The 72,089-nt window shown below is 37.5% G+C and overlaps 1 long non-coding RNA gene across 1 annotated transcript; it reads left to right on the plus strand.

The window, feature by feature from the left end:
• Positions 1-32,231: 32,231 nt before the first annotated feature.
• LOC115900023 lies at positions 32,232-49,031 on the plus strand. The gene is made up of 3 exons (XR_004059708.1): positions 32,232-32,333; positions 38,618-38,719; positions 48,599-49,031. It is a non-coding gene; the product is annotated as an uncharacterized LOC115900023 (long non-coding RNA).
• Positions 49,032-72,089: the final 23,058 nt, after the last annotated feature.

A 72,089-nucleotide genomic window follows, 5' to 3' on the forward strand; every position in this document is an offset into this window, starting at 1 on the left:
CCCTAGGTCACTAAAATGGCCAATCCCCCTAATCTTGTCTTCTGCTGGTCAAGTGTATATGTTAAAATCAAGCAAACCTTTCTAAATGTAGTTTTCATTGCAATGCTCTTATGCCTGTTACTCTATAGTGGCTTCCAATAGCCTATAAGAGTAAATCTCAAACTTTCTCCAAATACATGAATTAAATAGTAAATCTCAAACTTTCCTCAAACACTTGAATCTAAATTACATGGCACCCCAGGAACACATGTCATATTCACATATCTTCTAGCATAATGCCAACGTTTTTGGTGGTTTGCATACTGTGGTATGAGTCACAAACTTAGAATATCAAGTGCTTATTCCTCAATCAATCTGGCAGTGCACCTCACACTCAGACCAATTTTCTGTTCTACCTATGTCCTTCTCTCCTTGAAGGCTGTCTATAGAACATGTAGCAGTCTACAGAAAACATGATTAGATTCTTCAAACCTAGGCTGATCGGAGATCTCAATTTCAATTCACAGAAGAGCTATTTTAGAGAACTGGAGAATGATATTCTCCTGTCAGAGCTCTCCAGAGATAATAAGAGAACCTAACAAACAAACCCACCTCAAATCTGTTTGCATGTAAAAGATAATGTCTAGCTTTGCTTATTAGCTCTGTTTATCAACCAGTGCCATGCTCACTGGCCCCATTAACCTACTGAATCAAGGTTATGATTTGAAAAGAAATGCCTACGACATGGACCACAGGAGCAGCAGCACTCAGGAGTGATAACACAGTAGCACTGTTGATATATAACATCAGAGATAGATTTGGACTCACTGGGAGTTGGACTGTGCAAACTAAAAGGTTTTATGTTTTGTTTTGGTTTGCTTAGCTTTGCTTTACTTTTATCTAATAACAGAAAAACTCAGTGGAAATCAAACACTAGTTAATCTATGTAAGAAAAATAGAATAACAGACGAACGTCAGAGCCATAAACATGGACAAATATGCCAGATGCTGCTCCCTGAAGTGCCACGTGACAATAAATTTTCATCACATCCATTTACCCCAAGGAGCACATCTTGAGTGATCTTTCTCTCCAGTGTTAGCCTAATAACAACTTGGAAGGTGGGCTGAAGGAATTCACTCCTGTGACTTTCTTTGGTTTTATGTTCATCAGGAAGAGAAAATCTTCCCATAAAACAAACAAACACATCTTAAAGTGTTAGCACACATATATGATTTATAGGCCTCTCATCCTTAACCACGGTTTTCAGAATTTCACTAAAAATCAAAACATTTAAAAAAATACAGAAGATTGAAATCTCAGATTCAAGTGTATTTAAATACTTCAGTGGAAAGGATCCAATTCTACCATACATGTATTTCCCATGCATTTAATAACAGTTTCCTGTGTTTCAAAATCCTTAATTATTGAACTATCAAGCCTGAAGTTTTACTAGAAAGACATACTTGACTTTGCCTCTCCAGATATGACCTTATCCGGGTCCCCCCAGCTTATTCAGAGGATGATCTACTTTACTGAGATTAAAGTTTTCAGACATGATCTATTTCTACTCCATCCCAACACAAAATTTATCTTTGTTCTTATCACTGTCTCTTTCTTCCTCTCTTAAAGAAAGAAGTGATTATGGATTAGGTTTTCTAAGGACAATTGCTCCACCTGTGCCCTTGATCTGTTCAATATCTGCCCCCTCGACCCAGGATTTACCTTTAATGGCACCTTTTTACCGACGTTCTCACATCTCCTATTCTTCACTGCCACCTCCTCCTTCGACTCAGATCACAAATATGCTCAAGCCTCCCTATTTCACAAACACGTTCCCTTAATTATGCTATCCCACATCAGTATCTGCCCCTTTCTTTTCTAATTTTAAATCTCAAACTTTTTTAAAAAAAGTAGGCTATACTAATGCCTCTAGTTCTCACTTCTAAGTTTTCACCCCCGTTTCACCTGACCTCCAGCTGAAACTATTTTCCCGAAGATCAACAATGACCTAAAATTATTAAATGCAATGCATTTTTTTCCTCAGTCTTCAGATACCTTAAACTCTTTCCAATATATGAAATCACTAACAACTCCTTTTGGCATGACATTTCATATTCCCTTTGCTATAATAATGCTCATTTCTGTTTCTTCCATCTCTCTGACAAATTCTCACCATCACCACCCCCACCGCATATTCCCTAGGATTCTATCTTTCAATTCTTTTATTTCTGTAATATCGCTTTTTTTTTTTTTTTTTTTTTTTTTTTTTGAGGCGGAGTCTTGCTCTGTTGCCCGGACTGGAGTGCAGTGGCCAGATCTCGGCTCACTGCGAGCTCCGCCTCCCGGGTTTATGCCATTCTCCTGCCTCAGCCTCCCCAGTAGCTGGGACTACAGGCGCCCGCCACCTCGCCCGGCTAGTTTTTGTATGTTTAGTAGAGACGGGGTTTCACCGTGTTAGCCAGGATGGTCTCGATCTCCTGACCTCGTGATCCACCCGTCTCGGCCTCCCAAAGTGCTGGGATTACAGGCTTGAGCCACAGCGCCCGGCCTGTAATATCGCTCTTAATCTTGTTTGTGCTATGATGATCACTGCCAAATATCAGCAAAATGACAAAATAAATCATAGTACCCATCTTATAAGTTATTGTAAGAATTTAACGAGTCAGTACATTATGATACAAACACCCCCAAAGGGTTTCTTGTTGCTGTTATTGTTTTCTCAATATTATTAAATCTAAATATTTATTTTAAACTTCAAGATAAATTTCTAGCAGACTTCTAGGCAGCTACAGATGGCTGACAGACTAACACACACTTCCAAATTCACGTGCGCAAAACTTAACTCTCTGTCATGTCTCCAAAAACCTGTTCTTTCTCCTATACATCCTCTTTTCTCAGGTGGAAATACCCCATTTTCAGTGTCATTCCAGCAGGAAGTGTTTGGACTCACTTTTGAAAGCTCTTTATAACTTCACACCCATGAATCAAAGTACTGCCCACCCTCTGCCAGTGTGGCCTCCACAGTTCCTTTTCACTTTCAACAGAACTGTCCTGAGCCAGATATTAATGTTCTGCTACCTGTGTTATTTCTATAAATTTAATCCTGACTTGTCTCCAAGTTCTCTCCTTAGCTCTCCTATCCTAACCAATACTAGGGTAACAGTTTGAAAGCATTGTTAGATAATATCACCTGCACTGGAAAAAATAAAGGATTAGAGTTCATCATCTTCCAGATAAAACATATCAGCATTCTTACCATGGCATTCAAGTTCTTCTAAACTTCCAAGATCAAGCTTGCTTTTTTGTTTGTTTGTTTTGTTTTGTTTTGTTTGTTTTTTTGACTGAATTGTCTTTCCTAGTTGTATTTTCCTGTTTTCTGACACTATGCTATATTTCTTTCAGGAACATACATTTCCAACTCCAGACCTTTGGCCATACCATTCCTTGAGACATTTACATGTAATTCTATAAATTCTTTAAAATTCATATCAAATGGCACGTCCTCCATGAAATTTTCACCAATATTTCAGACTGACAAAATCTCTAGATTTTTTTAGCCCTGGCAGGTTCCTATATCAACTCTAACACTAACCATATTCTACACCACATAGTGAGCATTTATGTTCTGGTCTTAACACCATGTAGTGATTTAGCTCCCTTATGCATTCATTGTTGACTAAGTGCTTTCTATGTACCAAACACTGTGATATACTCTGGAAATGTAATGTAAAAATAACTCTGTCTTCTCCATTGAGCCAACACTTTCAGCCTAGCAGAGCGCTTGATATATGGCAGGTGCTGAATAAATGTATATACAATGGAATTGTCCCCAACCATACAGGTGAATGAAGTAAAGCCACCATGAATTCAAACAATTCCCAAAATCTCTATGACAAGTTTGTAACTCTATGAGAAGTTAAACTCAACATTTATTTGTCTAAGTATTTATTCCAATTGCCAGAACGTACTGCTGACAAGTAGTTAAAAATAACAGAAATTTATACTACTTAATGGGCTTACAAAATGCTAGTTAAAACAAAAAATAACTTGGGTTTCCAATATATAGAAAATTTTAATGGTGAGGAATCTAGTGCATTTTTAGTAAATTTAACTCAAAAGAAAAGTGTGAGGGGTAATTTTCTTGATTTATGTAATTTACCTATTTATGCATTTACCATTCATTCACACATTAATTTTTATATAACAAAATGAATTTAATATATACTATTAAATATCTTACATGAATAACAAATTATTTATAAATCAAGTTGATTTATGCTCAACACACTTGCTCTGTGCTCTCTCATATCATAGACAGCAATTAATTTACAAAGGCTTTTATTTTCCACACTGTCAGAATAAAACTACTTTTGGACTATTGTAATATTATTCTAACCCATAAATAATGTTTTTCTTTTATTTTTTTCTTGAAATCCTACCATCAAAGGCAGTCACTTACTACATGTCTGTCACTCTAAATAGTGTCTCTCATCTGTTCTTCTCAGGCTTTAGCCTTGCACTGAACATCATGGTCCCAAGGAAACACCAATAACACACTGTGGTGAATCACTTATATTTTCCTGGGTTTCCCTGCTCTCTAGCCACATAATCCTGACCTCTAGAAAACCCCTCTCTCAATATAGACCACTATGTATAGTTGGCCTATCATGGTGAGAGATTAGGGGGCTACTTTATAAATAGAGAACCACATGCTTACTCATTGCTCAGTACCAGCTGTAAGTGAGCTACTTAAAATAGGACTAACATGCAAATGTAATTGCTGATATGCAATGCAGAAATATTTACATTGGAGAAAGTTGGATCTTCCTCCAACTCTCAACTTATAGTTTCTGTAAAGTACAATGCATTGATGAGCTCTATGACCAGCTGTGGAAAGAACATCAATGCAGGTGGAAACATTTGGTCAGTGGAGGGAAGTAATGATTGAGAGGACAGATTTAAAGCTACCTGAGTTTGAAGAATGAAACGAAAATAGTGGGCATAGAACTGGCAGCAATTTTAAACAAGGTCAATAAATTAAGCAGTGAATACATTTTTAAAAAGTGAGTTTTCTTGTAATTGTGTGTTTTTTCATTAATTTAACAAATTAATTTAAATGTGGCGTTGCCATAGAAACAAGATGCACGGCTTTTGGTTATGTGTTATGGGGTCCACAAAATGAATAAGACCCAGTGAAGAAGAGGAAAAAGGTTAATTTTAATATCAGAAGCCTTAGTTATAAAAGGTAGTGTGTAAGTAGGACATGGAAAGTAGAAACAGGGCAAAAAGAACTGAGAAAGACTCCAATCAAAGGGGAGAACACAAGCAAAGTCAAGCAGATAGAGCCTCAGCTTGGTCAACTGAAAGGAGCCTCTGTAGGGAGGCTCTTCTATAGGGACACTCTACTTTCTTTGGAAGTAATTAGTGTTTCTTCCTTATGTATATGAACATGACATATTATCCAACATTACTTACTTTCTGTGAATTAAGGTTTTATGGTTGCAAGTGGCACTAATTGATTCTTGTTAGTCAAAACAAAACAAAATCAAACAAAAGCCGACCTGGTTAACTAAAGCAAAGGAAAATCTGAAGAGGCAAGCTTCTGAGAAGGAACAAGAGAAAGTCTGGGGACCTAAACTGAAGAAGTCAATAGTCTCTTTTAAATACAAAAGAAAACATGGATAAATCCACATGGATCTTCTTGGAAAAGAAGAGCTGCTATTCCTAGATTGAGTCAAGAGTCCACCTTGGGTCCAGGTGTCTTGCCCTTTGATAAGCAATTGAACCAAACCCATATTCAATGGGAGATTAGTTTTCCAACAAGAAAATTAGTATGCAATTATGAAAACAAGGAAACACTAGATGCTGTACATGCAAAATCAAATATCCATACTGTGTGATTTTCAGAACAGAGATTTTCTAAAAGTCTAAAAGAAAAGATATGTCAAACAACAGATGGGCATGGGAGTGTGAAGATACATGTGCCATTGTTTCTTCATGTGTTTTTAGAACAAGTAATGAATGCTCCCTGGTCTGTTGACGTTCATTTTTCCTTCTGACTATTCTGTGACAGCTGAGTCAGTGGGACCCAAACTCTGAATCTATACAGTTTACTATTTTGATAACTTCCTTCAGGTAGTTTTAAAATAAAGCACAAACTTTCCCTAAGCAATTTCCTCCAGAAAATCACTTTACTTAAAGAGCATGTGCATAATTAACTTCAGGTGTCAGCAGTTCAATTCTGGTAAAATGGAAATCTGGAAACAACTTCAAGGATCAACAATAGATAAGCCATTATGATTTCATGCTCAGGTAAACTCATGATGCCTCCTGGAACGCTATGAGATTTCCAGAATTGTGGTGGGCATGACCATCAATTATCAATGTCACCCTTGCTACGGTATGTGTGTGGGTGAGGCTGGTCAGTGTATCTAAGTTGAGTAGATTCATTTTTGTTATCAGAGACAAAAGGATTACTACCCTGGCATATAATTTGGCACGAGAACTGGAAGAACAGAACCAGGTCCAGACATAAAACTGAGGGGCAGCTGGTTATTCACTCAGCAAATATGTATTGAGCACCTGCTATATACAAGCCATTGTTCTCGACTCTTGGGATACAGCAAAGAATGTAATAGATCAGATCCCAGCTCTTATAGATCTTACATTTTAATAGGAAGGCAATTAGCAAACAAATAAGAAAATAAACAACAAAAATACCCAGTAACAATAGGGAGTTGCATTGTAAGAAATTAAAATATGGTGAAACAACGGAGATTGACTGGGGACTTCTTTTAAACTAGGTGGTCAGCAAAGGCATTTAAGCTGGGGTCTGATAAACAAGAATCATCTATGTTAAGATTAGGCTTGGAGAGTTGGCCACTGAGAAAGAGGGAAGAGCTCTTGCCAAGGTCCTGGGGCTTGAAAGTTCTGGGCATATTGGAGCAACAGAAAGGCCATTGTGGCTGGAATATGAAAGAGTGAGGAGGAGAAGAGGTCATAGAGCTGGGCAGGGGCAGAGAAGGTGGTTGGTAAGAGCAAACTTGGTGTTTCAAGAAGCAGTCACTGAGGATATATATTGTGATGGTAGAGAAATCAAGAAAACACAGTCAAGTTGGTGAAGAGCCATATCTGGGAATTTGAGGGGTGAAAAAGGAAGGCTTCAGCAAGGGACTAGATTGCATTCAGGAGGAAGATGGCTATGAACAATGCAGGGGATCCAGACCCCACCATGGAACACAGCACATAACACAAAGTGGGTGGTAATATCTGGTGGAATAACTAGTTAATGAGTAGGGACTAGGAGAGAACTACAATTCTATGAAAACTCAAGGGCAACATGGTTTCCTAGGGGTGTTCTTGTGGAGAGTGCTGGCGCATTGCTGGTATTTGTGACCAGATTACCACATTCTCATACACGGACGGGTAATTTATTTCTGGGATCTTCTATATGGTGAGATTAAAACTGTAACAGCCTTCCTTAAGTCAGTCAATATGGGGGCAGGACTTCGTCAGCATGATTGTGTTATCAGTTGATCCAGCTGTGAAAATCTAAAGAAAGCAGAGGCAGCACTAAAAAGTGGTGAGTCCAAATAATAGTCTCCTAGTGCTTTTAAATCTATCTTCGCTCAGAGTTTTACCACTCATTCCAAATATCAGTTTAACTTAGAATATATTGCATAAATATAATCACCATTACTTTAATATGTACAAAGTACCATCCACTGGGCAAGTTGCATAAATTATCCCTAGTCCTTGTAACTAATCTCCTAGAGAAAAAAACTGAAACCCAAAAATGATAGCACATGATTAGAATGTTTTTATGATCACTTTTTTTTTCTATTATAACAGACTTTACACAAAAGCAAATACAGAGTTCTGTATGTGATATGGTTTGGCTCTGTGTCCCCACCGAAATCTCATCTTGAATTGTACTCCCACAATTCCCATATGTTGTGGGAGGGACCTGGTGGGAGATAATTTGAGTCATGGGGGCAGTTTCCCCCATACTGTTCTCATGGCAGTAAGTCTCACGAGATCTGATGATTTTATCAGAGGTTTCTGCTTTTTGCATCTTCCTCATTTTTCTCTTACCGCCACCATATAAGAAGTGCCTTTCACCTCCCACCATGATTCTGAGGCCTCCCCAGCCATGTGGGACTGTAAGTCCAATTAAACCTCTTTTTCTTCCCAGTCTCGATTATGTCTTTAACAGCGTGAAAACAGACGAATACTCTATGAAAAGGAAAAGAGTTTCTCTATTCCCCCTTATTCATTAATGAATATTTGAAAGCACGTTTTGTGTCTGTTAATGCAGTAAGTACACAATCCATTTAACTTATTTGATGATTTGATATGTATTTTTCTCTCAATATGTTCTTAATAATGTATTCCTCTCAACAGGACTTATTCTTTGCAGTTTTTATCAAGAAGTGTCATCCTATGCTATAACAGTTAAAAAGGGAAATTCAATGAAAGTTCACTTGAAAAGGTAAGCAAAACAGGCAGGTGTTATAATGCAGATATGTGACTCTTAAATTAAAGTAAGGAAGGGGCCTAGAGGTTAGGGTTGAATGGATTCTCACTCTACATTAGCACCTGAACCTGATGCCAAGCACCACACTTCAGACTAAGATAATACAAAAGGGAAACACCTCACAACACTGTGAAATATTTCTGAGCAGTGAACCTAGCCTTTGAATTATTTCAATTACCAGGTTCATAAGAGTCAGACACCAATGGAAGGTTGTGACCTCAGCCTCACAATGAAAGGGCTGGCCCTGATGACTTCAAAGTTCCTTTCAGTTTTAGAAAATTCTATAGCTCTGCTTCCTAGTGAATGAACAAATAAACAGCAGGTAAAGTGCTCAGAAAAGTAGACGAGTCTCCATTGAGGTGTGGCTTTGGCTGTTCAGGGATCCACCACTTGGCTGTCATGTTGTTCTCTAGCCCTGAGGCTTTAGGAAATAGACTTTTCAGCACACACTGAGATCATTAGAATCCTGGAGGCAGAGTCACCTTAATTCATCTGAGACTAAGGTATAATCCAGAAGACTAATTTGTCGATACACAACAGAAAACATCCCTTTATGATCAACATATTCACATTTTGTAGAAATAAAAACATAAGAAGTTTGCTGATAAAATGTAATTAAAAGATAAAGAAAGAGACCAGCAAGAAGCATTTATTTTTCCCCCAGACCAGGTTAAGAAGTGATAATGAATCCCAGCCACATAGCAGATAACTTCTCTCTATTGGCAAGGAAGTTTAGACTCTGGTATTCAAATTTCTTCTCCTTGTGCCAGGGCAATACATATCTATCCTACTGTCAATACCTTCTATGGTGTAATCTTCCTTTAGATATATTTTTAAATTACTAATTAAATTAGATATTCATATATACCTGGATAAATATTATTTCAGCATCTATTGAAATCATTTCATTTTAACTCTCAGAAGACAAACTATATATATATATATGTGTGTGTGTGTATGTATTTTGGGGTTTTTTTTACCAAGATTGTGGGGACAATCCACTGTATTCTCCCTGAAATTTTCTTTCCAATCACGTGATGAAAGTCTGAAGGCACCAGAGCCAGGGAGGTTAAGACATAAACAATAACTTTTATTATTTAAATTATGAGCAAATTAAAATCTAGGTAAATGGCTATTTTGTATACAGCAATCATCAGAAAGTACCACCAGTGATAAATTTCAACAGGGCAGGCACAGTAGCTCACGCCTGTAATCCCAGCACTTTGGGAGGCCAAGGTGGGAGGGTTGCTTGAGCCCAGGAGGTCCAGACCAGCTTGGACAATACAGTGAAAATTCATCTCTACAAAAAATGTTTAAAAATTGGATGAATGTGGTGGCATGCACCTGTAGTCCCAGCTATTCAGGAGGTTGAGGCAGGAAGATCACTTGAACCCAGAAGCTCAAGGCTGCAATGAGCCATGACCATACCTCTGCACTCCAGTCTGGACAACAGAGTGAGACTCTGTCTTCAACAAAACTTTTTAGCCAGGCGCAGTGGCTCACTCCCGTACTCCCATCACTTTGCGAGGCCAAGGCGGGCGGATCACGAGGTCAGGAGACGGAGACCATCCTGGCCAACACGGTGAAACCCCGTCTCTATTAAAAATAGAAAAAAATTAGCCAGGCGTGGTGGCGGGCGCCTGTAGTCCCAGCTACTCAGGAGGCTGAGGCAGGAGAATGGCGTGAACCCGGGAGGTGGAGCTTGCACGAGCAGAGATCACGCCACTGCACTCCAGCCTGGGTGAGAGAGCGAGACTCCGTCTCAAAAAAATAAATAAATAAAAAATAAAAAAAATTAAAATAAAAACTTTCAAAAAAATTTTAATATTGTACTTGGTGATAGAGATGGATATGTCTTTGTGTGAAAAAGGATTACGTGAAAATAAAAATGTGCTTCAATATCGTGTTTCCTCTAGCAGTGCGATTTCACCTCTGCTTTGCAGACCCGCAACATCAGCATCTCTTAGGAGATCCCTAGCTCTCAGGCCCCATCCCAAACCTACTGAGTCAGAAATTCCAAAAGAAAGAAATATAAATCAATGTTTTAACAAGTCCTTCAGAGACTTCTTATGCATGCTAAAGTTTGAGAACAAATGCCCTAAAATACAACTTCAGAAACAAATCCCAGATAAAACAGTCAGTCGGTCACTCAAGAAAGCAAACAAAAAGAAACAAACAAAAAGGTAATTCAAACAAGCAAACAAAGAAAATATGCCCAAATGTCTCATTCTTTCTGAAGAAAACTCCTCAAACCTGGGGAGATTCACACTAAAAGATCATTAGAGCAAAACAGGAAGCGGATGTCAGGGGCCAATTGCATGTAAGCATCAAACTGAAACCTGGAAAATAACATTTTAGATGCTAAGAGGGGTTAAATTTCTGCTAAACAAGTTTTCTAAACTTTGAGACTTTTCACTCAAATACTCTTGTTAGTTACTAATTGTTTTCTTAACAGAATCCTCATTATGTTGAAGACAATCTTAAACCATAAGTAAAGCACAGCATAGATAGAATAGAAGAAGAGTAAAGCTCTCTTGTTAGACTTTTCCGACAAATTATCACTCTCTATAATTGTAGCTTGATATCCTCACTTTTGGTAATCTCATTCATACTTATAACTTCAAATGTCACCTCCATGGAGACAAAACTTAAGTCTCTTTTTTAGCATTGGATTCAGATCGTGCTTCAGTTTTCTCTATTTGTCTAGAGCACATCTTTATCTGGATGCCTCATTGTTATATAATTAATATATTTAAACCTGGATTAATACCTTTATTTTCAGGGTTATCACAGACTCCATTTTTTCAAATGTTCATATCATCTACCACCTTTTGGCCTTTCTCTGGTCCCACATGTTTTGTGCTTCCCTACCTATACTTACTCAGGGTTACCTTGATTTCCTAAATGTTACCTTTCTGTTTCATTGCATTGTGTAAAATACTAGCAATCAATCAAAGCACTTTCTATGTATGTTACTTCTCTCTCTACTAATCAACTTGCAATGGCTTCCTTCTACGAATTGCATCAAGATCCTTACTTCTTTGCTTGGTTTCCTCTTAATTTCCTATTATCGCTTTTTGGAAACAACTTAATTTTCAATATTAATTATTTGCAGTGATAATCAATGCATATTCAAAAGTATTTAACAATGCCTGCAACTCCGAAACTCACACAAAACTTTTTCTATATTTTTTATAGGAACAAATAAATACAGATACAAACATAAACGTGTACAAACATACAAAGATTTCAAAGAAAGGTTTGGAATCATATTATAAAACTGCTGTATAATATTTTAAAATCTAACAGTATGGTATTTTCCTCAGTCATTATATCCATATTCATTGATTTCATGGCTGCATAGTGGTTCTTTGTAAAGATATAACATCTTTCATTTAATCTATTCCCTTATCGATAGACATTTAGATTGCTTATAATCTTCTCCGTTAAAGGCAGTGCGACAAAAAGCATCTTGTAGATATACACTTTAATCCCTTTTCAAAAATCTCTAGAATTGGTTTTGCTATATAATGGGGCATGTATGTTTTTAAAGCTTTTGATACATTATCTCTCACATAAATATCCAAAATTCACCTATTCAGTAATATTCCCCTAAGGATGAACAATGAGTGAAAGTGACTGTCTTCCTATATCTGTCTACTCTGTTTGTTAGGAAATGTTTAACTCTTTAAAAACCAAGTAGGCAAAAATAATATCTCCCTCTTATATTAGTTATTATTTCTTTGGTTATCAGTGACATATATTTTTGAGCGCTTGGTAGCTATTTCTGTTTCTTCATTTATGCTTTCTTGTGTCTTTTATTATTAGAATGTGTTCTCCCTTTTTTTCCTATTGAGTCATACAAGCAAATTTTATATCTAGGGTATTAAACTTTCGTCATACATATAGCAGGCCTTTTTTAACAAGACTATTTGCTAGCTTTTAATGTTTCATTGTACTAGGTTTTTTGCTATATGAAGATCTGTAAGTACAGTTGCCCCTCATTATCCATGGGGGAATGATTCCAGGCACCCCCATACTAAAATTTGCAGATGCTTAGATTCCTTATATATCATGGTGTAGTGTTTGCATGTAACTTATGCACATCCTCCCATATAATTTAAATCATTTCTATGTTACTTATAATACCTAATACCATGTAAATGCTATGTAAATAGTTGCTATACTATATTTTTATTTGTATTATTTTTACTATTGCTTTGTTATTTTTTTTTTTTTTTTAAATAATTTCTACCCACACTTGATGGAACCTGCAGTTGATAGAAACCACGGGTGGTGGAGCCCACAGATGTGGAGGGCCAATCATATTCATTTAGTCAAAATGTAGGCATTTTATTAAAACAATAAAGAATTAAAAATCTATCATTGTTTGCATTCATGGTTATGCCTTTCAAATGAAACTTACAAAACCACTTCCCTACCCCAAAATGAAACCATTATTCGCTTTTGCTCATCTGCCCTCTTAAGGCCTTTCTGCCATTGCTGTGCTCTGACTTTAGAACCTTAGGCCTCTCTGATGGATTGTTTCATCTAAGCCTGTCTTGTCCTTATACTGTCCCTTCCCAATTCCAATCTTTGTTATGTTTCTACTTTTATTCTAGCAAGAATACCTTCTCTTCCTGCTCTTCCTTAAGCAATATACCAAATGCCCAAATATACGCCCACCTCAAACCTGGCCCAAGACTGTCTTCTCCCTCTAAGGGTCTACTTGCTCCAACAGTCCTTGCCCTTTCTCCTCAATTTAAGTCAATGTCGCATGACCTAGCATTTGATTACCCTCCTTTGTTCATGAGTCCTCTCTGTTTTCTCAAATAAATTATCAACTTCTGAGGGGCAAGAGTCACGTTATAACTACTGTCTTGTCCAAACCACCCCCAACCAGTGGTGGCCTAAGGGAGAGCTCCAGAAACATGTATTGATTGAAAGAGTATTTTATTTCACATTCTAATATTCCAAGTACCAAACTCAATGTTAGTAACTATAGGATACATGATGAGTAGATACAGTACTGGACTACAAGGTCTTAAAATTCAACATTGCACAAACGCTGAAAAATCTTATTTCCCTTTTTCACAAAACGTCATGAGACCAAACGTACATAAAAGGGTGGGAGAAGGTAGATGTACTGAGACAAATGTTTTATATTGAGTCAATGTTGACTTGAGAGTAAACATGCGAGTAAGCAAAAAGAAACCAAATATTTCCCAGAAAAAAAAATACCCAACATCTTGAGGAGAATTTTACCTTAACATTTTTGTCTTAGCTTTAGTATCTTTATAATTGGAAGTGAAATACTGTTTTGAAATATTAAAAAGGAAGAAAGAAAACTATAAGGGAAGCATAGATAAGTATCAAGTAGGTTTTATTAAGTTTCCTGAAGATTACAAAATCAATTAAAGGATGTCTAGGGTAGGGAATTAGACTATACACTCTTTATTCAGTAGACATTGACTAGCACTGTTATAAGATCTGAGGGCAGAAGAAAGATGAAGTGGAGGATTCTCCATTCTGAGAGCTAATAGGATATACCAAAAGGAAGGAAAAAAAGGTTAAGTGTCCAGAATATATTGCTCAGTGAGTATCATTTGAGTTCAGGATGTGGAACAGCCACTTTCATGTAGACCAATCATTCAGTCAATTGACACTTACTAAACACCTACCACACGCAGGGGGTGGGGATCACACAGCTTGAAGATCTTTGAGATTGCCCTTGGGTTTTCAGCACGAAGAGCTTGGTAAAGGCAATCATAGTAATTGAAGGAAGATTAACAAAAGGGTAAAATTAAAGTTTAGCAATGCTAAATGTGAGCAAGTTTGAAGGATATTTGAAAGCTCAATGCTAAGCTGACAAAAACTAAAAACTCCATTCCTTCATTTTCCAGTGAATAGTCTGAAGAATTATCTAGTTAAAACCCAGTACCACACCCAGAGCCAGTGCTGGCCTCACTCACAGCATTTTTAAACATGAGATTTCACTCTAGGGAGGAAAGGGCTGACACTCTGTAAGCTGGCTACAAGAAAATGACACCTTTTCCCCCCTCTAATTTATTTACTCTAGGGGACAAAAGGCATCCTAGAAACTTAAATGAGGAAAGTGCAAGTATTGTGAAATATAGCAATGTAAGAACCAGACAATTTTCCAATATATTCATCTCAGACTATATGGTGAGTTTTCAATAGAGTGCTGAGACAGACTTGCTCTCCCTTCCACAACAAAATAACAATAAAGAAAATTCATGTAAGAAGTATAAGAAATACTGAGAGCAAATCTCTATAAGATTTCAGTCCAGCTGATTGCGGAGATGGATGTGGAGAAGCATAATGGAAGTGCAAAGAAATGTTTCAATGAAAAGCATTGATCTGAGCCATCTTAAGGATTCGTGCTCCATTATATTCACTTATCAAGTCAATTCTAAGCTTTTCAATTGCCCTCTCCTTACCATTATCACTAATAACAATCTCTTTGAGTTAATGGTTCTTATTTATATTTTATCACCTTCATAATATGTTAATACATTGGCATTCTTCACAGAACATTGAAACACATTACTATTAGTCTAATATTGATCCTCAAGACATTTTTTACCAAATAACTAAATATTCTTATAATGGGAAGAAGTGACAAGAAGCTGAAATATTATAAAGTAAAGTAACTCTGAGGAAATGGTATTAAAGCAAGTTGTAGAATCAAAAATTGGACCTCCCACAACTATTACTCTACTAGCACACTCAGAGTCCTTTCACCTAACCACACTGTTTTTGTTTCTGATTACTAAATTCCTTTTCCAGACTTTGTTAAAATGTTTCTACTTGCACAAAATGTATATTAAGCATAATATACTAATGATTTTTAAGCGTGGGTTAAAAATGGTGAGTCTTCGAGTAGACAAAAAAAATGCTAATTTGACTACAGTGTTTTTTTTTTTTTTTTTTTTTTTTTTAAAGTTCATCTTTTCAGGTCCTTGGGAAGGAAAAACTCCCTAAGTTTCCAAAGCATGTGAGATTTGGCGATCAAACTTGGAAAGATATGATTAAGTTCTGTGAAATATGACTATGTAAAGAGGATTAACTACTATCAGAAATACACATTCTTGATCTAACTTTTCTTCTAGGAGAAGAAACTGTTGAGGCTTTATGATCTCCCATCTTCTAGACATATTTTAGGTAGTAAATATTTCTGTGTCATCCCAGCATCACATCTTAAATAGGTTAACTTTTGTATTATTATTTCTATTGTTATGCTCTGACCTTGATTAACATTTGAATTAAAAGTGAGAAACATATCAAGTACAGGGGAGAAAAAAGAAATAACAACAGATTTAACCTAGGTTCATTAGATTGACCAGAGTCAGTTTTTCCAGCTCAATTGATAAACCATGACATTACTTGACACTGATTAAGTAGCACCAAACAAGTTCAACAGATGAGGGTTGCTAAGAAGTACAATTATACACATTCCAATAATGTGTACAATTATACATATTATTAAAATAATGCAAAAGTAAAAATTCTGATTCCCAAAGCCTTTGGAAAAAAAATATGTGTTTCAGGACAAAAATATTTCAGTGGGCTTTGAAATTTATTAAGAAGAGTTGGGCTGCTTAATATTGTCCTTGACTGCTGCTGTCCTTTTAACTTTGTATGTAAGGTGGCAGACAAAGGAAGCTGACCTTTCACACAAGAGCAGCCCACAAGTAATGAGATCGTAGAATTGCTGACCCCAAGCACTTGTTGGGATCTATGATAGTGTCACATTTGGCAGTGGTAGTGTTTCTGCCAAATGTGAGGGTTCCCTCTCAGCTTGCACTTCAATCAGGAAGTGCATCTTCTTACCAAAAGAAGCAAAGTATAACCCTGTCATCAGAACACAAAGGGGTAGGATAACCTTGCAGAGCACAGAATTTTGGGGCCAAGGAAAGATGTTAATCCTTGTGTAATATGAAACTCATCAAGGCAATTTTCAGTATTTTAAAGGAAGCAAACTTAATCAGAAGATGAAAGATTTAATTTTTAGTATTGATATAAGTACCTTGAATATATATTTTAGAATTATTCATATTGGTAAAATGATGGCAATAAAATGCATGTCCACCTATAGGCAACACTTGCATAAAACGTGGTACAAATAAAGTAGGAACAATTAATCTGACAAGAAAAAAACAGAAATATTTAACAACTTGGTAAGAATATCTAAATTACATTTGTCATTGAAAAAGTAGTTAACCTGTTCAATTTGATCTCATATAACATATGTCAGATTGCATATTTGCAAGAGCATATAGAATTCTGTAAAAGACCCACACCTTGCTATTAATACTGGTTATTTCAAAGAGCTCTTGAAGACCTGTGTAGTGTATTGAGGGAGATGATTAACATTTTCCTGCTGTATCTTGAATTATTTCCCTAGATATGCAAAGTATGCATTAATTTGAAATAAAAAAATTCCCTAAAGTTTCATGAACTATATATATTATATATAATTTTATTATATATAAATTATATATGATCATTATTATATATTATATGTAATATATATTCTATATAATGTTAATAAATATATTATATATTATATGTAATAAATATATTACATATTATATATTATATGTAATAAATATATTACATATTATATATTATATGTAATAAATATATTACATATTATATATTATATGTAATAAATATATTACATATTATATATTATATGTAATAAATATATTACATATTATATATTATATGTAATAAATATATTACATATTATATATTATATGTAATAAATATATTACATATTATATATTATATGTAATAAATATATTACATATTATATATATATATTATATATATATATAATATATATATATATTATATATATATATAATTTCCGCAGTTGGGAATAAGGACCTCAATGCAATAAAAAAGTATGATAGAGGAAAACACTGCAGAAAAAACATAGGAGATTCAGCACAACTTGGAAAAATCAAGAGAAGTCCAAACCAAAATCACAGTTTGTAACTCTTAGCCACAACAGGGTTATTGTTTTCAGATATCCCTTAGCAAGAAAAGCTTTGAAGCTTACATCAGAATTTCATCTAACCATCTTGTATTAGTTTAGATATGTCTTTATACCCAAGTAGTTAATTGTATAGGGAAATTGTGTTTTGTTTTCTATCTAAAATGGGAATTTTGTCATTTTTACCTGATACTTGAAGTCCTTTCAAAATTCTGAGTTAAAAAAAACCCATCTGGGTATTGCTTTGAATAGGTATACCGCATGGCTGGTTACTCTTGGACTATAGTCCAATATTGGTTAGCAGTTCAATATTTTTATAAGAACTATTTTAGTCAAGACCCTGAATTTTGAATAAACAAAACTGACAAAAAGATGGGCCTAAAACTCAGACCATCTCCCAGTTCTTCAAACTAAGTTAATTTCCTGATATGTCCAGCTTTCTGCCAACCCATAAAAGGAAGCCACATATAAAGGCTGATATTCTTGGCAATTGCTGAGGAATTGCCTCTCCAGCCTTCTCCAGACCACCACCACTACCATTTAATCCTGACATACTTGCTTACTTTCATCCCCCAGTTCCAAATCCTGGCTACTTAGTCTGTCTTTGAAATCCACTTCTGCCCCTTACTGAGTTGGCACGTGTATTGACTTTCTTGCCAGCAACTTATAATGCAGTACTATGTTTTTTTTTTTTTTTTTTTTTTTTTTTTTTTTTTTTTTTAACAGTTTCTGACTTAACTCACCTTGTGTTTTATGGTTTGTCCCATTAGGTAGGGATGTAACCCAACTCAAGCCAACAGCTTCAGGGTACTAGCCAAGTGACCCATGTGCTTAAGGTGAAAAAGTTAGGACCCCAAGAGACTGTATGTGGACATGCAAAAAAGATGTCTTTTGATATAAAGCATCACAGACGTGAAGATGACATTAAGCAACTCTGGTTCAAAACAGCATTGCCTTCAGCAATGGAGCAATGTACAAGACGCACAAAACAAGATAGACTAATACCTTCTGAAAACCTTTTCTTATGACCTTAATCTGCATCATACACCATACTATATATGTTGCAGGACATTCAGAGATGAAAACTGTGGTCCCAGTTCTCAGATTGTTTACAGACTAACTCTGACACAAATATGATCCAGAAGAGTATAGTTATGTTTGAAAAGCCAAAAATAAATTTACAACTGCGCAAAAAAATGATAAAATCAAAACCCAATCCCACCGTACCTTGTAAAGAAAAAAAGAAAAAGAGAGAGAGAGAGAGAGAAACATATAAAAAGCAATAAAAACAAAACAAAACAAACAAACAAACAAACAAAAAATACAAGAAAAGACTGAAAGCTGGGAGAACAAAAAGAAGGGAGCAGAATTTAAGGATCAGAGGACAGAGACAAGGCAAGTCCATAGCAGAAAACCTGAGAATAGAAGAAAAAGGGGCAAGCATGAAAGGGCTAAGGGAGTAGAAGCTACAACAAAGAAATAAAAATATTTCCCCTGTGAAGGACAATCTGGGAAAGGCAGGGAGATGGAGAAGACACAATGTTAAAGCAAGGTTGCATCAGACAGCCATCCTAAATAAAACAAGGATGGATAAATGCATACAATGAATTTGGCAGAAAAGATGGACTACGAATAATAACAATAACAGCTAGTCTTTTATGGGCCATGTTGAAATCTAGACACTCTTTTACCAGGCTCCTCCCCTCTAACAAAGGCTAATGCCAGCCCAGAGGAAGTAAGCATGACTGCACCCACTCCCTCAACTGACCTGCTCCTTGGGTCCCCAGGCACATTAGTGGCCTCAAACTTCACTCTTGTTGAATAAGCAATTGGTACTGTGTGATTCTATGGCAATACAGCTTTGCAGATTTCACAACTAATGTTGCTTTTTCCTCCTCAGAACGAGATTCTTTCCACACAGAACAACAGCAGCATTGCTCCTGGTTATATGTGTGAGCATATACAGATCGTATACGAATATGTTATATACAGAAAATCATAAATACACATTAAAACTTGATTCCAATGACTCTTTCTGAAAAAATTAAAAACCCTCTTTCCAATCAAAAGCATCAGGAAGGCTTTTATACAGGCTCTCTTTGAGAACTAGTGATGAGTAAGTCAAAACAACAAAAGCAAATGCTGGCTATTACTGAGTGCCGCAACAAGTGCAAAAACAAAATAAAGCACTAATTGTCGACATAAGCATCAGTTTTCTTCCTAAGAGACCAAAAGTCTCAACTACAGGATTCCTCCACATCAAATTATGTATTCACACTGATGTTCTTCCCAAACACGTTTCTTCTGTTTGTAAATGACCTTTTCCTTGCCAAACAGCTCTTATCCATTGTCTTTGAAAGGAAAACAAGTTGTCAAATTCCAGAAATGTTTGAACGTACATTGAGCCCCGACACCCTTAATTTTTCTCTTTAGTTCATTTTCTCTTTCTTCTTCTCTGTTTTATCTTTCTTGGTGTTTCTTATAAATAACTGGTTACATTAACGTTGTAGAACTGTCAGCTTTTTTTCTTTCTTTTCTATGCTCCTATTGACAGCCTCATCACTAAAAGCTTTGAAGCTCTTAGACTCTTCACAGTTTAAATGACAATTATGAAATTATTTGGGATGAATTAGAATTAATCAATAAGATTTCCAAAAGATGCTATCAAGAATGACATGAAAAAGAGAGTAGATAGCTAACCTGCATGATATACTGTCAATGTATCTCAGATCATGAGAAGATACTATGATATTTGTGAAAGAAAGTAAAAACATAGTAGTTACTTCTATTTTGGTAAGACTCACCCCTTTGTGCTACCAACTAGCAGCAAAATAAAATAAAATAAAATAAAATAAAATAAAATAAAATAAAATAAAATAAAATAAAATAAAACTGGGAAGAACAGGAATGTGTCTTCTTAGGACCACTTTGCCCCTCCATGTTTCTCTGTGGTCATAAAGCCTCAGAGAAAATCTAAACCATTAAAATAACCGTTAAGGTTTTCAGGAATGTATGTGCGTGTGTGTGTTGTTGCTGTTTTATGTGTAAGAGAAACCATCAAAGCTGATTCATTGCATCTGCTAATGAAATTCAGTGAGATCTGCCTGAGGGCTGGGAAAAAAAATTGAGGAATTAGATGGAGAATCAAAACATAGGGTGATTATGAGAGAATTCTCCCTCCAGCATTGGGGGATGGTGTGAATTTTCAGGTATGAGGATATATATGGGGGTACAGAGAGAAAAAAATATTTCCTGAATAAGATGGGAGAGGATGGATATGTCTAGGCTTAGGATCTTGATTTTCTTGTAATACTGGGATAAGAATGAAAATGAAGGAAACCATCACACTTGGCTTATGGCTGGAGTAGCTGTATCTTCAGGTTGCCCAACCACTTGTGAGAGTGATGGTGGGCCTAGCTGCAGTGTGCATACCTGTAGAGATATGTGTTCTTTAAAGGGCACATAGATTCTCTAGGACTGAGAGAGACTTCTAGACACCAAGAGATGTTATCCTAAGTAAATAACCATGGGAACTGGAGAAAAGGAAGAAATGTCAGTTTTAATGCATATAAAAAACCTATGACCCTATTTTGAGACAGAAGAATTTAGAAAAATTATGACATATAATAAGTATTGTGCCATTGATTTGCCTCTTGCCTGCTCCCCTAAGAGGGTGCCCTAGGGAAACACCTGTTACATTTAAGCTCTGTCTCTAGTAAACAATTTCACCAATTATGCAATAAAAAATTCTGTGAACCTGGCACCCAGACCTGGAACTCCCAGTTGCTCTCACTGCCAAAGGTCAATCCAATGTGTCTGCTTTTGAAATCTTTTAGCCAAAGAATGTTAATGACATTTTCCAATACACTGTGCTGTTCTACCACATGTTCCTCCCCGGAAATTTGGGATTACTAAAATACAGAGATATCTTGAGTGCCAAAAGGCCACAATAGTGAAAGATATGGCCAGCTTTTTAGATGCTGTGACCATCTTAAGGACCTACAAAAACACTGGTGCAAGGAAACAAATGCATTGCCTCCAAACTCTGAAAAGAAAAACTGCAAAACCCAAATCAATTAACATTTATATGCATATCTACAAAACATAACACATTGTCAACTTTATTCATTGTTCCACTTAGTCTTCTAATAATCTCTTTGTACCTGAAAAAGATCCGTAGATTAGGTTTTTTTCACTTTGCAAGAATATTCATGTATGCAAGATGTTTCCAAATTCACAGATACATATTAATTAAATATACTTGGACTAAGAGTTTCAGAAGCAAAATTATAAAAGTTTTTTCAACATATTATTGTGAAATAATTAAATCTGGTGTTGAATGTTAGTGTACTTTAATATGTGTCTTTGGATGTGGGACGGAGGCCTCAAAAAGTATCTATTATTACAGGAAATAGGAAAACTTGAAGAGAAATTCCTCAATATTCTTTCATCTGTTCCCACTGGCCTTTTCTTGTGTTTTTCCAGCTCAACAACAAAGTTAAACATGAGTCAGAAAGAGAAACTTCCATTGCTTACATGAAGCCAAATTATCCTAAGCAGGTAAATAATAAAGTTTAAAAGCAGTGGTTAATTGTTTGAAATAAATTGAGAAAAGGACATCAGAGTTCTATTCTTTCCAGGATTCTCTAACTACCTTAGACTAAAAATGCAACCTTCTTATTTCTAAAGATGCAGTCTGAATTGGTGTACATTGGTAACGGTCAGGAGACCAGGGTAAATCCATGAACTGTCACCACCCTCCACGGGTAGTTCCCACCAAGTCAAAGAAAATGAAATGTGGTTTTCTCATCTTTCAAGAAGAAATTAAAGGCCATAGGTCTATCACATATTTATTTGTTGAGTATCCCAGAAAACAATCTCTGAAATTTTACATAAATATGGAGATGAGATGAATTATTAGCAAAGTCACCAAAATTATTCCAAGTCTCTTAAATACTTCAAATACTTCACCTACTCAAAACTAGTTAAAAAATATATTTGCTTGAATTCTAAGTTACTTAATTGTAAGTTATATATTGGGTGTCAGAATACCATTTATATGCTTGACAAGTGTTAAAAGAAGCAACATGAGAATTTACAGACATCAACAATAGCTTCAAATACGACTCACGTACATAAGGAAAGCATTCAATATATTTTAACCAGTTTCAGAAAACCAGATAGTTAGTATTGTTTTCCATTTCACTTTTTATTAAATTGTCATCAATCAGTGAAAATGACTAAGTAGTAGTACACAGGATTAAAAAGCAATAAGATGTCTCTAAAAAATCCTTATTAAACTCTATGCATGATCTATATTCAGCTTGAAAACTATCAGCTAAGAGTAGGAGGACCAGAAGATCATTTGCATCTAGCATATTGAATGTAATATATACCAATTTCTTAACCTCACAATAGAATGATAGGAAAGTTAAGTCTAAAAGAAGTTTAAAAATCAGCTCCTAAAACTATTATTATCAATATTTAAAATATTGTTAGATTTACTTTTCTCCTATTATACATTACTTGCCACACAACAGGAAAGGGTACTATTAGGGTACCCTTAACTAATAAGGTATGTAGTCGAGTCTCACTTTTGTATTTATCATTCATGAAACAAAATTCAGGTTCCATTTACTTTTTATTTTCCTTCAGAATTTGATATATTTTCTTTAAGTCTTTGTATATGTCTATAGTTGGATTCTTTATGCTTTTATAATATTAGGAACATAATTCCCTGTTTTAACCATTTGACGTATTATAAACATTCCCCCATCACTAAATATTCTTCTACAACATAATTTTCAATGATTATGTGGTGAAGAGCTATGCTTCAGCAAATAGAAATGGCTTTTACACATTTGAGGGGCTCCTAAACTCTCTTCTGTGTGAAAGACAGACTACCCACCTCAGAGCTGAGTCTGTAATAAAGTAAATAAAAAGATGCACTTGGGCTTCAGAAATGGTAACATTGCTACTTATTTATGAACCACCCTCTCTTAACAGCTCAGCAACTTCATGCCTTCCATAGCAGAGGCCACTATAATTGTTATAATTATATATAATTTTATAATATATAAAATTGTTGAGGTCAGGGTTATTTCATTCATTTCGCAAATGAATAAATGAACACACAGACTGATATGAATAGAAACCAATTTTCCCAAAGGATTATCTTCGTTGTTTTATACTCCAGATATATTCGGAGAAGCAAGCCATATATATATTCATATATATTATATATATTGGATATATATATGGCTATATATATGGATATATATGGCTATATATATGGAATATATATGTATATTTGTATATATGTATATATATGGCTATTCATATATAAATATATATATGGCCATATATATAGCCATATATATTCGGAGAAGAAGAAGTCCATAACAACTTATGGACTAAGTTATATGAAAATAATGTATGATTTTACAAAGTTTAAATAATAATTTAAAATTGTATATGTCATTTGCTTTCATTAATTCAGCTAACAGGAGCTTTTTGAAAAACAAGAAGAGAATCTTAAAAGAAAAAGTAGAAAAGATAATATTCTTGTTTCTATGTTCTTGGGAAGTTATTTCCCTCCTACAATACCCTATACTGTAGTAACCACAGTATTCAGTTCCCGCATTTTCTAGGCTACTATTCTGAGATTCAGAGATTGTAGGTTTTGCAGATTTGTAGGTTTTGAATCCAGTCAAAATAATATTTCATTAATTGTTATATTTACACCGACTACTTATAATCATTCATGAAACTAAGGTTGTCAGTATTTTAATGTGGCAATTCTAGTCTCCTTCATTACCTCAACTGGTTTAGCCAAACATGCAGAACCACTTAGCTCCACACCACCTGCAGACAGGAAGTTAAATGTGGAAAAGTATAGCATCATACTATCGCAATTAAGTTTTTGGATACACCTTAATTTTACCCACTCAGAAGAAAAACTGTAACCACCACAACAAAGCTGGAAAAGATCATGATTAAAGAACGTCTGTCATTTTGTTCCACTCCTGGGAACTGCTATCCACCCACTCCCAAGTGATGGACGTGTTTCTCTCAGTGCACTGGATTTAGATGTATAAAAGGATGAAGACAGTTAAATTTTTCAAATCACCAGAGAGCCAATAAAGCAGCATTTGATCTGCTCTGTGGAAAGCATCCGGGAACCAAAGAAAAACTCATGAATGACACAAAACCGAGGTCACCTGAAGACACCACTAAGATACCAAAGCAGGCTCAGCTATCTCACAATGGAAGGGATCCTAGTGAAGGAATCCAGCCTAGAAACCAATGCACTGACATACAAATCAGATAATTCCCCCACGAAAGGATAGGGTCTATCATCTTTCCTTTATTATCTATACTTTTGAAATTTGTTATTTATTAGGAATTGGTTTTGAATTATTAAAATTTTATTCATGATTCCACATAATACATACTCCCTGATTAATAAACCTACAGGGATAAAACAAAACATTTTTAATGAGACCAGATTATCTGCCAGTATCAACTTATAAGAAAAAATAAAAACAAAACCAAGCAAAATTTAACTCATCTCAGTCCGCCCCTCTCTTTTTCTTCTTAAAATTACTTTTGTCTAAAATCTGAAATCTAAAAATAGACAATTCCATGAGCTTTTTCAAGGCCCTGAAAACAATCACATATGAATAGTGGTGATGATTAGTATGACTAATCCTATAGATTTATTATGTCTAGGAAGCTAGAGGTTATTAGTTTTTATTAACAAATATTATTTCAAAAACACTGTATTAAATCACCTCATAAAAACCAGACACCTCTTTATGATAACATCTCTGTTACAGAAATAGAAGCAAAAGTTGTATGTCCTTGTGTAGCTTTGTAATTTTTAACACTGGTAAGAAAAGACCAATATTTATAAAACATTGAATAGCATCATATATCCAAATATCTTTAAAAAGCAATATACTGCTGCCTATTTTGCCATCTGTAAGTTGCTGATTCTTATTGTCTGATACTCTTCTTTAGATATAAATGGGCTGAAGGTTTTCTTACAATTGTTCCATAAAGTAGTAAAAAAAAATTTATAATTTCAAAACAGAAATGAGAAAGTCACTTTTGCTTTTTGAATGTGTGCTCAATGGGAATAATTTTCATTCTTCCACTTGAATTGGTTTCAGTTCTATTCAGCACCTATGTGTTTTCTAATTGAATGGCATGATCCACTCCATATTTTAAAAATGGTATTATATGTCTGTCTCCGTTTTCCAAGAGGATATTTTCTAAGCTCATCCAAAATAGTTCAACATTTTCCCACTACTGCAAAAAATAGCAACACATATCCTCAACACACGTATTACACCACATGAATACATTTTCGCTTTTGGTCTCCCTTCAGTTCCATCTGCACTCTTGCTGTGCAACAGCTATAGCATAAAAACGTCTATTCTCACATGCTTTTGATATTACACTATTTAATCACATACAGCTGTGGCTTATGAGACTGTTACAAAACAATTTCAATGTAGTACTTGAAGCCAATTTTGAATAAACATCAACCATTTACTCTGAATAAAAAGTTTGACATTAAAAAAGTTTTATTTTAAAAGAAAATACTTTTTTTGTTGTTTTTGTTTGTTTTTAGAATTTGGCATGGACATAATTGTGACTGAACTCTCTCTCTGCCAAAAGACTGATAATGTCAAAAAGGGTTGTGTAAAATCATATTAGTGCAAAAATGAAGCTTTCCAGAAATCCTGAAGCCAGAAAGACCTGGAATGAACTTGCATCCTCCCTTCTATATTGTGTCCCTCCCTGCAAATTACCCCTACCCCCAGCCCTCAGATACATTTTATTACTTCATGTAAATAATTTTGTGCTGTAATTTTGTGCTATATTTTTCCAAATTGAAAGAAAGTGAAAGGAAAATGCTTTAGAAAGATGCTGCTAAATATACATGATATTTTCCTTATGTTTGAATCCATTCTGGAGTAAAGAAAATACCATGAACTTTTTTCGTTTCTACTCCTTTTAAGTAGGTACCAAACTTAGTGTTGTAAAAACAATGTCTATATCATGGGGGAAAAAAAATGGCAAAACATGCATTGGGATTGTATCCAATCCCACTGATAATGAAGGCTTGGGGGAGTTAAGGAAAAAAAAAAACAAAAAACTAAGAAACAAGGATGGCCCCTTCCTTCTATTTTCCTCTTATTTGAAACCAATTAAAAATTCTATACAGTCTAAAGTGAGACAAACAGGATTTATCATAGTTTCATGCTATCATAGTTTCATGCTATTGTATTACGCCCTTGACGCGAAAGAAAAAATCTGTAGTTGTACCTAAAAATTCCATCGCTGGAAGATTTTAGAAAACCAGTTTTGTATGTTTCAGGCTTTCAAAGGAAAACAGAACTTTGGAGTTTTCAAGGCTGTTTTAAAACAACTGGCAAGTTACCAACTCTGGATATCAATGCAAATCAGAGGCAGGAAGTACTAAGGAAATTCTAAACTCATTCCCTCCCTCTGCAAGATTTTTTACATTTTCATGTGTAAGGAGTGTGTTACAGGATTGTTTTGTTTTGCTTTTGAAGGATCTGTACATTCACATCTTTAAGAATATCCTTCGCCCCATAGAAGCCTCTCTTCCTTCACTTACTTGTGTTTTCAAGTGTTTGCTCATTCTATGGCACAATCAATTGTGCTTCAGCTAGACTTTCAGAGACTGGTGGCTGCAGATGGTTGAATATTCAGCCTGAAATCAATGTGCAGTTGATTAATTACTACTTACCTGGCCCCTTCTTCATACCAGGCTCTAAACACAATCTGAGTACCACCAGTCAAAGAAATTCTGTTTGGGTCCACTAGTCTGAACCCCTTTCTTCAAGACCTTCTGGGGAACCGGACGACCAAAGAAGGGAATTCAGTAAATTCATGTGAGAGCAACATCATTAGAAACTGTGTACTGGATTGGTAGAAACATAGTGAACTGGTAAGGGTGTGGAAAAGAAAGAAAGGAGAAACTCGCTGTGTATGCTTAGGTGACTTTTTAAGTTTTATGAAGATGACTAAAGTTTTCCAAATATATGTGAGAGAAGTATCTATTTCTCAGCTGGAAAAAAAATCAATTCACCAGGCTGTAACCAGGTTTTCTTCTTTTAAGCTTACCTAGTTCAACGAAATTTTTTTCAAGAACCCCCTACCTCCCACCCTCACACCTTTCCCCCCATCCCCCAAGCCCTGCACCTTCCCCCCGCCACCCCACCCCCGCCTGGTAAGTACCTCAAAAATTCAGAATGAAATTCACCTGGAATCTCATAATTCAACGGCAACAGGTTGCTTTTTTTTTTGGAAAGGGTGATAAAATACTTGAAAAATGTTGGATTACAACTAATCAAACATTTTATAATTTGTCATTAAGCTAATGAACTATTTTTTGAGCCCCCTTTCTCTAAAACTTGCTGATTATTCTGGGTGTCCCTTCCAAATAGCAAATTTGCCTTGATAAACTTTTTTTCATCCAGCTGTTTCTTATTTAAATATCATAACATGTCACTAAGATTTCTTCATTATTCCTTAACCAAAGTAATGTTCCTCCTTGAAATTGCTTCTTTCGGTAGGAAAAAAAAATTCATCAAAAAGAAAATTGACAAATGACAACGTTTTAAAGATGTGAGGTGTGAAAGAGGGAGCATAGGATGATAATATTGTTACACATTATAGCTCCGAGTCAACCACTGGGTTTTCATCTTAACTTACATGTATATTTTTCTAATATAAAACATTTTAAGGATTTGAAAAATTATTTGAAGAAGCATAAACATTTATTTTTAAAGAGGCAAAGTTGAGAGCTTGGTTCCAATTCAATGTTAAATAACAGGAGCAGAGAAGGCAGGGAAGTGTCACAAGTTCTTCTAAAACTTTACTATGTATTCCAGGGAATGGAAACATCTGCATTTATTTCTTAAATCTCATTTTCATTTTGTTTTATCATTAAAAAATAGCAGAGGTATTTATCATTACACAAGTAGAAAAAGAGAGTTCAGCATGTGTGCATTCTCTGAAATAATATAGTAATAAACATTTCAATCCTTTAAAATCCCATGAAGATTTTCCCCAAAAAACTAATGATAGCAAATAGCCCTTGTGGATTGGCAGGAAGAAAACCCACCTCAATTAAGAGAAAAATTTAAGATATGTTATCACCAGAAGGTGATTTTTACCTACCGTAAAATTCTATTTTCATCAAATGTAAGTGTTCTTGACATATCAGCATCATTTTAAATAGTTATGAATCTAAAATTGGATTATAACTCTAAGCCAAGGCTACAAAGAGTGGATTTTATGAATTCCATCCAGGTTTACCAAATAAATATAAGAAGTATGTACTTCATTTAAAATTATTATAAATTATATTTTGCGGTATAAGTGTAGAAGGAACAAAAAGCAATATGGAAATAACCTAATTGTTTTCCTGTGACACTGAAACATGATGGTGCTTCATTGTACACTGTTAACCCTGTCAGAAACTCCCCAGTACCCCCATTTTAAAATGTGATTGCACATTGACTCTTCATTTCATTTCCTCTCTATGCAAGTTTCAAAACAGGGCACGTTTTCACATCTTCAGTTTCCAGGAATGCTATTAATGTCTGTCATTTCAGAGCCACCATAACAATATAGGACAACTTCAAAGCATTGTCAACGTTTTACAACATAATAATCAATATGAACTACCATGATAGGCAAAGTAGCTGATCTTATATTCCCTACTATCCTGATCTGATTATCCAAATATCAACATAGAATGCCTAATGGATCTAACTTCTTTAAAAATGTTCCAGAAGTTGATGGCGTTGGCTAGCTTGAGAGTAACAAGATCCAGATGCTGCCTGTCTATACAACACTAAACTACATAGAACTCCAAAGCAGATATCTAAAATCTCCCTACTTTTCAGGCTCTTCTCTTTTCCCTCTCTACTCCACTCTCCCTCTTTAACCCCCATCTTTCTCTCTCTCACACACACACTTTCTACTAGTATAGCTCATCCAGCACCCTGTGTCTTTGAAAAAAATGTGCATAACATTCACTATTTCCTGTTAGTAATAGGTTAAAAGAGGTCTCAAACAGAAAAACAATTATGTTATTCATTTCAATCTAAAGTTTCTTTTCTGAATATACACCATAGTAGAAAACAAGAACCCAAAACAAAGTATAATTTTTGAAATGAGTAAAAGGGATGGAATGTCCGATATTTTTCATGCAACCTGAGTTTATTGTTTTTGTTTCGTTGAGGGATGAGAAATGACTGTAAGTTTTCCCCTTTTAACTTGTCCCTGCTCTGCCATTTCCTTGACGAATGGCAGGCAGCATTCTCTACCTAACACCCCCAAAGAGTTAAAACTCAAGGCACCAAGCAGGAGGGCTAGTCTATTTAAGCATCAGCAGCACAAACTAAATGCTCACAAAGGCAAATAGCAGTGTGAGTCGACCTTGGAGGGGCAGGGTGGATTATAAAACAATTGAAAAATAAATAAATAAAGCAACAATCTTTCATATAATACTGAAAGTCAGCTTGCCAGTCTGGTTTACAAATAGGCATTGTTGGATGAGACAAAATAAATGAGAGATAACTACAGCATGAATTACCAAACCCTAATCACATCACCGAGTCCTGGTGACAGCACAGATCATTCAGGCATGCCTTGTTCACTCTCGGCATATTTATTTATTAAGGAGATGGTAGAGTCCGGCTAATGCTAATGCAACACACAGTAATTATCACCCCTACTCTCAAGGTGGTCACTCTGCTAACATGTTTTCCCCTAATCAAGTCCAATGTAATTGACAAATTGGAGCAGTGATTTCACACCTGAGAGTCTTTCATGTCTTAACTGCAGGATAAAGTTCAGGGTAGGTACTGCCCACTGCTTACTTACGTGGGCTTGCCTCTGGGCCCCTAATGGTCATTTGAGCACACACACATAAAGCCTAAGGTATTTAACCAATTCAAGTCCAACTATTATCAGTTACATTTCATTCCTTTTCAAGACTCAGGCCTCCTCATGGCAGCTACACAGAAAACTAGATCTTTTAAAAGTAATGAAAATGTATTGTAAAGCTCCGAATGCAGTCTATAGCATGCTGATCATCCTCAATATAAAATAAAATATGCAAGGCAAATTAAAAACAAAAATAAACAAACTCTCAGAGACTCTGGTAGGAGCCCTATACCTTCTCACACCCTTCTTTCATTCTATACTCTGCGATTAAAAGTTTGAGTTACCCCCACCCCGGCACGTCCTATCTAGTAAGAAAAACCTTTAGAGCCACAAACAAAGAACAGCTCACCAGAAAAGCCCCTGAAATTATATTCTCGTGCCTGATAATCACTGTTGTGATCTGCTTTCTAAAATCCGTGCCCATCTGCAAAAGACTTTCCTGATATCAGGACCATTTATGCTGCCAAATAACAACAAAGGAAACTGAACTCAAGTGAAACTATTATCTCTCCTTAAAGAGAAAGCTACAATTCTGGGTTTGCTGCTTTCTTCTTATGTCTTCTTCTGCCTCATTAACTGCACTGGTATGTCACTAATTTCAAAGAAGCAGGAAGAAGTGATGGGGGTGGGGGTTAACTAATAATTCACATGCCTGTCTGTTTCCCATCCCAAGTGCAGAAGGATACCACACTGATTGCCAGACGGTGGGTCAAGCCATACCTTGGTTTGGAGATAATGAGGATAGTAGTAAGTGTACTGGGGGTACATTTGTGGCTGATCCAGGCGTTTGCCCATGTAGCTGGAATCTTTATCTCCGAGGCAGGGAACTGGATGACAGGGTATAGTACCCCAGGCCGAGCTTCCTCTTAAACCACTATTCCTGACAGTCCCGGTGACTGATGAGGCTTGAGACTCCACCACTCGCTAGTTCCAACACAGCAAGAATTTTTTTAAAAAAGCAAAACAAAACAAAAAACACACACCAAAGGAAAAAAAAAAAAAAGGTGAGGAGTGAGATCTGTAGAAAAAACACCCACACACAGCCTTCCCAGACCTTGCCTGGCTTCCCCCAGCTGCCGGGGTCCACTTGGGATGAGGCAGTTTGTTCTCTAACCAGGCTGTCTGTAGTGATGTCAATTGCCAGCGTTCGTAAAGGGGGAAAAAATCAAAGTCCTTTTAACACAACTCCGAATCCTTGCAGATCAGCTTCCTGTCTCCTGGTTGTCTCCTTCCCCACCTTAAAGAAAAAGAAAAAAAGAGAGAGAAAGAGAAAGAAAGAAAGAAAAAGAAAAAAAGAAAGAAAAAGAAAAAAAGAAAGAAAAAGAAAAAAAAAAGAAAGAAAAAGAAAAGGGAAAAAGAAAAAAAAGGAAAAAAAAAAGGAGAAAAAAAAAAAAAAAAAAAAAAAAAAAAAACCTTGTACAGCTTAGTTGCTGCTGTCTCCCTCCCAGAGTGACATGGTGTTCGGGGCTTGTCCTGTCCTTTCATTCACTTCCCCTCCTTCCAGCCGGTGGGTGGAACCGAGAGAGCCTCTCCAGGGAGCAGCGTACGCAGTCCAGAAGGCTGCAGTATTTCCTCCAAGAAAAAAAAAAAAAAAGGCTGCTTCAACCCCTGCTGCAAGCAAAGTTCCGATTCCCTCTGCTGGCTATCTAGAATAGCAAGCGATTTTTGCAGCAACGCTGCTGCCGCTGGAACTGAACCTGAAGAACTCCAATGCGGGCGGTGGATTATTTCTTATCCGTCCTCCATCTACCCCACACAAGAGCTGCTTTTTGTTCCTCTTTTCGCCAAGTTCCAAGGTAAGCCACCCTGCTGAACAAAACACAGAAGAGAGGGAAGAGAGGACAAAAGAAGGAAAGGAGAAAGGAAAAGAAATAAAGGCAGAGGAACTAACCTTGCTGGTTAAAGGGGAAAAAAGTAAGTCCCGGATGCTTTCAAAATCTGTTAACACACTAGAGCCAGACGCATCCAAGAGCTGATTGAGAAACTAACCTTTTACTACCTGGAAAACCTGGTGGATACTAAGTATTGAAGAAATTTTAGAGTCTACTCCAGGACTACTGTTAATGCCACATGTCATCAGATTGGACTGATCAACTGAATATATCAAAAATAATAACCCTTTCTATCACATCCATTTTGTAAAAAAAAAAAAAAAAAAGACTCCTTAGGTTTATCAGATTTTTTTTACAAATAAAATATATTTCTCCCATTGTCTCTCTCTTTATGATTATTTTGATGCACTGATGCTTTAATCACTTTACATCTAAAAAAAAGAACAAAAATCATAATTACTTGGCGGAGTTTTTTCCCACCAATGATAATATTCTGTCATGTCTATCAGCTGCTACATTATAATACAAATTGTTTCAGAGAAAATATATTTCCTTAAAGGGCCCCTTTTCAAGGCGGGCGAGGCTAAAATTAGATGTGCCAGCTGTGTTTTGCTGCGAGTGCTCACGCATGCCCAAAGCGTGGGCAGACCAGTACTGAGCTCTTTTCTACTTTGTCAAGTCGGCTCTGTTCTCCTGAGCCCAGAGTCGCCTATTAAGATAAAAAGTCCCTGGTACAAATCCAGCTTCCTAGTTAAGAAGAACAGAGAATTTGGGCTCAGTGCACACATGGTGTCCATCCACATACAAGCCGCACCACCCCTGAAGCAACTGGCTTCCACCAAGGGGAACTGGTTTCTGGAAGCTGTGTGAGTTCATACGTGTTCCTTGGATACAAATAAGGATGGCAGATAAATAGTTTTATGTTTTACTTTTGACAAGAATAACAATCAGAAGGAAGGAAGGATGGAGGTGAGAGGGTAAGAGAGTTAGGAGGCCCTGACAACATGGTGACTGAGAATATTAAATCAACCCCACCTATCTCTTAAATGTGTTATTTGGGGCCTCAGTTGTCCCATCTATAAAATAGAAATACTGCCAACTCTCCCGGCTGAAGGCAGCATGCTGAATCAGATACTTAAAATGACACTGATTTAAAAATCCTCCAGTGGCATCACATTTCTCAAACAATAAAGTCCTGACTCTGGAATAGTTTTCAGGACACTTGACGAGCTGTCTGGCCCTGGCTTTCTACTCTAGTCTGGGACCTTCAACTCTGCCCCTCACATCCTACACCGGAGTCACTCTGAGCTACTTTCAGGACAGGAACATGCTCTCAGAGCCTTCTGTCATTCTGTCTTCCTGGAGTGCTCTCCCAACTCCATCTCCACCTCTTTTACCCTTAAGCCTGTCCTTCAGGTCTCATCTCCTGTGATGAGATATCATCTCCTCACAGTAGCTTTCTCTAAACCCTTCCTTCTCTGCTGCACTTTATATTTGCTCTCATAGAAGGCTTATTCTACATGTATTTGCATGCTTATTGTTTGTTTCTTCCATGATGTTCTAAACTCTAGGAGAGCAGGAGGTCACATTATTCTCATTTGTCTTTATATTTCCAAAAACTTGCATAGAGTTGAGTGCAAAATGGGTGTTCAGTAAATGTCTGAAGAACCACATGTTAAACATAATAAATAATTTTTCAACCTGACTTACATCCCTTTTTCAGTACATTTCAGTCCCTTTTACAGTCAAGAATTGACCTGGGTGCAGAATATAGAGGCACGTAAATCAGAACAAGGTCCTTCTTTCATCGAGTTTATATTTAGTGGGCGGGGGGAGGGGGGACAAACAAAGGGATAAACAAGTAAATATGCAGTATAATGTCAGGAAATACACAGTGCTGTAAGGAAATATGAAACAGAGTAAAGAGAAACAAAGTCACAGAGATTCTACTTTAAACAAGATAGGAAAATGCTCTCCAAGGAACAGCCTTGGAAAATGCTTTCCTAAGGTCAAAGCAAGGGCGTGAACCATTCTCTGGGTATTATGCGCTGTGAGAACACTTAGTGTTAATGCCTTGGATCCCATCCAGACTGCCTGGTTCCAATCCTGCCTCTTCTGCATTCATCTCCCTCAGTTTCTTCATCCATTAAATATCACTATTCACTTCATATATTTATGTCGAGGACCAACCCAGATAAACACATGAAGCTTTTAAAACACCTTGTAACATGTTGGATCTGCTTAACAAATGCCAGCCTGCATATGGGGGAAAAGCATACCAGTCATAGGGAACAGTAAGTACAGAATGGCCTGCAGTGGGACTGTGGCTTTGGAATGTGCAAGATCTGGCCCAGAGAGGCTGAAATGAAGTAAGTAAGGAGTAAAGACCATAAAATGGGGTTGGGGAGGTACCCTTGGGCCAGATCATATAAACCTTAGTAAAGAACTGATATAGAAAGCTAAATAACTGATAGTTAACAGTACAGCAAGGACTCTATCCAAATATTCAGATTCTACATCTAGTCGTCTTCAACTATAGAATGCTGTCATTTAAACAACCTACTAATGTTCCTCCAAGTTTTGTCTCGTAAGACCAAAAGCCAAGATTGCTTTGGCCAATTCTGTCACCATGGACAAAGGTGGTCTTTTATTAATACATGGTCTAGATACTCCTTAAAGGGAAAAGAATACTGTCTTATTTACAAATGAAAGGCCAAATAAATAACTCCTCAGCCAAAACTGATATAGCCCATTATCTGTAAAGTTCCCAGCATGTGTTGATGCTATCAGCAATTTCTACACAAAATTGTTACTTTTTAAAATGCTATTTGATTTCATCGGATTATTGTAATGTTTTAGGCATAAATTGTCATTAGCTTAAAAACTCTCATTGCATCTCTAAAGCTTTTCTTAAGTAATGCAAAGTAGGTTTACTACCTGTGGGAATTGTAAAACCTGTGTTTTTATTTTTTATTTTCTTCCCTCAGAGACACCAGTAGCCATGGCAATTCAGGAGGCAAGATACTCACATCAGAAATAGTTTTTATATCATTTCTGCTCTGTTGGAGCAGTAGCCCTTTCCATTTAAGTGATCAAGTTAAGGTAGGAGGTAGCTGGTTTAAGGCACTCTCTATATCAGAAGACAGCTGCGTCCTATTTGCCAACTAAGCAACAAATTTCATACAAATCCAAGAACAGTAAACTGCATCAAAGGGCATAGATTCTCACTGACTCACATGATTCACGGAACAGACAGAAAAGGCACTGATTGATTGATTTTTAATTATTTTTTGAGATGGAGTCTTGCTCTGTTGCCAAGGCTGAAGGGCAGTGGTGCGATGTCAGCTCACTGTAACCTCTGTCTCCTGGGTTCAAGTGTTTCTACTGCCTCAGCCTCCCAAGTAGCTGGGATTACAGGTGCCCACTACCAGGCCAGGGTAATTTTTATATTTTTAGTAGAGATGGGGTTTTGTCATGTTGGCCACGTTGGTCTCAAACTCCTAACCTCAGGTGATCCGCCTGTCTCGGCCTCCCAAAGTGCTGAGATTACAGGCTTGAGCCACCTTGCCGGCTGAGGCACTGATGTAGGACAAGTTTTTGACTAAGGGGCCTGAGATGATGCCTCAGACCTGCCACTGGGGAAGCGATGGCACCAAAATGCTGAAATGAAGGTCACCTGGGTAGAGATGAGGACGCTCTTCTAGTTTGCTCTTGATGTATCCACTCAGAGAATAACTGAGTCCTTTGTTTGGATGATTTGTGTCTTAAATTATAAAGATTTAGTCAAGGCTGGGCACAGTGGCTCAAACTGGTAATCCTAGCACTTTGGGAGGCCAAGGCGGGTGGATCACCTGAGGTCAGAAGTTTGAGACCAGCCTGATCAACATGGTGAAACCCCGTCTCTACTAAAAATACAAAAATTAGCCTGGCGTGGTGGTGCATGCCTATAATTCTAACTACTTGGGAGGCTGAGGCAGGAGAATCACTTGAACCTGGGAGGCAGAGGTAGTAGAGAGCTAAGATTGCACCATTGCACTCCTGCTTGGGTGACAGAAGGGAAACTCTATCTCAAAAATAAAATAAAATAAAATAAAAAGATTAGTCAAAAGCAAGAGAAAAGAACAGAAGTCTAAAGACAAACCATAATTCTACTACCCTAAAAACTACATACATACCCTTCTATCTTTAAGAAGGACATGCATGACCTTGAAAGAAATTTTTTAAATCTTGGCATTTTATGCCCACTTAATTTAACTTTATGAAATCCCTCTCCAACACAGCAGTTGTCAAAGGAATGTTAAACACACAAGTTGTTTTAAAAAAAAAAAAAAAAAAGATAAAATGGTAGATTTCAAATGCCAACATTAAGGTACTGTTACAACTTTTTTTTATCGCTGCAGAATATTCACCAATAGTTTAGGAAAACACCCAAGACAAATTAGGAGAGACAACTAGTGATCCAAGTGTGTGTGGTCCACATTTAAACAAGAGTTGAATATAAAAATATTAATGTAAAGATGATTACAATTGGCCTTGAAAGACAATATCAAACCTCAGGACAAAATTATACCATAATTTAGTTCGAGACATTTAATCAGGTAGAAAAGCAAGAAGAATTTAAAACAATGAGAATTATTAATTTCTACAGAGTTTTATTGCATACTTACTTTGTGCCTAAATAATTGAGGGTACCAATATAAATATTATTGTCCCTGTCCTCAAATGGATTTAACAACTCTATATTTCTAAACACCAGCCATTCATGTATAATCTTTATGCTTTTTTCCCATAGCTGAGAACCAATTTGTAACAATAGTTATTAAACAGTTTTCTTTAAATTGACTTAATTTTTTTCAGAAATACGTACTTTATTAGAAAGCAAAAATGCACATGAAGGCTTATGTCGATTTTTCTTCTGTTATCTTTACAAAAACTACACATCCTGTATCCTCTGTTTATATTTCCATTTTTCATAGCATTTAATACTTGTGGTAGGGAAATCCAGTTCTTTGTTACCACTGGGGTTACCAAGATTCACACTTTCTCACTCCACTGAAAGTAGGCCTGGCCATGTGACTTGCCAAAGCCAATAAAACATGAAGCAGCAGTGACACATGTAAAAACTTTTAGCTGCTGCTGTTTGATTCTTCTCTAGTGGAAGCACGTGTTGACATGAAGGAGCCGCAAGAAGGGAGCATCTTGGAAAGCTGAGGGCAGCAAATTTGGATAGATGCCTGGACTAGCCACTGTGGACTTCTCATAATCAAGAAATAAACCTTTGCTACAGTGTACTAGTAAAATGTGGTGATTGTTACCACAGATTATCCTAGGCCACCTGTTTAATACAACATTACTTATAATTTGGTTATACATTTTTGGGTTTCTTATTTGGGTATTTCTCCCACTAATATCTAAGCTCCACAGGGCAATGAATTTATTTAACACATTATATTCTGACACACAGAACAGTCCTTGGGATTTAATACACTCTTAATATTTCTTAAATAAATGGAGTAGTTCCCTGTTATTCATAGGGAATATGTTCCAAGACTCCCAATGGATGCCTGAAATCTTGGATAGTACTGAATCCTATATATAATGTCTTTTTCCTATGCATACATATGTATGACAGATTTATTTATTAACTAGGCACAATATGAGAATAACAACAATAATAATACAAAAGATAATTATAACAATATACTGTAGTAAAAGTTATATGAGTCTCTCTGTCTCTTAAAATGTCATACTCTACCACCGGTAACCGAAACCCGAAGCCACGAAAACAAAACTGGGAAGAAGCTACGGGGGCAGGAAACTACTGTAAATGGTTTCTCTAAAATCATCTCATTTATGTGCTAGTGGTTAATGGACACTATTTGGTGAAAAAAAATAAAAGGGTAAATGAGGCTTACACCCAAAAGGTTAAAAATGTTAGATTTTCTGGGAGGAGCACTGTTAAAATATTAGGTATTCTGAAGAGGGAAAGGTTTTTGTACAGTGACTGTTAGAAATGGGTACTGGAGTTGATGAGCTAAAAAAGAAAAAAGTTAGAGTGTTATGAACTGAATGCTTGTATCCTCCCCAAACTCATGTGTTGAAATTCTAACCCCAATGTGATGGTATCAGCAAGTGGGACCCTTGGGAGATAATTCGGTCAGTAGAGCAGAGGCTTCATGAATAGGATTAGTGTCTTTATAAGGGGAGACATTGAAGAGGTGATTTCTCTTTCCTCTCTGCTATGTAAGGATACAATGAGAAGACCTGCCATCTGCAAACCCGGAAGCAAGCCCTCATCAGACACCAGGTCTGCTGCCACCATGATGTTGGAGTTCTCAGCCTCTAGAACTGTGAGAAATACATGTTTGTTGCTTAAGCCACTCAGTCTATGGTAATTTGTTATAGCAGCCTGAACTAATTGAAACAAAAAAGAAAAAAAATACATTAATAGATGGCCTACTACACAGTATATACTACTAGGAATATAAATGTTTCCTCAATAAATATTCACAAGTACCTGGGAAGTAGGTACGATTTTTCACACGTTACAACAGAGAAAATCGAGAGGAAGAGGATGTAACTACCCTATCCAAGTTTCCCAGTCACAACATGGTAGAGGAATAATCCTGACTCATGTCTGTATAGGGCCCACAGGCTTAGTCCTCAGCATCATCTGATGGCAATCTTAAATGCTTTATTTGAAAATTGGAAAAGATAACCTTCATGTTTAAAATGGAAAAACAGTATACATAAAAGGCCTAAATAAGTCAATTGTGTCTGCATGGAGACAGACAGAAAACTGGAAAGAAAGAGCATGGCTTTTTATCACATAGTATAAACTCTGTTTGGATGACAAATGTGATGGTTAATTGAACCTGTCAACCTGGCATGGCTATGGTGCCAGTTGCGTGGTCATACACTAGTCTAAGTGTTGCTGTTAGGTATTTTTTAAATGTGGTGAACATTTAAATTAGGGCACTTTGAGTAAAGCAGATTACCCTTCGTAATGTAGGTGGGACTCATCAGTCAGTTGAAAGCCTTAAGAATAAAGACCGGCCGGGCGCGGTGGCTCAAGCCTGTAATCCCAGCACTTTGGGAGGCCGAGACGGGCGGATCACGAGGTCAGGAGATCAAGACCATCCTGGCTAACATGGTGAAACCCCGTCTCTACTAAAAATACAAAAAACTAGCCGGGTGAGGTGGCGGGCGCTTGTAGTCCCAGCTACTCGCGAGGCTGAGGCAGGAGAATGGCGTGAACCCGGGAGGCGGAGCTTGCAGTGAGCCGAGATCCGGCCACTGCACTCCAGCCTGGGCGACAGAGCGAGACTCCGTCTCAAAAAAAAAAAAAAAAAAAGAATAAAGACCAAGATCTTTAGAGAAGGAAAAAATTCTGCTCCCAGGCTGCTTTTGAACTCAAGACTTTTTACCCACTCTTCCCCAGGTCTCCAGCCTGCTGGCTCGCCCTGAAGGTTACTGTGGGGACCCTCTAGCTCCCACAATAATTGTGTGAACCAATTCCTTAAAATCTTTCATATATATATATGAAGTATGGTTCCCCTTCTTTGGAAAATCCTGATATACTGAAAGATAATAAGGCAGCTATAAAAGTCAGTGAGATGGACACGCTAATGCATTCCTAATAAATGTCTATAACGCTTCTAATATAATTTAAACAAAATAAATAGTCTTAAAGATCATTTTCCACTCATTTCAGTTCAAAAATCTAAATTAGATCACCAGATAACATTTTAAGTGTAAGTCGTTGGAGTAACCTGATGTCCAGTCCCAGCAGGTTGGTTAAATAAGTCACCAATGAATAGATTATGATTCAACCATTGAAATGATACTGAGAAAACATTTATCAATATGGAAAATGTTCAGGTTGAATAACGAATGGAAAAAAATCAGAATATAATATTATACATGCAGGTTTTCAACTATGAAATACAAAGAGAATGGAAGAACAATATCAAAATAACCACGGTGAAATTTTTCCTCTGTGGTTAGTTATTTTGTGATTTTACTTTTCTTTTTGACAAATTTTGGCATTTTCTAATTTATCTTAAAATGAACATGTTATTTCACTATTTAAAGTAAACATTATTTTAAAAGAAATTTTAGGATAAGTATATTCCAAAGCATAGATTTTTATTATTATGTGAGAAGACATTTTTAAAAGCCCAGAGGTGACAATAGAAAAATAAATTGTATGTGTACTTTAGTAATTTCCTCTCTATCTGAACCAAACATCAGTTTAAGAAAAGTTTGTCCTTCCTTAAAATCTGGGCGCATTAGTTCTACATCCAAATGATGTCAAAATTCTCATTTAAGACATAAAGACAAATATCACTTAATGATATAATAACAGCTACCAATGAATGGCAAAGGATAAGTCTTTGAAAGGTTTAAACCTGCAAAAATATGCAACATTTTCACTGTTAACATTCTAATTCTACCTTTGCACTTGATATAGTTTGGATATTTGTCCCTGCCCAAATCTCCTGTTGAATTGTAATCCCCAGTGGGGCATGGTGGTAGGTGTTTGAATCATCAGGGCTGATCCCTCGTGGCTTGGTACTGTCTTCACGATAGTGAGTTCTCACAAGATCTGGTCATTTAAAAGTGTGTGGTATCTCTTACTCCATACTTTTGATTCTGCTTTTGCCGTGTGATGTGCCTACTCCTTCTTTGCCATCCACTATGATTGTAAGCTCCCTGAAGTCTCCCCAGAAGCGGATGACAGATCTGTTTCCTATACAGCCTGCAGAATCATGAACTAATTAAACATATTTTCTCTATAAATTACCCAGTCTCTGGTATTTCCTTATAGCAATACAAGAACAGCCTAATATAGGACTTTTGCTATGTACTTCTTACTAAATTTATATTTTTTCAAATATTGATACATCTCTTAACAGTTTATTTATAATGTGTTATAAGAATGGTGGGTTTTTTTTTTTCAGTCTCTCACCATGCCTTCTGTATGTTTTGATACCACAAATTCCACTACTTGCAGCCCATTGAGTGAATTTTGTCCTGATGGAGGTGGTAGGTTCCAGGTGGTCCTTCTCACAAGCATGCCTTCTACCATGATTAGTACCATCAGCGGAGCAGTGCACTAGAAAACATGAAACTGAAAGCCTCAAGGTAGGGAAAAATATGTAACTTCTTTGCCGCAAGGGAAACACATTTTTTCTGAAAGAAATATCTTCACTTTTATTGACTTCTAGCTTCCAGCTGCCAATAGCTAAGCAAATATGGTCGATATGGCTAGATTTGATTTGGCAGGGCCAATTCTTCTCCCCAGAAAAATCTAGAGTGGCAGAAGTCCATGCCAAAAGGCTAGTAATCAGAATTGCCACATAAAATACAGGACAGCTGGTTAAATTTGAATTTCAGAAAATAATAAGCTTTAAAATATAAGTATGTCTAAAATATTACATATGGTATGCCTCAAAAAAATTTGAACCATACTTATAGAAATTATTCATTGCTTGTCTGAGATTCAAATTGAGCTGGGTATTTGGTATTTTTACAGCCTAAATCTGGGCACCCTACTCCCAGCTGATGTACTGAGACACTTTATAGGCCTTTCAGAAGACACAGAAGATTTGACAGAGTCTCTAAATTGAATGACAATTGACAATGGTTAACATTTTCTATCCTTTTTACACTTAAACTGTGTAAACCAAAAGTGTCCCCAAATTAACTGCCCTTTAAGAGAGACTTAAACCACCAGTGGTGTTTCTGATATAAAGCGATACAGTATTCCAGGAGCTCTGTTTTTGTTATAGTTTTAAGCTGATATCTTTCCTTTTGGCATGATGGAAAATTTAAATTATTTTCTTAAATTGTTGTTCAACACAACAAAGTACTAGCTAGAATGACAGATGTCCAGATCCCCGTCCCCGATACCAGAAAAGTACAATTTAGAGAGACCAGAAAAATATGCAAACCAGAACAGAAAAGGAGATGAAGGGCAATGCTTCCCAAACTGTGGTCCGCAGACAAGTGCTGACTGGCAAACTTACACATCCCTGACCAGTGAGTATAGGGATAAAGAATTCATGTCTAGCAACTTTATGGTCATTTGTCTAAAGAACTGATTGTCTCTTGTCTATAAGTAATAAAGGCTGGACTTGGATTTTGGAAGTCTGCTTTGTGCTTTTTCATTTTCTAGTAATTTTCATTCTATTTTTACAAAAATATCAACTGGGGTCAATTAGGGATTAAAAACACTAGACTTTCACCACTGATAGAAAAGTGCTGAAATTTCTCTTATTTTCCTTCATTTTCATTTTTACACTTCTAGTGGTAAAAAAGTTGCATTGATGTGTTTTCTTAAATAAAAAATTAATTTTTTAAATTTTTGTGGGTACATAGGTGTATATACTTACAGGGTACATGAGATATCCAATTACATTTTAAAAATTGTTTTAAAATATCCAGTTATTATTAACTATAATCACCTTATTGTGCTATAAAATAGTAGGTCTTGTGTTTTCTGATCACAGTACAAAGAGTAAACTCACATGAACTACAAAGGAAAAATTTAATTTCCTCACATTTACTTTACTTGTTTTCTTAACTCTGTTTTCTTTGTCTAGTCCTCAGTCTCTAAGCTGCACCACACCTTCCTGACCCCGAGGAAGAAATTTAATAGTATCAAACCCAAAATCAGGACATGCAGGGTTTCTTGGCTGTAAGTGACTGTCCCTGGCAATATCAATCCCCCAGCTGGAGCCTCAGTTGCCTTGTGTGTAAAACGCAGGTTGTACTTAGTCATTGAAGGTCACCTTCTGATTCCAAGATTCCTGGATGGCTACAATACACTTGCTATTAAACTAAGATGAGCCTGTGTCTCTCTGCCTATGGGGTATACTCACTGGCCCCAAGTGGTGGCTGGCGAGGGTCACATCAGCAACATGAGATTGTCGCACCTGAGCCAGAGGGTTTGCCAGACTCCTAGTCCTTCCCAGCAACTTTAGACCCGACACCAAAAAAAAAAGCACCACAAATTATGTTTTGCCTTGTAGAGATGACACCCCGGTGAACAGCACTAAATCGTGGACATACAGTTCGCCTGACACTTTTGCCAGTGCCTCAAAAACAGTTAAACCCTTGGTAGTCCAGATGCTCCATCCGTCCCACCAGGGCTTCAGTATTCTCGATGTTTATGTTCATTATGCAGTCAGGAAACGTAATTATTCTTTTTTCTTTAAGTAAGTTTATGACCGAAGGTAATGGGGGGAACATAAATGTACTGACTTTACTGAGACTCATAAATGCTAAGAACACAGACAAATAATTGTCACTGGAGATTTGTTCCTGTAGTGTAGAATCTTTGTTTTTAGCAATTTAACTACTAAAAGTTTACCCACCGAGAGGAGAATTATTTAGCAGGAAATAAAACTTAGCACCTATTTCATTCCCTGCTCCTACAACTCTCATCCTTTCAGAAAATCAGCTTTCACATAAAATATGCAGAAGGTAGCTTGTTATATAGGGCTAGTAAAGCTAAGAGGTAATTAGTACAAGCTAAACCTCTAAATAATGCCAAGTGTTAACATTTGCGAGTTCTGGATCAAACTTAACTAATATGTTCTCTGTTTTCCTCTGTGAGAGATGTGCTTTGGTACTCACCAATTAACAAGAATCAAAAACAGAAATGTTAAGAAATGTGTTCTGTCCAACTAGTAAAAATGTGGCAAAGCTCAGGTTAGCATTTAGCAAGTATGATGAAATGCTTGTACCTCTTAAGAGTTCAGAACAGTATCCATTTATGGCCAGGATGGGTTGTACTGAGCTCATTTTAGGAGGTTTTCTGGGAATGTTTAGTACTGTGTGGTAGAGAAACCAGTATGAATGTGAGGCCCCTGAGACTTTGGGACTCCTGTTTATTTTATTTTATTTTATTTTATTTTATTTTATTTTATTTTATTTTATTTTATTTTATTTTATTTTATTTTATTTTATTTTGTTTGTTTGTTTGTTTTACTTTTTGTAGAGATGAGGTTTCACTATGTTGCTCAGGCTGGTCTCAAACTCCTGGCCTCAAGCGATCCTCCCACTTGAGCCTCCCAAAGCACTAGATTACAGGCATGAGCCACCGCCCTGATCTTGACTCTTGATCTTAACTGCCATAGTGATGAGTGAAAGGTGACATTATTGGGGGAAGGAGACAGTGAGAGACCCAGCCTGTAGATAGCCTGCCTCTGATCTCTTCCTTCTCATAGTGGGCAGCTGCATTAAATCTGACAGTTAAACTTGTCTCACCCCTTCCAGCTGGGGCCATTCTCTCATATTCACCCCCATGCAGCCTCTTAGCCAGCAAAGAGTGCAAAGTGAACCACCCTAACAAAAAAAGAAAAAAAAATTGTTTTCTTTTAATACTGATTAAGATTTATTACCCAGGTCACTCTTTTCCTTCCTCTTTATATTCAATGGGAAAGAGATGTGAGAGTTTTTCAGGATTAGCAATGTGCTATCAAATAGTGACTTGCAGGGACGGTACAGAGATTTCCTGGCACCAACTTTGGGGTGTGGCATGTGGGAACCCGAGGCCACCATATCTTCAAAAGGCAGCAGCTGGAAAAGAAGATGTCTGGCCCAGAGGTGCCTCCATTATTCTTCCCTCAGGCTGGAAATGTTGGGTTCTTAGTCCCCAAAAAAGGCAAATTCTTGAGAGGAATCAATAAAAGAAAGTCAGTTTATTTGCTCGATGTGATGGACATGGATTCCCCCCCAAACCATGATCTAGTGTGAAATGCTTTATTCATTTATTTCTAAAGGGCTGTGCGGACCTTATGCCAATGCTTGGGTTTACAAGGGTACAAACACCAAGATAAATTCATCTATTCCCTCACCAGTCATCCTCCCCAGAGAAAGGTACAAATGTTACCAAGGACAGGGATTACAGGCAGAGGATCCCTGTACCAAATGGACCTGCAGAGTCTACGGTTCTGATGTATAGTTGTCACACAGGAACTAGTCAAGGCCCGTACAACAGCTTATTTATTTTTGCTGCAAACTCTAAAAATTAGCTTATTTTTCTGGTAAAGAAACAATGCTTATATCAAGGCCCCTAGAAAAATCGAATGGTGTTGTTTCATAAGCTCATAATGGAAAGCTCTATCCATTATAACCAGGGATAAATGTATTGGATTCAATATGTTTGGTTTGGGAAATCTCTTTTTGGCAGTTCCAGTATAACCAATTGTCCATTATAGCATGTCTTTGCTAAGAGTAGCTGATGTAGAAATATTTAACTACCCCATCCATAAACATTTCTTTTCTCTCAGAGCAGGAAAAGGCTGAGCTTCTCAAGGCCCTAAAATTATTTATTTTCCAGAGAAGGGATATGATTTTTATACCAGGTGCAGTTTTCCTTTGGTATATTTTAAATTTTCTGCTTTTGAAATGATTCCTAAAGCTAAGATTCTGACCATTTGCCCTCAGTAAATATCTGGTGATCCTTTTCCCCAACAGATGGGAAGGGCCTCCTGATATGCCCCTGGCCTAATTTCAATTTCGGTAATTGCATTCTGTCGACTTGAAATTTCCTCACCAGTTTCATCTGCCTGGGATATGATGTCCCATTCTTGGTGCTGAACTGCCTGGCGTGCCGTTGGAGACTGGGAACAGCTGGTGCATTCCACCCCAGAAGTGAATGCATTTTAGTGGCAGGTGCAAAGGTTTTCTTCTTCAGAATACAAATTGTGCCCTAGGAATAAGCTTCATGAATGCTTTTCATTTTTGCAATAAATATAGGTACCAGAAAACCAGAAATATAAAAGTATCCAAAGCATAAATATGAATCGGGAGAAAAATACACTTCACTGAAGACAATATATAGTGTGATCCTTTGTACTCCATAAATCTTAAAGTGCCTCTACGTTTGAATTTGGATAATAAGGATAAATAATTCACATGATGCAGGCAATCATTACTCTGCCATGTATACATATTACGCAGTTGTACACACACACATATATGTATACGTGTGCGTGTGTGTGTCCCAACTCTTACCTGCTGAGAGTCCTCATCAGTATGGAATAAAATTGCTTTCCCCATGAAACCTCACTAGGCATCCTATGCATGCTTCAGTACAGTAGGTCACACATTTAATTTAAAGGATATTATTTGCTGTACTAAAGTAGAATCTTAAAAGGGATCCTATCCATTTCTGTTTCCCCAGTACCTAGAATTTAATAGGTACTCAATAAATGAATTAAAATATAGACTACACAGGCCAAATCCAATTTGTCCCAGCTCTGACTCCCAAAATGCTATTTCTAAGGGATGTAAATCACCAGGATCTTTAGTAGCCCATGTCACATCCCCTTGGCCACCTTAGCTCTAGGGAACAGTTCCATGAAAGCATAGACTCACCTTGCGTAAAGTACCCTACCTCAAGCAAAGGCCACATAGTGTTCTATTTCTGTCCCAGTACCTTCTCCCAGAGTTAGTTTTCAGAGATGCTGGATACCTGGGTAGAGTGTAGCCTGAAACTAGAGAGCAGTTGCACCAATGCAGCACCAAAGAGTGCACAAAAGGAGCTGGTAGGTAAATGTGCCTGTTTCACAGCCTGCAGGCAGACAACTCTGGGAGTCCTTTACACCTTCTCCGGAAGTTTCAGTGACACTGGACCCCAATGACCAACTTTAGGTTTTTGTTTTGGTTTGGTTTTTGCTGAAAATCTTTTAGCAGTGACTTTGACAACACACCATTATATGGGATTGTCCTCCTTCCACCACCACCACTCACTATCTCCTACTTCAGGACACCACATCCCAAGCAAACTATCTGTACCCAAGTCTTTTCCTCAGACATTGATTTTAGAGTAACCTAAACTGTGACAACTTGGGACATCACTATGCTGATAGTCACTCTAGTAGACTGTCCCCATAAAAACACACAGTATGCCTGTTCAGCCACCATTTCATTTTCTTTCCTATCATGAAACAGATAAACAATATGCCAAGAGTGCTCTGTTACATACAGGCTGACAGATTATATGCTATGCTTATGCCAGGAAATAGGAAGAATAAGACTGCTGCAATGTGTATTCTGAAATACTAAATGTTAGCTCTAAATGTTGTGTTTTATCAATGACTCAGCAATTATTTTCAAAGTCTTATAACTAGTGGAAAAGTCTAGATTCTGCCTTATTTTAGCCTCTGCAGGTCACCATACATTAGCTTAGAGGCCCCAAGCCCCTGTGTGACTCAAGCTGACTTGAATTCTAATCTGTACTATGCAGCAATCCTGGTGATATCATCTGCATGTTCAGCCTCATGCTGCCTTGGCCCTGGGGATAGAAAAATATTTATGCAGTAAAACTTGTCAGTACCATTCTTGTTTTGTGTAGATCATCAGTAGGTAGTGTTATAACCTAAGAGAAGGGTCTTATGAAGTCCATAGTCCACCATTTTAAGCCTATGCAGTTTACGAAAGTTAGGGCAGCCTAAGAAGGCCAGGCTACCCCTGAGTTGACAGTTCCATATTCACTGTAGGGATAGCCTGTTGGCCCCATGAGATAGAGAAAGGCAGTGAATGGGTGAACTGCAGAGAATCTCATCAGTTCTTTGGAACAATTTAGACATCCAACTTCCATGAAGTATTCAAACTGAGGCTAGAATCTGACTTAGGAGCTGGACTGGGGCAAAGGTTAACTGAGGGCCTCTCTCAGTTTCAGAGAAAGGACTCACAGTCTTTAAAACCTGTGTAACAGAAGGCCTGCAGGACCCCTGAGATCATCTTTCTTTGATTTTTGAAAAAATGTTAACTTTTACTTGACTGTAGAAGCTCTACTTTACTATAAAATGTTGAAATGAAAAATTATATAAAAATAAACACAAACATTTACACATATAATCCCATTTGATTCTATCATCCAGAGGTAATTGCTATTAATATTAAGTCCATTTGCTTCTGGCATTTTCCCATATGAATATATGAATATATATTTCTCATTTTCTTTCTCTCCTTCTCTCTCATGTGTGAGATCTAGATAAAAGCATTATTTTATTGAGATTTTATAAAATTTTCATATACTTCTTTCTTCTGACAACAGATTGTAAGCATTTCTTTTGCAAACAACATTTTTGGAGTATGCAGCATTCAATGATATTTGATGATTCTCTGTTGATAGATGAAAAAAGTGTTTCTTATGTTTGTTATCACAAGTGAGACTACAACTTCCAAGTGTCTTATTTATCTCTTTCTAGGAGTCTTGAGACTTCTTTTGGTGTGGATTCTGGAACTCCTTTCTGAAGCAAGACGCAAATCTCTCTCAGCAGAGAGTGCCAAGACCAATCACTTAACCATGGCAATCTTCCTCGGCATGTTAATTCCGACCCTGACGGTCCCAAGATGGCTGCAGCAGTTTCAGCCATGTTATCCTAATCCACCAACATCTGGAGGTATCTATCTTTTCCATCTCCATCTATTAAAAATGTAGGATACTTTTACCAGAAGGTCCTCCTCTAGACTACTATTCATGTTTCATTGGACCAATTTGGTCCCATGGAATTTCTTAAGTCATTTACTGATGAGGGAAGTGGAATTATCATGACTGGATTAGACTACCTAAGATTCATCACTCCTGATCCTGGAGAAAGATCATTTTCTCAGAGCAAATGGCTGCATATGACTGAAGATAGGAATGAACTATAAAACAAAATTGGAGTCCTCCAGGAAAGAAAGGGGGAATTAAAGGGAAACGATTGGGTAGGCAAAACACAATAGTCTCCAATGCCAAATAAACTTGGTTTTGTTACTCTCCCATCTACTTTATCACATTTTTTTCCTTGTCACCTTTCTCAGCTTAATTCATCACCAGTAAGCCTTTTTAAATCAAATTTTTGCTGGTCATCCATAAATCTCCAAAAAATTAAGTGACAACATGACAGTGATAATGAGCTTAAGGTCTTGTTTCTTCTTGAAGGCTGGGAGGGTAGGGGAGGAGTGAATGGTGAGAAATTACTTTGTGGGTGCAATATACATTATTTGGGGGATGGTTACACTATAAGCTACCATTATACAATATATCCATGTAACAAAACTGCATTTGCACCATTTAAATGTATACAATTCTTAAAAAGAAAGCTCTAGAAGATATAAACATTTTCAAGATCCATAGGAATATGGCAGTAATGGGGATATGGCAGGCAAGAAAGGATTCAAGACCCAGTGTACTCCTATGACCTGCTCACTTTATCTCCCACCACACTACTGTGCACACTCTGTTATGGCCACATCGGCCTCTCTGCAGTTCCTCTAAGAGGCCAGCATTCTCTCACCCTGCGGCCTTTGTACTTTACTTCCCTATGCCCACACCAAGCTTTCTTCATATAACCATGTGGCTTAATTCCTCCCTTACTATGAGTTTCTGCTCATATGCCACCTTATTAAAGAGGTTTGTCCTGACCATCTTATGTGACATAGCAACTTCATTTTTTGCCCTATTTTTGTCCTATTACCCCAGTGTATATATGCTTATGGCCCTTATAACCGCCTGATATGGTATGCATTTATTTATTGTCCTTATTATAAGTAATTATCCATGAGACAAGTGTTTATATTTTGTTCACAACTTGTTCCTCTGAGCCTAGTATAGTGCCTGACACATATAGGCATGTCATAAATATGTATAGAATGAATTGATGGGTGACTACTTGCCATGGGAAACTTAGATGATCTTTCCATTCCTTAACGTGGATCACAACAGAATTCAGGAGGTACCTCATCCTGTGCAGGCATCTTTCTTGATGATAATCAGTGATACCCATAGTAAGCCCAAGTCAGTCAATGTTTTTCTTCTTTCATCTGCTTTCCTCTAAGCAAGACCCGCATTTTTTAGGGTGAGCTGTTCATGTGGAAAGCTGAATAGCATCTATCATTCTAATAAGAAATAAAAGGCAAATCCCAACAGAGTAGTGACTGAGACTCATCCTACAACTTATAATACTCTAATTAGAAAATGTGTTTTAATTCTGATTCAAATGTATGTGCCAGAAATAGCCATAAAAATAGATGTCAAAATCATGAAGAAATAAGGTAATACAATTAGTCAATAGTGATTTAAAAAATAAGTTTAGTATGCCTTGGAATTTCCATTTGATGTGGTACTTAAACCGCACATGCACAGAATGTTTCAGAGACTTCCAGACAAAATGGCAACATGAATACTAGACATAATTGCCAGCAGAAAAACATGGAAAAGTCTATATATAAGATTGAAAGGAAGACAGCCAGACTACAGTGATAGGCAGCTGAGGGAACAGCCTATGTGCGACACAAATTAAAGAGATCCCCACAGAACCTAGTAACATTCACCGTCTGTGTGTGGGCAGTGGTGGTAGGTGAATATCTGAATCCCACTAGTATTGCTGGGAAGACTGTGAGTTAGGGACCAGGAAGACCAGCCTGTCCAGGCCTATGCTAGGTGAGAAAAGCCCAGTCAGCTTGGGAAAAGGATCATCTTAGAACGAGGTCACCCTTGCCCGGCAAAGAGAAGGACCCTGGTCCCCTTCCTCTGAGTTTCCTCACCAAACTCAGAGGATAAACTCTTCGGGAAATTTCTCAAGCTAAGGAGCTTGAGAAAAAATGGTAAGATAAAAGCACAGCAAACACAAATAGATTTCTTTTCTGAAAAGAGTTCTGCAAACTGCCCCTCAATCTCTGACAGAACCCATTTTAATTCTCAATTCTGAGTATTGGGTAACACTTTTGATTTGTGAAATGCTACGTAACTTTTGCTTTAAATATCACATTCTCAACTAGCATTTGAGGATGTAAGAGATCCTTTTATTATATGTGTTATATTAAGTGAACAATGTATAAAGAAGTAGGTGATTTAGGATTACAACCTCAAAATATTTTATACAACTAAACGCACAAAAATTGATAGAAAAGTATGGCACAGATATACAGTTGGCACTCAGCATCCATGGGGGATTGGTCCCAGAATCCTTTGTGATACCAATATCTGTGGATACTCAAGTCCCTTAATAGTGTAGTATTAGCATATGCACATCTTCCCATATATGTGAAATCATCTCTAGATTACTTATAATGTCTAATATAATGTAAATGCTATATAAATAGTTGGAATACTGTATTGTTTAGAGAATCATTACAAGAAAAAAAAAAAAAAGTTTGTACCTTTATAGCACAGACACAGCCATCCATTATTTCCTCCCAAATCTTTTCAATCCGTGATTGGTTGAATCCACAGATGTGGAGTCCACTGATAGGGAGGGCCAACTGCACTCCATACGGCAATGGTATCAAAAAACGGTATCAAAACCGTGAAGTTATTTTTATTCTTACTATTTTGTATGTTACATGAGAAGAAACTTAACCGGCCTTTTATTCAGGATATATCTACAGCTGCTGCCACCCTGACCTGAACCATCATCATTTTTTTTTTTCTCAAATTGTTGCATTAGCCTCCTAATAGGTCTACTGGCTTCCCTTCTTGCCCACTGTGTGCCCTATGGTGTAGTCTCTACACAGCAGTGAGAGTGGCCTTTCAAAGACATAAGTCAGATTTCTCTGCTCAGAACTTCCCAGTGACTATATATCACCCTCATTTCATAAGCTTCTCTATTAACTTGTCAGACATTATGTTCTGCTACTGTTCTTGTACCGACTCTTGTCCAACCACACTGACCTCCTTGTGGGTTCTTAGATTTGACAAACATGTTCTTCCCTTTGCACGGGCTGTTCTTGCTGCCTAGAATTCTTCCTTTAGTTAGCTTGTCTTCAAACCTTTAATGTAACCTTCTCAAGAAATCCAGCCACCCCCTCAACACACTCCCTTCTCCTTCTAGTCTTGACAAATGTCTGCGAATTTCCTTCCCAGAGCCATGTTGCACAGTTCCAGGGGATGGGTGTCTCATAAAATAGAATGTGAAGGATACTTTCTGAAATTGTGTGGAATGTGAGACCTCACTTTATTTTTCTCCATAGTTCTTATCACCTTGTAATACATTATATCATTTACTTTTTAAAAATTGTCTAACTCCCCCTCTAGGACTGTCAGCTCCATGAGGGCAGGATTGTCTGTTGTACTTACTGCTATAACCTCAGTTCCTAGAACAATGTCTGGCACATAGTACACGCTAAAGAAAAAATGAATCACAGGGTAGTAGAAATAAATGTGATTTTAATTTTCTTCTATAAACTATATTTTCCCTATTAATATTAAAACTAGCAAATGAATAAAAGGAAAAAAAAACTTATCACATGTGCTCAATTCATTGCCTTTATGCTTATCCTGGAAAATAAATGAAATTTCTTCTGTATTCATATTAAAGAACAACTAAAGAAAATCTGTTTAAACTATCCTTGAATCAAACACCAATAAAACATATCTAAACTCTGCAGTTATTTCCATGGGTTGTTCCCACTCCCACCGATTTTGGTGTAGTTTCTGATCAATCATGATGGTGAGAGATGACCCAGTTTCATAACATCTGAAGCTATTCAATTTTTCTATGATACAATTTCATCATGGGCCAAGTCAAATGGTCCAGCAGAGAGATGCTCTCACATTCTCTTAAAAGGTTACCCTTTTGCCTTTCTTTTGAGATATTGTTTCTTAGACAGGAGAAAAATTGAAGCTTATATCTAAGAGCAACACTACATGGTGAAATTTTTTTCTGTGTTGCCAATCCTCCTATGCCCACACAAGGGAGGAGCAATTCTGAAGACTTAGACTTTCAGTGCTAAAATAATGTTAGTGATTATAAATGAATCTGAACTCTATCTTTAAATCTGCTTTCGAGGATTTTTTAGACCAACTGAGGCATTAAGCAATTTAAAATGTTGATTATTTGTAAAATATGTCAAAACTGACTCTGACGATGCTACATAAAACCAAAGCAACAAACACAAACAATGAGTAAGACATGTTTTCTTTACAACTCTTAGCTTTATTTAACGATGCAGCAATTTCCTCTATAATAACTCCAAACAGAGCAAAGACAAACCAACCACACAGGAGAAAATGAATCTGGTCAACAGAGATTTGGGACCCACCTTTAATCCTTTAATAATGGCCCAGAAAATAATTTATGTCTTGCTGTTACTTCATATCTGGCAATTCAACCAAAGATATCATTTTGTCCTCAGCAGGGGCAGTAATTTTTATGCTAGCCTCTGTGGATAGCTTTGTATAATTTATGTAGTTTTTAATATTGGTAATAGCAACTAGCTGGCTAAGGCAATAAGCACTTTTTAACATAGAATAAAGAAAGAAATCTCTCACATTTCAATTAACTAACTGAATTCAGCATAACCAGTATGGCTGTTTCATTTGACTGTTGCTCAAAGAACATTCATTAAAAATGTTTCATTGTTAATATTTACAGTGTTCACACTAATATTATAATGAATATTATACTGTTCACACTAATACTGAAAAATTAGGAAAACACCAATCTGCAATAGAATAACCCATTACATTAACCCAAAAATACTGTTTTTATCAAATTGGTGGCCTTGTTCTTCGGTTTTTACCTTTTGAAATGTGACAAGTACCAGAGAAGTAAAGAGCAGGAATTAAAGATGGTGTGATATACAAGATCATGGATGACTGGCCCTATGTATTTAAAAATCCTTTGAAATGATCAATAACTTCTCTGATTTTACACTTTATGCTGAAGAATTTAAAAATATATGAACAAGAAGACACTATTTCCAATATATTATATGCCATTCTAATAAATCATAATGCTCATTGACAAACTATTGATAAATATAATTAATAACCTCTTCTCAGACACAGCATATAGTAATTGTGTGTAAGAACACCGTACAGTTGTCTTGGACTAAATATGTTTTGGAAAATATATACAGAATCTATCAAAAGTCTATCCCTGTGATTGACTTAGAAGCACGTAAAATTATTACAAGTACTTATATATATTCCATTATTTTTAAAACAATAATCACTTTAATGTTTTTAGAACTAATTTCAAAGATATTAATCAATGATCTAAAAATGTATACATCTAAACATAAACTTCTTCCTACTTGTCATTTGGTCATCAATATTTATAAATGTCCAAATTTCATGCACATTTTTCCCCTGTTTCAATTTATCTGAAAGCAGGTTTGTCACACAGTGGACAACATAAAAGCACTACATTACAGTTTGGTAGGAAGCTTTTTCTTTCCTTCCTAGTAGAACATAAACTAATGATGGATCTTACAATCAGCATTTCCCGAATTCAACAAAATGCACTGTTTCCCTGGATGAAGGCCTGGATTTGTTTTATAATGTTATACTGAAGCACCTGATGTTGTACTGAAACATCTGAAAGTGGTTAAACACACTGCAGGACAGTCCACTAAAGGGCCCAAGTTCATGCATGCATGTAAGACACTTAGTACAGTGCTTGGTAAAAAGCGAGCGCTCAATAAATGACAACTATTGCCTTCCTTTATATTAGCTTGGTTCAAAAGTAATTGCGCTTTTTTTCTATTAAAAGTAATGGCAAAGACCGCAATGACTTTGGCACCAACCTAATATATAGAGAGAATATTTGGTTGTGTGTAGCAAATTCTGTCTCTGCCCCTGCCAGAACTCCTTTAACAAGTCCATGTTCTCTTCCTCCCATCTTTTCTGGAGACTTGCTTCTAGCTCACAGGAACCACCTCACTCAGAGTTGCCTGGGAGGTTATAACATCCCACCCCATCCTATATCCTCCAGTACAGGACCACTTTCCTGACCAGGAAGTATAAAAGCCCAACTACTTTGCCTAAAGGCAGGCAATACTTATGCTCCAGAGCTCCCCCAGGGACCAGGCTGAAGCTAGAATTCCGAAACCACTTCTTTGGTGAACTCTTTCCCCTATTATACTTGGCTTCCCTCACTTCCTCCCAGGTTTCTCCTGAGAGCATTCTGTCAATAAATCACTTATACAGGAACTACCATCCCTGACTCTGCTTATAGGCAATCCCACCTAATATGTTTCCTCAGGTTTCTGCTGGGTGTGGTATTTATGTTTTCACTGGTTTCTACAATGTGTTTGGCTAGCGTAATCAAGTGAAAACAACAACCAGATGAACCTTGGGGAACCATATCTATGTAGTTATACGGCTGCCCTTAGGGGCTCAGAGGAGAAACAGATATGCAAATAGACAATTACAAATTATTAAAACACACATATAATAAAGGTGCGATCGAAGTACAAAAAAAGTGAATAACTAACACTTCTTGAGAATTCAGCAAAAGCTTCATTAAAGAGGTAAGATTTGAGTTAATCATAAGGACATGAAGATGCCTGAGATTTGCTCAAGTAGACAAGGCAGAGAAAGCTTAATGGAAAAAAAAAACATGCCATGTGTTAACACTCAGATTTGAGAAAGCATGGTGTGTTCAGAAATCTGCAAGTAGTTTTGTGTGCAGGGTATAAGATGTAAATTGGCACAAGATGAGCAGATACACACACCATACATACAATTACATATATATAATTCATGATCATTACATGATGGAGACCTAGTAAAACATAAGCAGAAAAATGACAAAATTCAATTTGTTTCATTTAATTTTAATTAGTTGTCTAACTTTGTGTAAAGCATACACAAAGAAAAACTCAAAACATAGAGATATAGAAAAATTGAGTTTCGTAAACAGGATTCTAGTGAAGGTGTGGAGAATGTGCAGGAATGGAGTAGAACCTGCATGGAGGGAGACCAGGTAAAAGATGCCGGAATGGGGTGGAAGGGCCAAAAACTCAGGTTGTTAGGGAGATACAGGATCCTAAAGAATGAATCTAAAATTAACTCTTATCATAAGCAGATGTACATTGGACTTGTTCCATTTCTTGCACTTAGTAGGTAAGCAGTAGTAGGTAAGACTCTCTAAGTAAGTAAGTAAGCACTTAGTAGGTAAGACTCTTTAAGACATTCAAGAGAGGCTAGAGGGTGGAAAACATGTGAGGAAGGTAAGAATACATTCTTGAGAAAGTGAACAGCTCATTCATCCATCAGACCCAATTACTCATGAGAGGTTCCTCTGTGAAGTCAAGAGACATTTGTCTCTCCAGTGGGGTGAACGTTTCTGAATCTCCAGCTTTGTAAAGCCATCTCTATGCAGTTGATATCTTGCCTGTTTTACTTACATTACTTTTGACAAGCACATAGCAATCTATTCTAATATCCCAGGGAAGAAGTGAAAAGAAAGTGAACTAAAATAGTGGTCGAGGGAAAGAAAAAGCTGGGTAAGGGAGGAAATACTGAAAAATGTGGTTGGTAAAAAGAAAACAAATGCAGATAGTTATCATTTGGATGCAAAGGAGAAGAAAATAGAAAATACCTATTTACACCACCTTAAAAATCCCCATGAATAAAAACACCTCAGTGTTAGCTCACTCAAATAGTATTAAATAGCCTGACGCTGGTTAAACCACAAAAGTGTATCAGTTCACAAAATTCAAGACGAGCAGATAAGGAAAAGGAGAATAGGGACATAAACAAAAGCTATCTACTCAAACCATAAAAGTAAGATATGAACATTAAGGCTAGATCTGCAAACCAAGAAAACAAACAGAAAAAGTACTATTTTCCCTTATAAGATTGCATCATTAGACCACAGTTGCACCAACTACAGTGGTGAATCATGGCTATATGGCATTGATTCTACTTTATTGTCTTTTAGGATGAGCCCTCTGTATCATTACAGCTATGGAAGCAGGCTTAAATCCGGCCAATGATGAAGCCTTGCCTTAAATATTCAAGGTCACACACCCCCACTGCCAGGAATTAGCAGGCTCAGCTGTGAGGTGAATTTTCCTATTAATAAGTAGGTTTCCTGAGGAGTAGAAACTTTAGTTGGCGCCGGGCATGGTGGCTCATGCCTGTAATCTCAGCATTTCGGAGGCCAAGGGAGGTGGATCTCTTGAGGTCAAGAGTTCAAGACCAGCCTAGGCAACATTGTGAAACCCCATCTCTACTAAAAATACAAAAATTAGTCGGGCATGGTGACTCACACCTGTAATTCCAGCTACTCTGGAGGCTGAGGCAAAAGAATTGCTTGAACTCGGGAGGCAGAGGTTGCAGTGAGCACAGATCACACCACTGCACTCCAGCCTGGGTGACAGAGGGAGATTCTATTTTTATTTATTATTATTATTATTATTATTATTATTTTAAAAAAAAGAAATGAAACTTTTCTTTAAGCGAAATCTAACCTTTGTTTGACCAAAGGGGATACGCCAAGCAAAGATTCAGCTCCTGAACATCAAATAAGAATAGACTCTGTTCATGACTGGCCTGGCTTCATTTCATGGATCTGGTATACCCATCTGCCAATTTCTGTGAATACTCTCCAATAAAAGGCTCACAGTTGCCCTACTCTGGATAATTACCCTCATCCAATATCTTGCCTGGTTCCCCCCTTTCAAGGGAGAAATATCTTATAGGATGGTATACTTTAGAATGCCGTGTGGATCAGGACCAGGCCCCTTGTTTTTACCTGAGCACACATCCTTACTTGACTCTTTTCCCTTCCCTTGCTTCCTTTAAAGTATTTTGTTCCATTTTTTTCCTGAAAAGCATTCTGTGATAAATCACATACACCTGAATCCCAGTATCAATCTCTGCCTCTAGGAAACCTGACCTTACACAAATGGATTAAAAACAGCATGGCTGGTTGTAAATAAAAACTGACAACTGAGATTTTCATCAGGAAAAGAGAATATACCATTCACTGATAATATTCACAATCATAACGATATTGGCAGGAAAAGAGATGCTTATAGTTGATTAGGTCTCAAGATAACTAACGATCCAACAGAGGGGAGTTAGGTAGTAATTATCCATGACAACTGCAACATCATAGCAACAAGACAAACAATTATGTGTTTTCCTTCAAATTTGTATTACAGTAATTCAAGACTTGTACTGCATCACTATATTGTATGTCATTAAGTATGTGACCTTGAAAAAATTGCTTAATCGCTATGATCCTCAGTTTCCCTCTCAGTGAGATGAGTTTAAGAATGTCTTCCCTCTATAATCATCATGAATATGAAATGAGAGGCTCCCGTAAAGCAATTTGCATAGTACTTCGCTCTCTCCAAATATTAATTTACTTCCACTTTACTACCTTGTCACCATCAATTAATATTTCTTTTTAAAGTACTGGCTGCATTGTACTTTAATCAAAACTAAGATTTAATCTAAGTTTATTCTTTTATCATTGCTCAAGGTGATGTGATTAGCATGAGTGACTATTTCTCATCCTGCTGAAGACAAAATATGAAACACTGATGGGATTAGCTTAGTTACTGTAATGGACATTTGTATTTTGCCTGCCCTGTGTCTCTTTTACTTTTTTGTTTCCAGACTAATTTTCCCCTGAGAAACTATCTATAATTCTGAATTTGTATTAAAGATAGTCTCCTACCCACACAAGCAGTGGGTACCTGACCCTGATTCAGCTGAACCAATCAGATTCACTTCCTGAAAATGTATGTTTTACATGAGCTCAAAATAAAAAAAAAAAAAATGTCATGTCTTCATCAGCACTCTGGTGCCTTGAAGAGAGTCTTCATTGATTCCTGTTACTTGGTCTCTCAAATTCACCTTGTCTTTGAGAGTGCTTTGATTTTCCAGCCCACATATTCCTTCAAAAAACTGCTGTTATTGCTATTCGCCAGGAATAGTCTCTGTTGCCTGCCACCACAGGGCTGGACACACAGTGACTCTGAAATTTAAAAATCAATAATTTAAAAAATGTTCAATGATGGATTTTGACTTCCTAAAGTAGCATGGCCTAAAGAAAAGGCAACCAAAAGGAGCGGTCTCAATTTTATATGAAGAGATAAATGTTATGATTCTTCATAAACATGTATGTTTGATGTTTAGGGACACTTGCCAGTTCAGATGGCAATTGATTATATATCTTAATTTAACAATTGTAAGGAAATATATTACAGCTGTCAGAAAATTTCAGATACCCCTTTATGTCACTTTGATCTTTCATTTTTGTGTTTTGTACCATAAACTCCTCCCTCAAGCTAAGAACAAATACAGTAACAGTTACTATCCGGGGGCGGAGCAAGATGGCCGAATAGGAACAGCTCCAGTCTCCAACTCCCAGTGCGAGTGACACAGAAGACCGGGGATTTCTGCATTTTCAACTGAGGTACTGGGGTCATCTCACTGGGGAGTGCCTGACAATTGGTGCTGGTCAGCTGCTGCAGCCTGACCAGCGAGAGCGGAAGCAGGGCGAGGCATCGCCTCACCTGGGAAGCGCAAGGGGGAAGGGAATCCCTTTTCCTAGCCAGGGGAACTGAGACACACAACACCTGGAAAATCGGGTAATTCCCACCCCAATACTGTACTTGTAAGCAAACGGGCACACCAGGACATTATACCCACACCTGGCTGGGAGGGTCCCATGGCCACGGAGCCTCCATCATTGCTAGCACAGCAGTCTGCGTTCTAACCGAAACTGCAGCAGCGAGGCTGGGGGAGGGGCGCCCGCCATTGCTGAGGCTTAAGTAGGTAAACAAAGCCTCTGGGAAACTCGAACTGGGTGGAACTCACAGCAGCTCAAGGAAACCTGCCTGTCTCTGTAGACTCCACCTCTGGGGACAGGGCACAACTAAACAACAAAAGGGAAGCAGCAGAGGCCTGTGCAGACGCAAACGACTCTGTCTGACAGCTTTGAAGAGAGCAGTGGATCTCCCAACACGGAGGTTGAGATCTGAGAATGGACAGACTGCCTGCTCAAGTGGGTCCCTGACCCCTGAGTACCTTACTGGGAGACATCCCCCACTAGGAGCAGTCTGACACCCCACACCTCACAGGGTGGAGTACACCCCTGATAGGAAGCTTCCAAAGTAAGAATCAGACAGTTACACTCGCTGTTCAGCAATATTCTATCTTCTGCAACCTCTGCTGCTGATACCCAGGCAAACAGGGTCTGGAGTGGACCTCAAGCAATCTCCAACAGACCTACAGCTGAGGGTCCTGACTATTAGAAGGAAAACTATCAAACAGGAAGAACACCTATACCAAAACCCCATCAGTACGTCACCATCATCAAAGACCAGAGGCAGATAAAACCACGAAGATGGGGAAGAAGCAGGGCAGAAAAGCTGGAAATTCAAGAAATAAGAGCGCATCTCCCCCTGCAAAGGAGCGCAGCTCATCGCCAGCAATGGATCAAAGCTGGTCAGAGAATGACTTTGACCAAATGAGAGAAGAAGGCTTCATTCCATCAAACTTCTCAGAGCTAAAGGAGGAATTATGTACCCAGCACAAAGAAACTAAAAATCTTGAAAAAAGAGTGGAAGAATTAATAGCTAGAATAATTAATGCAGAGAAGGTAATAAACGAAATGACAGAGATGAAAACCATGACATGAGAAATACGTGACAAATCCACAAGCTTCAGTACCCGACTCGATCAACTGGAAGAAAGAGTATCAGCGATTGAGGATCAAATGAATGAAATGAAGCGAGAAGAGAAACCAAAAGAAAAAAGAAGAAAAAGAAATGAACAAAGCCTGCAAGAAGTATGGGATTACGTAAAAAGACCAAATCTACGTCTGATTGGGGTGCCTGAAAGTGAGGGGGAAAATGGAACCAAGTTGGAAAACACTCTTCAGGATATCATCCAGGAGAACTTCCCCAACCTAGTAGGGCAGGCCAACGTTCAAATTCAGGAAATACAGAGAACGCCACAAAGATACTCCTCCACAAGAGCAACTCCAAGACACATAATTGCCAGATTCACCAAAGTTGAAATGAAGGAAAAAATCTTAAGGGCAGCCAGAGAGAAAGGTCGGGTTACCCACAAAGGGAAGCCCATCAGACTAACAGCAGATCTCTCGGCAGAAACTCTACAAGCTAGAAGAGAGTGGGGGCCAATATTCAACGTTCTTAAAGAAAAGAATTTTAAACCCAGAATTTCATATCCAGCCAAACTAAGTTTCATAAGTGAAGGAGAAATAAAATCCTTTATAGATAAGCAAATGCTTAGAGATTTTGTCACCACCAGGCCTGCCTTACAAGAGACCCTGAAGGAAGCCCTAAACATGGAAAGGAACAACCGGTACCAGCCATTGCAAAAACATGCCAAAATGTAAAGACCATCGAGGCTAGGAAGACACTGCATCAACTAACGAGCAAAATAACCAGTAAATATCATAATGGCAGGATCAAGTTCACACATAACAATATTAACCTTAAATGTAAATGGACTAAATGCTCCAATTAAAAGACACAGACTGGCAAACTGGATAAAGAGTCAAGACCCATCAGTCTGCTGTATTCAGGAGACCCATCTCACATGCAGAGACATACATAGGCTCAAGATAAAGGGATGGAGGAAGATCTACCAAGCAAATGGAGAACAAAAAAAAGCAGGGGTTGCAATCCTAGTCTCTGATAAAAGAGACTTTAAACCATCAAAGATCAAAAGAGACAAAGAAGGCCATTACATAACGGTAAAGGGATCAATTCAACAGGAAGAGCTAACAATCCTAAATATATATGCACCCAATACAGGAGCACCCAAATTCATAAAGCAAGTCCTTAGAGACTTACAAAGAGACTTAGACTCCCATACAATAATAATGGGAGACTTCAACACCCCACTGTCAACATTAGACAGATCAATGAGACAGAAAGTTAAGAAGGATATCCAGGAATTGAACTCATCTCTGCACCAAGCGGACCTAATAGACTTCTATAGAACTCTCCACCCCAAATCAACAGAATATACATTCATCTCAGCACCACATCGCACTTATTCCAAAATTGACCACATAATTGGAAGCACTCCTTAGCAAATGTAAAAGAACAGAAATTATAACAAACTGTCTCTCAGACCACAGTGCAATCAAACTAGAACACAGGACTAAGAAACTCAATCAAAACTGCTCAACTACATGAAAACTGAACAACCTGCTCCTGAATGACTACTGGGTACATAACAAAATGAAGGCAGAAATAAAGATGTTCTTTGAAGCCAGTGAGAAAAAAGACACAACATACCAGAATCTCTGGGTCACATTTAAAGCAGTGTGTACAGGGAAATTTATAGCACTAAATGCCCACAAGAGAAAGCTGGAAAGATCTAAAATTGACATTCTAACATCACAATTGAAAAAACTGGAGAAGCAAGAGCAAACACATTCAAAAGCTAGCAGAAGGCAAGAAATAACTAAGATCAGAGCAGAACTGAAGGAGATAGAGACACAAAAAACCCTCCAAAAAATCAATGAATCCAGAAGTTGGTTTTTTGAAAAAATCAACAAAATTGACAGACCGCTAGCAAGACTAATAAAGAAGAAAAGAGAGAAGAATCAAATAGACGCAATAAAAAATGATAAAGGGGATATCACCACCGACCCCACAGAAATACAAACTACCATCAGAGAATACTATAAACACCTCTACGCAAATCAACTAGAAAATCTAGAAGAAATGGATACTTTCCTGGACACTTACACTCTTCCAAGACTAAACCAGGAAGAAGTTGAATCCCTGAATAGACCAATAGCAGGCTCTGAAATTGATGCAATTATTAATAGCCTACCAACCAGAAAAAGTCCAGGACCAGATGGATTCACAGCTGAATTCTACCAGAGGTACAAGGAGGAGCTGGTACCATTCCTTCTGAAACTATTCCAATCAATAGAAAAAGAGGGAATCCTCCCTAACTCATTTTATGAGGCCAACATCATCCTGATACCAAAGCCTGGCAGAGACACAACAAAAAAAGAAAATTTTAGGCCAATATCCCTGATGAACATCGATGCAAAAATCCACAATAAAATACTGGCAAACCGGATTCAGCAGCACATCAAAAAGCTTATCCACCATAATCAAGTGGGCTTCATCCCTGGGATGCAAGGCTGGTTCAACATTCGCAAATCAATAAACGTAATCCAGCATATAAACAGAACCAAAGACAAGAACCAAATGATTATCTCAATAGATGCAGAAAAGGCTTTTGACAAAATTCAACAGCCCTTCATGCTAAAAACGCTCAATAAATTCGGTATTGATGGAACGTACCTCAAAATAGTAAGAGCTATTTATGACAAACCCACAGCCAATATCATACTGAATGGGCAAAAACTGGAAAAATTCCCTTTGAAAACTGGCACAAGACAGGGATGCCCTGTCTCACCACTCCTATTCAACATAGTGTTGGAAGTTCTGGCTAGGGCAATCAGGCAAGAGAAAGAAATCAAGGGTATCCAGTTAGGAAAAGAAGAAGTCAAATTGTCCCTGTTTGCAGATGACATGATTGTATATTTAGAAAACCCCATTGTCTCAGCCCAAAATCTCCTTAAGCTGATAAGCAACTTCAGCAAAGTCTCAGGATACAAAATTAATGTGCAAAAATCACAAGCATTCTTATACACCAGTAACAGACAAGCAGAGAGCCAAATCAGGAATGAACTTCCATTCACAATTGCTTCAAAGAGAATAAAATACCTAGGAATCCAGCTTACAAGGGATGTAAAGGACCTCTTCAAGGAGAACTACAAACCACTGCTCAGTGAAATCAAAGAGGACACAAACAAATGGAAGAACATACCATGCTCATGGATAGGAAGAATCAATATCGTGAAAATGGCCATACTGCCCAAGGTTATTTATAGATTCAATGCCATCCCCATCAAGCTACCAATGAGTTTCTTCACAGAATTGGAAAAAACGGCTTTAAAGTTCATATGCAACCACAAAAGAGCCCGCATTGCCAAGACAATCCTAAGTCATAAGAACAAAGCTGGAGACATCATGCTACCTGACTTCAAACTATACTTCAAGGCTACAGTAACCAAAACATCATGGTACTGGTACCAAAACAGAGCTATAGACCAATGGAACAGAATAGAGTCCTCAGAAATAATACCACACATCTACAGCCATCTGATCTTTGACAAACCTGAGAGAAACAAGAAATGGGGAAAGGATTCCCTATTTAATAAATGGTGCTGGGAAAATTGGCTAGCCATAAGTAGAAAGCTGAAACTGGATCCTTTCCTTACTCCTTATAGGAAAATTAATTCAAGATGGATTAGAGACTTAAATTTTAGACCTAATACCATAAAAACCCTAGAAGAAAACCTAGGTAGTACCATTCAGGACATAGGCATGGGCAAGGACTTCATGTCTAAAACACCAAAAGCAATGGCAGCAAAAGCCAAAATTGACAAATGGGATCTACTTAAACCAAAGAGCTTTTGCACAGCAAAAGAAACTACCATCAGAATGAACAGGCAACCTACAGAATGGGAGAAAATTTTTGCAATCTACTTATCTGACAAAGGGCTAATATCCAGAATCTACAAAGAACTCAAATAAATTTACAAGAAAAAAACAAACAACCCTATCAAAAAGTGAGCAAAGGATATGAACAGACATTTCTCAAAAGAAGACATTCATACAGCCAACAGACACATGAAAAAATGCTCATCATCACTGGCCATCAGAGAGATGCAAATCAAAACCACAATGAGATACCATCTCACACCAGTTAGAATGGCAATCATTAAAAAGTCAGGAAACAACAGGTGCTGGAGAGGATGTGGAGAAATAGGAACACTTTTACACTGTTGGTGGGATTGTAAACTAGTTCAACCATTATGGAAAACAGTATGGCGATTCCTCAAGGATCTAGAACTAGATGTACCATATGACCCAGCCATCCCACTACTGGGTATATACCCAAAGGATTATAAATCATGCTGCTATAAAGACACATGCACACGCATGTTTTTTGCGGCACTATTCACAATAGCAAAGACTTGGAATCAACCCAAATGTCCATCTGTGACAGACTGGATTAAGAAAATGTGGCACATATACACCATGAAATATTATGCAGCCATAAAAAAGGATGAGTTTGCGTCCTTTGTAGGGACATGGATGCAGCTGGAAACCATCATTCTTAGCAAACTATCACAAGAACAGAAAACCAAACACCGCATGTTCTCACTCATAGGTGGGAATTGAACAATGACATCACTTGGACTCGGGAAGGGGAACATCACACATCGGGGCCTATCATGGGGAGGGGGGAGGGGGGAGGGATTGCATTGGGAGTTATACCTGATATAAATGACGAATTGATGGGTGCTGACGAGTTGATGGGTGCAGCACACCAACATGGCACAAGTATACATATGTAACAAACCTGCACATTATGCACATGTACCCTAGAACTTAAAGTATAATAAATAAAAAAAAAGTATAAGAAAATAAAAAAAAACAGTTACTATCTTTACCCTTCAGGTCAGAAAGGTAAGTATTAAGATGATTGTCAAATTGCAATTAAGTTAGGGTAAGATTTTAAAATATTGTCCCAGAGCTTTTGAGTATAGATGAATACCTACAAAACTAACAAAGATTATTCCACAGGGTATGTCCTGGTATCTGTTGTTAATCTACCTGATATCATATTAAGGGAATTAATATGGTGGCAGCAGACACTGAACCGTATCAGGATGATTCTCACAGGTAACAGGAGCATCTCTTACAGACTTGCCTTCCACCCATCTTAACCCATGTCATCCCACACCTGAACTGCATACAAATCTGCTTAGACTAGATAGGCAAAAAGGAGACCAAGGTTCCTGGGAAATTCTTGGCAGGCTAGCTCCTAACCCAGGGAAATCTAGGAGGTCCATAGTATTTTGTAGACCAAGTACAGGTCCCTAAACTGCTGTAACATTTTCAATATACCTCAGTTAGATTTTAAGCCACTGAGAGCTCCAAGTTCTTCCCCGCAATCCCTCACATCAATCTGTCTCTCTCAGAGAAGCTCCTTCAAGATACTTAAGCTTAAAAAAAAGTCCAAATCTCCTTGAATGGCACACATTTTATCTGAGTTGTGGTGTGCTTTGTAAACATGGAAGATAAAATGACTTGGCTACCTGAATGCTTTGTTCCTTGAGAAGAAATCATTCTCTTTGCCCCCTTTTGGCATATTGATTACTCATTAATCCAGCAAACAAATGATTAATTAATCTCCATGGTTCAATGAAGAATAAATTAGCACAGTTTAAAATGGGTCTGATCCAATATTACAAATTGGAGGAAATGTTCCACACTCTCTCTTTCCATTCAGTTCTCCAAACTTCATCTCCAGAGAATGGCATAAGAAGGCTAAATTTAGTTTGTGTGATATTTGGTATTCAGGCTCCTTTAGAATTCAGTCCCTTGAAGCTACTCATTGCTTTTCCCAAAACCCACTTTAAGTATTTTGAAACACGTGAAGAGCAGCATTTTTTTTAAGTGCTTTAGATATATCACTTACCTGAAACAACCCTTTTTTATGTAGAAAACAATTTTTATAGCCAGTTTTTCAAAAATGAAATTAATACAATAGCCGCATACATTCCAACATTTACATACTTGTCCTATTATTTCCCCTGGTACATTAAAAGGGCTCTTACATACCATGATACTCAGTCAGCAGAATTTTATTTCATAAAACATGAGTAAGGTACAATCTCTCTGAGTATTCCCAGAGAAAAAAGAAAAAAAAGAAGTGTGTAAGTGTGTGTGTGTGTGTGTGTATATATATATATTTTTTTGTTTGTTTGTTTGTTTGTGACAGAGTCTAGCTCTGACACCCAGGCTGGAGCTCAGTGGTGTGTTCTCAGCTCACTGCAATCTCCTGTCTCAGCCTCCCAAGTAGCTAGGACTACAGGCATGCACTACCTCACCTGGCTAATTTTTTTTTTTTTTTTTTTTTTTTTTTTTTTTTTTCAGTAGAGATGGTGTTTTAACATGGTGGCCAAGCTGGTTTCAAACTCCTGACTTCAGGTGATTTGCACACCTGACCTCCCAAAGTGCTGGGATTACAGGCGTGAGCCACCGTGGCTGGTCAAGCATAGTATGTTTTCTAATGCAATATTTTTTGTTGTTCTAAACCGAGTACTTTGAAAGCTATAAAACAAACCCACATCAAATTCTCAGAATGCATTAAAGGTTAGGAATCTACACTTGCAGAGAAAGTATCTCCATTTGAAATGTCAATATCTAGGATATGATGTCCCCACTGTCCTCTCTCCAGTTTTTGTTGCAATTATATCAGTTTTTTAAAACTATGCATGCAGATTTAGCCTCTAGATTCTTGGCCAAAATTCCTACAAAACATATAACACTTGAAAGAGTAGAGAAAGAAAAGCTCACCACCAGTCTTGGTTTTCCATAAGCTAATCTTTATTGTAAGATATTGTAAGACAACAATTTCATTTTCTGTTTGTCTCTTTGAAGGGAGATAATAAGGAATTTTCAACCAGATGTGGAGGCTCACGCCTGTAATTCCAGCACTTTGGGAGGCCAAGGTAGGCGGATGACCTGAGGTCAGGAGTTTGAGATCAGCCTGGCTAACATGGCAAAACCCCGTCTCTACTAAAAATGCAAAAATTACCCAGGTGTGGTGGTGGGTGCCTGTAATCCCAGCTACTTGGGAGGATGAGGCAGAAGAATCACTTGAACCTGGGAGGTGGAGGCCGCAGTGAGTCAAGATTATGCCACGGCACCCCAGCCTAGGTAACAGAATGAGAGTCCACCTCAAAAAAAAGAAAAAAGTGAATTTTCAAGTATAAAGTTTAAAATGATAAATGAAAAGTCAGCTCTTTTCTGTAAAGATTAATAAATTAAACTGATATTTCTTATTTCCATAATATAGTATAAACATAGTAAAATATAGTATCAAGAAGAATATCTGTTGCAGAGGGAAATTTCAGGGTGTGTTCTGGCAATACAGTATAAGGAAAAGTTCAGAACTGGGAGTGAATATATGTTGTTTCTTATTCCAGAATACCCTCCCCACTTATATAGCTTAGTAAAATCCCCCCAACTCCCTGAAGGCCAGCCTCCTCAGCTGAAGATGGAGGGGTATAGACCACATGAAATTTAAGGTCATTACCAACTCTAAAATTGTATGACTCCATAATTCAGCTGACCACTGCTGATGACATAGTTAAAATGATGTTGGCACTGGATCCCATATTTAGAGACTAGGTAACTTTGGCAACATAAGGCTTTCTTTTTTCTTTTTCTTTTTGGACGGAGTTTCACTCTTGTTCGCCCAGGCTGGAGTACAATGGAACGATCTTGGCTCACCGCAACCTCCACCTCCTGGGTTCAGGCTATTCTCCTGCCTCAGCCTCTCGAGTAGCTGGAATTACAGGCATGGGCCACCATGCCCAGCTAATTTTGTATTTTTTTTTAGTAGAGATGGGGTTTCTCCATGTTGGTCAGGCTGATTTCAAACTCCTGACCTCAGGTGATCCCCCGACTTGGCCTCCCAAAGTGCTGGGATTACAGGTATGTGCCACCACGCTCAGCTCATAAGGTTTTCAAGGAACCAAGTTGGCAACTAAATGAGAAAGGCAAGTGCAACTGTTGTGCTGTTGCTGGCAAAGTGCCACTCAAGTTTCCCCATCGATGAAGCCCCAAAGCATCCCAGGTTGTGCCCATAGTCACAGGGGCCCAGAGGCCAGTATTCACTTAGGATAATTCCTTTTGAAGGAGGATAGGGCTTCACTAAAAGGTTCCCCTATCTATATGGCTTTGTGCTTAGAGGGACCTGGGATCAGAATAGGGTTAAGGACAGACTCGACTGGTAGGGAGGAGGGATTCTGTAAGTGGAGAATGAAACCCATATTCCCTCCTTGCCTTTTAATTTTGAAGATTAAATGAAATAATTGTTGAAAAGCAGTTAGCATAATATCTCATATTACTGTTAGCAGTTGTTATAAACCTTTTTGACCTTCAGACAAAAATGAATCTGCATTTAGGCTCACCTACAGCACATGTTTTAGAAACACTAAATCATTCCAACAGCAAGTCAAAAGATTTCTCCATAGGTAACAATTTATTTCCTTAAACTCAAGTGTTTTGTTTTATTAAAACAAACAAAACCAAAGTAATAAGTTTTCATTACTGCTTTCAACTGAGCATTTGTGTGAATGCAATTACAGCCATGCTCCATAAATCTGACAGCCATTTCCAAACGTGATTGGTAGATGTTATGCAAGTCTGTGCTCTGCACATTTTGCTGCACTGTTTGGGACACAGATGATGTACAAATGCAGCAGCACTGAAATGTAAAGAACCACTTCGAAGGCCCATGCACACCAAAACAACCTCAAAATACATGCTCCAGGCCTGAAATACCCACAAACTTTATGTTTTTCATTGGTCATGCAGGGCAGGCAAGCCTCTGCTTTCTGATCTAATCAACTTCAGAATGACTGTGAAGCCAACAGCTGTGTCAGAGCTATTGGAAAACAGATTCAGAACAAAAGGGAAGACCCATCTCTCTGGGACTTCTCTCTCTAAAATATACACGAAGCTTCAATGGAATGTATAAATATTTCATTCACTATTTTGTACTACATTCCTCCCATGATTTATAGGTCAGACCCATTACTTTTAAAAGTACATTAATGTCCTCTTAAAGGCAACTCTTCTAATGCCCATCTCCCCTACTTAATGGGCCTAAGGGAAATGAAACCCTAAGTAGAATCTCTCTCACAGGCTACCAAAATATAAACTCATCGATTTTTATTTTGTAGAAGCGTACCTTCCCTCCGGAGCCGCTATCTAGGATGTTTTCTGCCTTGTGTTTTGTTTTGTTTTGTCTTTTCTCATATATGATATTTAAGTGGAATGGGGGTGGCTTCTGAAACAGTGGCATGAGTAGGTAAGATGTCTATTAGTCTATTTTTGCATGACTATAAAGAAATACCTGAGGCGGAGTAATTTATAAAGAAAGGAGGCTTAATTGGTTCACAGTTCTGTGGGCTGTACACCAGGAATAGTGCTGCATCTCCTTCTGGTGAAGGCCTCGGGAAGCTCCCAATTATGGAGCACGGGGAAAGGAGGAGTAAACACACTACATGGTAAAAACAGCAGCAAGAGAGAAAGAAGGGGGATGTCCTAGACTCTTAAACAACTAGATCTCGTGTGAACTAACTGATGAACTCCCTCACCAGCGAGGGAATAGCGCTAAGCCATTCATAATAGATCCACCCTCATCATCCAATACCTCCCACCAGGCTCCACCTCAAGACACTGGAGGTCACATTTCAATACGAGGTTTGGAGAGGACAAACATCCAAACCATATCATAAGGCGACACTGTACTCTATTTTCTTTGTGGTCTGAAAGCAGCAGAGAAAAACAGAGGGATGGGTGGGCAGATGAAGGGCAGGAAGAAGACAGCAGATGAGAAATGGCCAGAAGGAGCTGGGGGTCTGCCATCTAGTTCACTGATCCCTTTGCAATCTCACAGTTGAGCCAGCAGTGTAAAGGTTACGGCACAGACTTTGACTTTGCAAATTATAAAAAAAAGAAACTTAAGCGTTCAAGTAGGTTAAAATAAATGAAATATGTGAATAAGCATAATCCCCATTTGGTAATTTTCATGTTCTAATGGTGATCATACTTAAACATTAGAAAGACACAGGCGGGCTAGAACACTACAGGGTATCTTCTAATTCTGGAAAAACAGAATAAAAAGTAAATTAGTTACATTTTTAATAATATGATCAATATAATTTTTCTTAATCTCCAGATACCTTTTCAGCTAAAGTAATGCTAAGTTTTAAATAATGGGTTCAATTGTTCATTGGGAAAAAAGCACAACAAATAATATATTAAATTTCCTCTACTACCAGCGCTTTTAGATACCCTCGAATGTTTCTGTTCCCGTAAATATAAGTAGAGCTTCACTGATAGAGAAGAAATGCTTCAGAATGGATTTGTATTTCTCTCATCCAATGAAAAGTTTCCTGCACGTGTAGATCCCTGATCAGTTCTCCCTCGTGTCCATTCCTTGCCATCCCGTCTTCCATTAGAGGATGACTCAACGTGCAGCCTGTTTCCCAGGTTTCTGTGTCTACTGGCATCTGCCTTGGTTCCACCAGGGGGCTTCTGCCTTGGCTCCATCTGGCTGAAAACCAGAAGCAGGAAGATGGAAAATGTAGGTTATTTCCTCCTTCTGCTCTGCTTTTGGAGGCTTCTCCATTAGAAGGAAGCTTCTACCAGTGGATTCTGGTTTGAGACTCCAGCAGCACAACCTTTTCCATTTGCCATCAGCCCTATGCTGATATTCCTGCTGTTGATAATTTTTCAGTGGCTTCCCAGTGCCCTGTTTGGCTTCTCAGTTCTTAACACCACCTGGGTAGCAAATTCCCTGCAATACGTTGTTTTTTTTTTTGTTTTGTTTTTGTTTTTTTTTTTTAAATAATTGGCATAGATTCCATATTCTTGGCTGGTCCCTGAGTGATACAACTCCACTATTTATTTGTCTTAATTCATTTAATATTTATTGAGTACCTATAGAGGTAGGTATCATTTTACTTGCTAGAGACAGAGCATTGAACAAAGCAAGCAATATCTCTGTTCTCATAAAACTTTATAAGTTTCAGGAAGATAAAGAATCAAAAAACACAAAATAATGGTAATAAGTGTAATGCTGAACATTTTAAAGCTAGGTGATATGAGGGTGAAAAAGTGAGCACTACTTTAAATTCAAGCATCAGGGAATGCCTCACTGAACTGAGATGTGAAGGACTAGAAGGAACCAGCTATGTGATGGAAGAGGAAAGAGTATTTCAGGCAGAGACAGAGAAACTTGAGCTGGAAGAAGCTTAAAATAGTTGAGCAACAGAGAGGTGAGGAAGGTACAGCTCAGAAGAGTAGGCAGAG

This window comes from Rhinopithecus roxellana, chromosome 1 (genome assembly GCF_007565055.1).
Source record: "Rhinopithecus roxellana isolate Shanxi Qingling chromosome 1, ASM756505v1, whole genome shotgun sequence".
NCBI classification, from domain to species: domain Eukaryota; kingdom Metazoa; phylum Chordata; class Mammalia; order Primates; family Cercopithecidae; genus Rhinopithecus; species Rhinopithecus roxellana.